The sequence below is a fragment of the Mercenaria mercenaria genome, chromosome 10 (assembly GCF_021730395.1).
Source record: "Mercenaria mercenaria strain notata chromosome 10, MADL_Memer_1, whole genome shotgun sequence".
NCBI classification, from domain to species: Eukaryota; Metazoa; Mollusca; class Bivalvia; order Venerida; family Veneridae; genus Mercenaria; species Mercenaria mercenaria.
Genome location: NC_069370.1, coordinates 81154122 through 81226210, shown reverse-complemented (window position 1 = coordinate 81226210; position 72089 = coordinate 81154122). Strand labels below are relative to the sequence as shown.

Below are 72089 nucleotides of genomic sequence, written 5' to 3'. Positions count from 1 at the left end.
TTCTCAGCCATAATCTTAGAAGTATAAAGTACTGAGCTTATATATCTGTGTTTTTAAATACTCAAGTTTTCCGTTTATTTCCTTGAATTGAGGAAATCTCAACAACAGGAAGTTTTGAAATACTCTACGTTTTGATTTTATTTCCTTGAATTTAGGAAACCACAACAACAGAAATTATCCACTTACCCTCTCTTTAATGTTTATTCTTTTAGAACATATTCAGGGATACCTTCCTGGAATTAACTAAAAGAAATAGTACATCTACTGTTTTTCTATCTTTGAATAGAATAGAAAAGAGTGGAATAACTTTTTCAATAATTCAGAAATATTCAGATTCACCGGTTGTTGTTACCAGAACTTCCTGCATAAAATGAAATTTCTTTCGGTTTAGCACGTTTTCCGTACGCGCGGCCTAAACAAAAACAAACAAACGACAAAACATTTTTTTATCGAGGATGATTAATTATAGAAAATAGAATTTAAAAGTCAAATGAATAAACCAAAAATATTGGCCGTTACAGCCTTTGTGGCAAATTGCCTTTCCCACAGTCCGCAAACTGTGTAGGCACCTGTACGAAATTTTACAGCTGCAAAAGACATGTATTTTTGTTCAAAATAACAGTCATGCTTATTCCAAATTTACACCTGTAAATGTTATATAACAGCATTGATTTTACAGTTGTAGATTTCAATTTACAGCTGTCAAACGACTGTAAAACAGTTCGAAAGATGCAAATGAGCTACACCTGTAAAAAAAGTTACAGCTGTAAAAATGAAAAAAAGTTACAGCTTTAAAAATGTCCCAAAGTTACAACTGTAGAAATATTATAGGTGTTGAAAAAGATAGCATTATTTTAAGGAACGAAAGTAGAGGTGCAAAAAGTTTTAGGATGAACTGCAATATTCTAGATAAGTTAGCAATTACTATCACTGCGGGGAATCACATGATCAAAATAATCTCTAAACCAAAATTTTATAAATAATATGAGATAATACTGATGCATCTTTTGCTGTAAATCTAAAATATAGCCTATCATATGGCAACAGATATGTATTCTAAAAGTACATAGATTTCAATCACAATCACCTTCTGATTACCTGGAACACTTCAAGAAACTGATATTTCTTATTTTCCTTAGTGTTTGTAATTACATGATATCTATCATTATTGTCAACTACATGATAATTTAACAATTTTCATTAGTCATATGATAAGCTATGTTTAAATTTCATATCTTATCATGAAAGGAAATTTATTCATGTTCTTCAAAATATAACTTTGGTTTAGAGATTATTTTGATCATGTGATTCCCCACAGTGACTATGAAAATGGCAAAATAAATGTTCTAGTACGTAAAGTATATGTGATATGATTACAGTATAGCAACAACAAAATTCAAGGGTAGGATACAAAGTAGGACATATGCAGATCTTGTTTATAAAACGTTCTTTGTCAATTGTGAAAACATATTACAATCTTGTAATTATTTCTTTTAAACTTATCGGCTTCAAGTATAGAGTAAACTGTTAATGTGTGTACTTATACATGTCCTTTTACAATATAATAGGGAATTAAACATCTGTTCTTACTCTATACCGCTTTAAATTCCAAAATTTTACAAGATGTGATGGCTGTGTGAATTTCAGTTATATCCCGCCAAAATGCATTAAAGATGGCTGATAATACTCATGTTTCCCTCCAAAAATGTTACAGCTGAAATTTTGAGACATGACCATTTTACAGCTGTAACTTTCAACAGTAAAATTTTTACGGCTGTAAATTGAGACCTTCATATTTTACACCTGAAAATTTCAACTGTATTTCTGATCATATTTCCACTTACAGGTCTTTTACAGTTGTAATTTCAAAATACAGGTCTTTCACAGACGTTTTACAGCTGTAAAACAGGTCCTTTTTTCGTACAGGCGGGACAAGAAATAACCAATACTAACCGACCCCGGGATCCCCGTTCAGACTACCCCTGCCGGAGGGACAGTTCAATGGACTTTTCATCCTCTACTACGTATCGGACAGGGACCTACAAGACAATGTCCAGGCGATGTGTTCTCGATTACTTCTGAAACCAATATAGTGAAAATGGTATTCACTATACCGGGGTCGACACTCCTATCAAGGGTGGAAGAGGTTTCTAACCCTAACAGGCAGATAAAAATACACTGCAGTAAATAATCTGAAAAGGAGGAAACCTCAATATTTATATGACATATTCATTACATACCTTAGTTAGAAAGTAGTCACGTGTTAAGAACATTTATAGAACCCAAACGTTACTATATAAACAACCTATGTATTGTGGATTTCATTTACTGTACAACAGCTGTTATCTACAATTTTCAAAGATCATTACACTATCAGCCCAGCGTTTGCTAAGTCTATACTGTCTATGTAGCTTTAAAAAAATTCTATATAAACAAGTAAACAAAGACTGAATACAAAATGTGCAATGCAACTGAACAATATTCATTTATATTTTGGTACTAATAAAACACAGATTATCCCTTCATGTTGCATTCCAATAACAGTGAAATCATTTTACCATTTTTTGCTGTATACAAATACAGATGTCACTTTCACTGGTATGACCTTTCAGTTATGATACTGGCAGACCAAATTATTCAGTTTTCGTTATACCATTACGCTAGCTGTGTTTGGTCTGTGCATAAGAATGACTTGTGCGTAAGAATGATTTGCAGTTCCTTGCCCGATGTCAACATCAAGGAAGATCGACTAACGTGTCCCACTATTTGTTTTCTAGGGATGATGTATATTTCTTTCAAATAATAATCAAACGAACTCCGCCCAATGCGTCATTACACAAGTTATGCAAAACGCGATGCCATTTACATTACAGGCTTTTGATTACGGGATTTGTATACACAGCAGTGATAAGGAATGTTTTGCGTTACATGTCAGTTGTGTTAAAATATGTCCGTTAGAAACGTTTATCAAAGTACAAATCCTATACTGTAACTGTTCGTAGAAAAGTAAACAAGCCACAAAAAGATGTAAACAATACAAAAATAAATCATGAAATCATGGTCCCTTAACATTAAATATTTCCTTACATTTTAAAACAGATATGTACAATCGTATATCATATACAAAGTTATAAGATTCTATCACTGGTTGTAGGTGCAGATAGGAATATCCGGCTTCGAGGGTAACTGTTAAAGGCGGTAAGTCGGCTCAGGCTCAGCCGAGTTACCGCGTGAACAGTTACCCGAGAGCCAGATATTCCCATTTGCACCTACAGCCAATGATGTAATCTTTTTCTTGCATACCATATTCAAGAAATAATTGTAAAAATAAAATCAAACAAAATGACTTCCCTTTTAGAACTATTTATTCACAGCAGCGTAGTTAAACAGTGTCATGACGTTTCAAAGACAAATAACAATGTTTCGTTCCGGTTTTGTTACAAGTATCACTTGCATCGTAACGTTATGTATACTTTTTTTTATAAACTTACGTTTTTTTTTTGTTTTTTTTTTAATCGAGAAATACAATATAAAGAATAAAGAGGAACTATCAAGGTATTGAATTTTTTCTCCGTTTTATGAAATAAACTTTAAAATACTATATAAATTTCCTACATATATGTAGTTTGCAATACGTCATTTACAGCACGAGAGTCATCTTACATCCCGGGGTGTAACATGGAGTTTTCCAGCACCGGTGAAAATACCGGAAATAACCGTCTGTTAAGCAAGAAAAGTTGTTCTAATATTAGTGCTAGGATGATGACGCCAAACAACTATACTTAAAACTATGATTATATATAAAATGATTTTTTAAAGATAACAAACATAGGATTCTGCCAAACACTATAAGAATTGTGATGTAGACAACAACCAATTTCGATTAATAAAAATATTGGGGATCAAAACAAGCTTTTTTAAAATTCAATGTACATTCAAACCACGTTGTGGATATAACTAAAATGACTTCATTGACTTATGATATAAAGGTGGCGTTACGATTTCGCCAATCGATCAAACCGAGGCACAATACAATATACGGTGTGATTAAAGCACTCGCAAACACGAAACACAACAAATGATTACACACAGTGGTCATGACGAATTGTGGTCCCTGGCCAATCAAGAGTTGCCTCACGTGTACCAACAGACATATTACACTTACAAAACGCTGACAGTCTTAAAAAATAATCCAGGTGATACAGTGCACAGAAGAACCCATTTTATACTTTCCAGGCAGTGTATTGACAATCGGTAAATTCCGTCCGATTACGTATTCTTGTTTCGGCATTTTTCGGATGATGATGTAGCTAACACAAGTATTTGACTTCCCGTTCCTACCGGAGCATGTCAAAACCGCATACGAAACATTCATAACCCAATGGAAATCTATGGAAATCTCCAATTGTCATTACGGGCCACTACCTTAACATGTTCTTCCTTAACGATCCTTGTCTAAGCTCAATAAAATCGATAGAAAAATGTAAGAAGTCACGTCTTATTCAAAACAAAATTTGCAATCACACAGACGCACTTTAAAATCAGCGACAATTGAGACAGACTTCTATTGGCTGTGTTTGTGTTTAGAGTTCCATAATAAATTCTAATGTGCAATTATTTCTTGAACTGCTATCAAAATGTCAAGCCTTGTGCTTTCAGCTAGTTATTACAATGATATCAAAAATGCTCTTCAGAGCAACATGCTCAGAACTGTTTGATTTTTGATTGCACCATTCTACTACTTAGTGCCTGTATCTGAAATAGATAAAGCCGTATACCATAACTATAATCCAACATTTTAAAAGGTAACTACTCGTATCCCTTAAAACACAGGTTTGTAATGTTGACAATGTTTCCGTAAATTATATGCAAAATGAATTTTTAGTACGCTTATTCAAAATTCCACGAAAATACATTTAAACACGCCAGATATATATTTAATATTCAGCATTATTATTCCGTCGACGTGCCATAAGAAGTACGAATGAAACCAGCTACTGTGTATAGAAAACACAACGTTAAACGATTTGTAGAGAAAAAGTTTTAACAATTAATTTAAAATTATTATCTCAGAATTATGTCCTATTTTCAGTGATCTTTCTCCTTAGTTCAGATTTTTGATAATGACTGAGATTATCATAGACACTGAAGAAGCGGCCATCTTGGTTAAGGTCTGAGAGTTCCGGCTGATTTGTTACACAATATATATTCTTGTTATATCGGACCTGATCTTTCAAATTTCTTGAACCTGGGTCTCTTGTGTACAGGATTATTAGACAACCTGAAATATAGAGAACTATAAATCATAAGTGTTTGTATGTTTTTACTTTATTTATATAACATCGTTGTGAAATTTTAACTGAGAAAAATGAGGGTCCTGAAAGCCCTGTATCGGTCACCTGACCTAGTTCTTACCCCAGATATCCTTGTATCTAAATTGGCCAAGATTTCATAGAGACAAACAGATCTCCTGTAAGCAAAACATTGGCTCTGAAAACAGACTGTAGCTCACTTTGAGCAACTGTGATGGTCCACAATTATTTGAAGATTATTACTGCAGCTTATTTCGATTCTTGTCTTTGTTTTATTGTAGTATGCCGTTGTTTAACAGAAACTTATGGCATCACTGCCTGTAGGTACTACTCCAGAAATTAATGCACTTCGCAAGTTACAAACAACTTCTCATCAAACAAACTGATGAAGAGTACTATATTTATCAATCACCAAACAGAATACTCATCTGTCTGTGGATTCCCCGCTATCTCGTTGTTGGTAACGTGGCTGCTTATTTGAAAGCTAGTAATGTGATCGAAGTGATGTTATAGCATTACTTTAGCATAAAATATCCGAGTTACAATACCTCCAAGTTTTACGATTGCGTCGTATGTAGTTCTGCGAAGATCTCCTAGACCTTTACCGGGTTCCTCGATTATAACATGCCTGGAAATGAAATGGTAACTAAGAGGAACATTTGAACGTGTATTCTTAACATTTGGGAATTTCAAACAAAATAAACAACACAAACAAGCAATTTGTATGTGTAAGTGAGCACCTTTCCACCATAAGTAATACGGATCTTTAACAATGTAGAAAAGACTTTGTTTCGTATTATTAAAATACTTACAATAGCATTTTGCTTAAAACCTCAAATTTGCAGACATAAAATTGTATTGTTACCAAACGTTTGAAACTAGTGTTTTTTTCACCATATTTGGTAACCAAAGCTAACAGTTATCTGTTGATACTAAAGTTAGAAGTTAAGTATTTGTATTGTTACATAAGTTTAAACTTTCCAATGTTAAAACAACTGATGAAAAACATAGTTCTAAATACAGTAAGATTAAAACAAATCAATAATGCAAAACCAGTTTCTCTGTATTTAACTAAAATGATTTTTTTAAAAGTTTCATTAAGTTTATTAATACCTTTCAGAAAACTCTGTACACATCAGGTACACTTTACATGGGGTAGTTTCGGAATGTGCTCGTGTCTTCTAACCACGTGAACTTGTACTCTACAGTTTGGAATGTTTGCTGAATCCAGTATACGTCTGTGAGCTGTCGTCCTTGATTCATCAAAGCTGATGATACATACCCCTGCTCCATCAGGAATCATTCTCAGGACTTCATAGTTACTCTTAAAAATATGGACGCTAAATTGTTCATTGAGTGTTTAATAGCGAATTTACGTTTCTTTATTGATACCTTTCCCCGCAAAGAAAAATTATGTGCATGTCTCTGAAATAGTTACAACAGCATAAATCAATTTGAAATAATTCTAGGACTGAAAGTCGAGCTCCATCGCTCCAACAATGGGAAAGTCCCTAAACAGATGAGCATAATTTCTAACTGATGAATATAATGTTTCAGCATTTGTTTAAATATCCATGTAATATATAACGCAACATTTGCATAATAACACAGTTAAAAAGCACTTCTTTCAATACACATCCCAGGTTCTAGCTCTTCTCCTTCTGGAATCTTCCTTAGGATGTCATGATTACCCTAAAATGTTAACCGGAAGCTACATGTACCTTTGATTTCATATGTTGGTGTTAAGATCGAAACTATGAGATTGTATATATTGGTCCACAATTTATTGCAGTGAGGTATGAAGATATCTAGTACCTCGTTAGCAAACTTAATAAATACTCGAACGTATATTAGTATGAATCTATAAATTACAGAATCAAAAGACACTAAGGCAAATAAGAGCTCCGCAAAGCGGGTCAGTATATACCCGAAGGTATAGATCAAAGTCCAGTCCAGTACTGCGGCAAGGATGTAGCCAAGCTAAGTTAAATCATGATAATTTATTTGACCAATCTGTTTAACAGAAAACTGGAAACAATATCACTTAAATAAGTATTAATTGTAATATTTACTGCACCTGTTTACCAATCACTGCAACACATATTGTGGTCAGTATAATATCTACATAAAAAGTAAAATTTAAAACAATAATTTTTTTTTTGCGGGGGGGGGGGGGGGGTAGGCTTGGGGTGCAATGACGGTCAGTGGGGTTGGGACTATGTGCGACGGCGGTGAAGGAATACCAAGACACAAGAAAGGCACAAGAAACTTAAAGTGAAAAAAAGCATTAGGAGTGCAAATGTAATGTATCACTACATCCATATTTTCAAAGTTTCAAGTCAATACCCTGAACAGTCATGGCCAGGACACACAATATGATGTCAGATTTCACCTTTGATCTCATTTGTGTTCTTAACATTTGACCTACCGAGCTTTGTGTGCTTTGCACATCATCTCATTGCCACCTACCTATATCCCAGGTTTAAAGCCAATATGATGAATGTTTTTTAAGTTATGTTCCGGACACAAAATATGACGGACGAATTTCCTATAAACTGATTATTTGTAAATAGTCCCTACCCGTAAATTATATCTTGTATTTTCTGTCAAAACTGATCTTTCTCTTCCTGTTTTGACGTACGTAGTGTCTAATATATTAGGTGTTCAACAACCTTAACTAACACAATGCAAAAAGTAGTTTTAAAAAAACCAAAAAAAAAACTGGTACAGTGTGTGAAATTAATGTTTTGTACCTTAACGGGCGAATAGGGCTCTCCACCATAACTTGTCATTTTCATCCTAACTACAGGTTGTGAAAGAGGTGTGCGTTTCCATAGTACGTATACAATACCATAGTTAATGGCCAGCAATACCACAAGTACTAGAAATGCTATGATGAACATTCCTGAAAATACAAAGTAATTTTACATGTATATCCAAAGCTGTTTGCACGGAGTGAAAAATACTAGCTCTCTTATATGACTAAAAAAGTGTTGAAAAAGACGTTAAACCTGAACACACACACTCTTATAGATATGCTCGGATCGAAATGTGCTGTACAATGTATAATGTTAGTAGAGTCTAAATTTTGTTCAGGATTACTAAAAAAATCCAGCTACTTTAATATTTAACAATGTAGGTCTAATCATGGGAGTTTATCTGAAGTGATATTTCCGCTGTAAGGAATACAATAAAATGACATTTTTCACATTGAACATTAATTATTGTCTATCATATGGTCACATAAGTTACATAAGTTATACTGTATGGGTTCGTGTTTTCTTTTTGAGATATTTGCACACATTTAAAGACATCTCTGCAACGTTCAACCTGAGACATTTTCGAATCCTTTCATCTTTGTGTTTCTTTTTATTTATATCATATTTAATTTAATGAATCATCGTTGATCAACGCATGACACGGGTGGACATTTATTGATTAGTGACAAAATTTACGCATTTGATGCCGCATCAGGTTCAACTTTCGACTGATATTTCACGGAGAACATACGCTCGGCCAGGGGAAGGAACTCAAAACCCCGCGATCTTTTGATCTGCGCTCTCCCTACTGAGCTAAGCGAGCGGGTCTTTACGTTTCATAAAAGACGGGTATAGCTTATCTTTAAGGTCAACGGATGTAGAAGGTGATTGCCACTGTAAATAAACCTGGCGTCTATGGAAATGACTGAGGGACGCCTAAATGTTAAATTAGAGGAAGAATAGAAAGAGGCTGAAGTTTCAAATTCTTTATGAAGTCATGTTCCTGAAATGATATGTGATGTTAAACACTAAGAATTCATTAAAGGTCGTCAATCACATTTGAGCAACATTTTATGACATTTTTCTGTTTTCATATATTATTTTAAAGATTTATTTATGGATCAAAAAACCTATTACATAGAGTTAGATCCCTATTGGAAATGTATATTTTATTACTTTTTATGAAATTTTGTAATTATGTCCCTTGAACATAAAAGTTTAAAAAAAAGTGGACTATTTCATTTGATTTCAATATAATTCCTAGTTTTACATTTGCATTTGATAATTTTTGGGTTATTTGAATTTTGGTTGCGCAACTGAGATAGACAGGAGGTAATAATAATTTTATAAACTTGCATTTCTGATTACATTTAGCAAAATATAATCTTGTCTATCCAAATCTTTGACAACTTTAATACAATAGTGCTTATATTAATATCATTCCTTTGGCAAATTATGTTTGTTTAATTAATACTTATGCGTAAGTAACGCTATCTTGGTTGGGCAACCAGGATAGAAAAATCAAGTTTTAAGAACACTTCCACTGAAAACATGACGTGTATTAAGAGCTTGATGAACACAAATAAGTGGACATGATCAGTTGGTGAAATTTTGAACAAATTCATTAGTTGACCAAAATCTGATAAACCACCTTTAAGGTAAATCTGATGGAAGCTATTTTGCCTTTACGACCAGTGCAGACCAAGATCACTGTTCGCTATTCATTCAGTAAATTTTCAGTGAACACCCCTTTGAATAATAAATGGTACTGCCCAAATTGAATGATGGACCAGTCCATTTTAGAAATTTAGCAGGGTGAAGGTTGATTTGTCTGCTGAGATTAATTTCAGTGATCATGTAGAGCTATGATTGACAACAATGTTCAGTTTTCTTTTAATCTTTATTTTTCTGATTTATCTGTAACTTCATGTTAAAATTAACAGTTATAAAAGTTTTATAAATTCCTTTAGATTAATTATTTTTACTGGCTTTAGATTTAATCAAGGGTGCACCTTTGTGCGTACCCCTTGATTATTAAAATACTCTGAAGTGGGGCCCATGTATCCAAGCAAGAAATACACAACAAATGCAACAAATGTCTCTCTTTTTACACGATTCATTAACACATGACTATTTAGTTGTCTGTAATTGAAGTTTTCAAAATCTGTGCCCTTTTTAGCTTACCCTTATATGTGCGCCAACTCGTATACCGCGAGGATGTATATCTTCCTACAGACACTACTTGCGTAAAATGTACTTCGAAATGCTATGTCAATTTTGTGACAAATACCAGCTTACATACAAAAACGTAACCAAATCGGGACGCAGACGTGGACGCTGACGCCGACGCACGGGTGAGTCTAATAGCTCTACATATTCTTTCAATAGTCAGGCTAAAAAGTCAACGACGAAGAATTCGAAAGTCGCAAAGATGAAGAACTCGAAAGATGAAATTCCTTACGGCAGCCTAAAACGACACTTGTTCTCCGTTTGCCAAAGCAATCGCAATTGCTCGCACAGAGAAAGCAATGTAGAAACTGCCTAAATGGTATTCAATGGTCTTTTTCGTTGTTTTTAAACAAAACTCCTATCGTTATACCGTCCCGTCGAGACGGGCCAGAATTAAAGTTTCAACCTCTTTTCCTTCGTACAGTCCGTCTGATTCTAATCTCAACGACAATACGAAGTAACAAATATGACAGCACACATAAAAACGATTTTTTTTCACGCATGTGGCCATTTGGGTATTAACCATTTAGATAGATTGAGTGTAAGCCTTTTGTCATTTCATTTTCGCATTATTCACTTTAAGACGATAACGTATTTGTTTGTTTTATCTACAAATAATAACACACAGTTTTGGACAAATGGAATTTTAAACGTTTATTTAAGTTAAAACAATGCAACAGTTCGAAAAAATGCACTTACCTTTGTTAAATATATTTCTTAATATGATTTCAACTGTTTCCTGTTGTTCAGCAAGTGTTTGGTTAACTTCAATCGCCTGTTTCGACAGTTGCTCGACCTCATGTTTGATAAGCTGTCTTCTTTCATTCTTAAGCTGTTTTATATCCATGTGTACCTTCTGGAGCGATTCATCGACTTTTGTTCGAACTTCTGATACATTTTCTTGTACTAAATATGTCAAAGTCTTCTTTAAAGCTTCTATGTTCACAGCATTTTCACGTTTGTGTTCTTCCATATCTTCTCCCAGTTTTGACAGTTTTTTATTTGTGTTTTCAACAGCTGTCCTTGAGTTAGTTAACATTTCTTGCAGTCTTGTGTCTAAATTAGCAATATCTCGATTAACTTCAGAACGCAGCGTTTCTGCTTCATTGTTAATCTTATTTTCTAAGTCCTCTTTGGATTGTGACACATGGCTCATTAATTGTATTAATTCAGTACTGATAAGTAGAGTCATGCTATCTATTTTAATTGAAAGCTCGTTTATTTTGCCACTTAGTTCATTTGACTTCTCTGTAATTGTTTTAAGTGATCTGTCATATGCATTATTTGCTTTCTGTTCTATATCATCTTCAACTTTGCTTTTGTACATTTCAAAACTGTTTTCTAAACTGTCTGTTTTTGTTTGAATACTCTTTATACCAGCTTTTATTTCTGATGATGTTTCCTTCAAGTCTTGAGCAGATTTAGCTTCGACATTTTCTACAGTGTCATTCAACACTTCAACTGAAGTATTTAAGTTTTTGACGACGTCTTTCAATCTTAGGTCCATTGAGTTCAATATCTGACTTACAGTCTCAGTTTCCTTGCTAAAAAGTTTCGCCATTTACCTTCGTAGCTTGAAATATTTTTATCCATCATACTAGTAATATCAGATATTTGAGTTTGTGTCTCGTCAAATTGTATTGAAATTGTTGTTTTAAATAACTCCAACTAGTTTGAGTTAGATTGTGTTTCAAAATCTAACTTGTTCAGAGCACCATCGGTCTTGGAATCGCGCCGCTTGATCGCTTCAATTTCCTCGCTTACAAACTTGTAATTGTTTAAAACATCTGATGAACTCTTATATATTGAATCAAGTTCAGAATTTACTGAATCTATATCGGTTTTCAGTGATTCAATATCTGACGAAGTTGCTGTTTCGTTTTCATTACAGAGTGTCTTCAGTACATCTATTTCTTTTCTTAACTCATCAAGTTTAGATTCGGAAACACTTGTGTTCTTTATCAAGTTATCAACTAATTCCGACGACAAATTTTTCGTCGTCTTTGATTTCTCGTCAAATATGTCTATCAAACATTCAACTTTGTTGTAAACGTCAGCACAACATCGAGAACGATTCGAACAGTCCCGTGCAGATAGTACGGCCTCACACCAAAAAGGGTTATAACATCTGGAACTATAACGGCAAGTAGATGGTTCGTTCTGACCCACATTTGTATCGTCACTCCAAACAAGGAAACATGTTAGCAGACAAACAGTCAATTGAAGTAGCATCCTCTCCATTTTTTACCCTACAAAAATACAAAATAACACATCACTCAGTGCGACAATAGTCTATATGTATGGTTCGTAAATTTTATTCACTAGCTATATATACTGAATTATCCAAAAATAAAATACTATTTTGATTATTTTATTTTTTCTGAATGTCGTAGAAAAAACGTACAAAGTACTATAAATTATTTATAATAGAAATTGATCTTACATCACATTTAAAGATTTGTTTTCAGTATTTTGTTTTCAATGTATGATAACAAAACAATTTACACAATAATAACTCAAACCGTAAACAATATTTATCAGTTATCTTTAAAAACAAGTCCAAAAGTGATTTATTTCATGGTATACGATTTCTCTTATCTCTGTTATTTGAGATAAAACTTTTCAGCTTGTGCATACAATACACCATGTGCAGATCGATTTATGTCAAAAAAGGGCGGAGTTTCTAAGACATGTACCCGAGAAAATTTTGCAAAATACTTTCAGTTGTAACAACATGTAACTGGTCTGTAGGTTTAAGGTCAATGTCACAAACTGAGCCCAAAGGTCAAATCTGTCCGTCTTATTTAGTGTCCGGAGCATAGCTTGTTAACAATTCAAGTTATTGACTTCAAACTTAGGATGTAGGTAGGTGGCGATGAAACGATGTGCAGAGTGCATGGACCAGGATGTCAGGTCGAATGTCAAGGTCACAGCAAGGTCAAATCTGCCCGTCATATTTCATGTCCAGTGCATAACTTAAAAATATTAAAATTTGGAATCCCACGTCCTCCCATCCAAAAATAATTTAGTTTCTTACCCTTAAGTATCCTGTCACCATCACCGCACACACAAACCCCTGTTTCCCTCCCCACCCCCTCGAACCTCCCACCCCCAAAAATCTTTAAATTTTGCTTTTTCTCTAAATTTTACTTCGGTCCTCCTCCGATATAACCATTTCGGAGTATATTGCCCAGCATGGCGGAGCTCTTGGTAATAAAATTTATCAGTACAGTGTTGCACACGCATATGGTGTCACCCCGGTATTGAAGTACTTCCGGGTCGTTGTATCCTAGGAAGTAGTTCTTTGAAATTTTGAAGTTCCCAATTTAAAGCCATCCCTACTTTTACATGTTAAATTTTAAATGTATTTACTGACACTGTGTACATTTTTGTGCCATTTCTGATGTCTTTAACAATTGTTTTGTCTGTGTTTTTCAGGACTATATCCCTGTGCGGATGGATTAAAAAGCTACTCCAGACTGGTAGATATGACAGAATGTGTATTGGAAATATGAACATGGACTTAAAACTTTGATGTGTAGCAAAAAAGTTCATCGTTGATGATAGTGATTTTCTAAGCTATATTGACTGGAACAGTGTTATTCTTCAGAAATACAGAGCTGTGAATGCTGCAATTTTGTTGTGAAAGTCACAATCCATGTCAGAAGGTGCTTGTTTTACTATACAGCAAAGAAGAAGAAATTGTACTGGGCCGACACCTATGTGGGAAAAAGTTAATTTTGAATATCTCAGCAACCAAAGGGTTTACAGCAATGACACTTCACACACTAGTAGCTGATAACAATAAAGACCAGTGGCTAAAAGGATTTTATCAAGGTTTGTGAAATTTTAATTTTATTGAATTTTTAAAAGTTTAATAGTCAAATTTTCATTTAAATTAAGTAACAGTCATCTCCCTTTGATTATTCAGTCGTCTGCAATAGCGCAAAGACTTTCAACAAGAAAAAGACTATTAACCGGGCTATATAGGAGAAAATCATACAAATTTTATTGATTTAAAAAAAAAAAAAAATAATTTGTTTACTTTTTTAAAAACAGTTTTTTAGGATAAATGACCTTCTGGAACATTGCCGCAACAAACTGCAGATCAACAGTGTCCTGCATGAAAATGGAGAATGTATATTTTGGACCGGTTGTATTAAAAAAATTGGCTACGGCCAGTTTCGTTACAGAGATCCAAGAGACCCACCGTCTGCCGGTTATAGAACACGAACCAGTCACCGTGTTGCATTTATGATTCATTATAGAGAGTTTGATATTTCAGCCAGTCAACAGCCATCACATTTGTGCAATACTAAACTGTGCATAAATGTTGAACACCTTGTTTTTGAGGGAAACAGTACAATTAATTTAAGGAAAAAATGTTTTTCTCATTCTAGGTGTTATAGGCATTTTGATGTGGCAGGGCACCACTTAGCAGGCTGTCTAGTGCATTTATCAACACATTGACTATAGTTTTATTTTTCTGTTATTTTATTTTTTAATTTACAGGGCAATGTTTGTATTAAAATGGATTTGAAATGGATATTAGTTATGCCTGTTGTTTTGGTTGTTGTTGTTGTTGTTTATGTATTATTTTAGTTTCAGTAAATGTTCAAGAGCTCTTTCCGTTTCGGCCGGCATCAGGCCATCATCAGACATTCTGCCATGAATGTGACGGTGCTCTTTCCTTTCTTTCTGTTTCTTTTTCTTGTAGGTGAACAACCGCCGTGTTTCTAAGACATTAAATTTTAGAAACACTGTTTTGCTAAGGGGCCTCATCAAGTTGTCCTTTCACGTACTCGTCCGGATACTGGCCTGAACTGCGGGCTTGATGATAGGCATATTCCAGCTTTGCTCGATTATTTTTTCTGCGGGTCTTGAACTTGGTTGTTGTTTGATGATTTCTGTGTCTCTGTGACCTCTTTGAAGTTGTTTTCAGATACCTTTTTGCCCGTGGTGAAAGAGCCAGTCAAGTAATGCTTTTGACTTTTTTTTCCACAGAAGCTTGCAGTGAATTGTTCAGCTGAAGTGTTTTTGATGCCAGACTACCAGCAAAGTTTCTGGACAGATTAATATATTTCGGCATAGTAGATAACACTGCCCTGTTAAACCCCTCACATTTCTGTGTTGAGTGTTGCTTGTCACACTCATGATGGCACACTCTCACTGAGTCTTATCTCAAGAATTTCTGACAACAGCACACGGTCATTTTTGTTCAATTGCAGGTGATGAATTCCATGGGTTGGTAGAAACTTAGAATGGTACCATCAGTCACCAACATCCCCTAGACCAGAGCAAACTATCGAGTCGTGTGGATAGAAGCTGCAGTTTCCATCGTAGCACTGTATAGTAGCTGCTCTTATTGCCGGTAAGCGATTTACTTCTTCTGTCAGTCCATTTCCATTGGTACGAAGTTTCTCTATGATTGCGCTACCTCTAGCCTTGATATCTTTACCCAGAGCTGAAATGGCTTGTTGTCTGGCACTGCCTGTCAGTTTCTTGCCTTCGAATACTGTCTGGCTCCAGTTGGAAGTCCGGGCTGTTCGTACTTGCCTGCTGCCAAGATGATGCGGATCTGCCTGGCAGTTGACACTCCAGGCATAGCCTAGCTTATCATAGAAGTCATTCATTCCCAGATGAGCTGCCGTGTCTCAATCAGTTGTCAGTGTGCGGACAAGTAGGTCCTCATTTGACAACTGCTCAGCAATGCCGTATGCCATTTTTCTTTCAGAATGAGGCTCCATGTATGGTATTGTTTCTGTGGATTCCGCATGGCCACCAGGACACGTTATGTCGAACCCCTTGTTCCTCAGATAAGCCCATGTCCAGCAGAGTTTATTTTGTACAGCTAGTCCCACTATATACTTGTAGCTTGTATGGTTTTCAATTGCAACTCCATAGGCTTGTGAAGCTGCTTGTCCAGGTTCGTAAGAGGACACCATTCTTTTTGCATTGTAGCGGCCGTCAAAGGACAGGTCTAGAAGTTGCGGGTTCTGATGTCCTTGTTACAGGTTATGCTGAATGACTAGCTTCCTTTTTTCTGCCATGTCCTCCTCATTCAGCTTGACAGTGTTGAGGCTGGCAGCATTTAGTAAAGTTTGCATGTTGCCTCTAGCTGGTGGTGGTATGTCCATCGAAGTTAAGAGCAAGTTCACTTTTTCTATTCCGATGGCAGTATCCTGAAGGGCAGAAGCAAGTAACATGTTTATTGCTGCTCCTTTGCCGTCCCGACGTTTTTTTTATATGTTTCCATTTTATTTGAGAGGAAATGGCAGGAATTACACTTGAACGGCAATTTTGAACCTAGTCCATATTTCTCTTCCTTGTGCAGTGAAATATTTAACTGTTTACACTTTCCAGAACTATGTTGCTGATACACACTGTTCATAAGGTAAATTAGTTGGTCCAGATTCACAACCCTGTTCCCTAATGGTTCACATTCCATTTTCAGATCCGGCTGTCGTGGTCGAAGTTCGGGTTTCTTTGGGCAACCCCTATCCGGCTGGTCTTCATTTACAGTTGAACTACATCCAGGATCGGTTGCCTTAGAAGGAAGAAGGTAAGCAGGTGATTTCTTATTTCCTGGCTTGAAATGTCCGCCAGCTGCCCGGCGCTTAAGTTTGCCCTTTGCCATGTTGAATTCTATACAATTGATGTAAGATTTTGATGCTGTCTGCTTAAAGACTGGCAGTATTGTAACTAGAGGTCTTTTTGTGCCATTATTAACACATTCAGTTTGTTTTTTCAAGGATAATATATGCTTATCCAGCTATTAGAAAGTCTGTTTGAAATGCATCATTAAGAGGTGATAAGTCTTAGATAATCACTTTTGATCTTGATATTATTAGTAAATAGTGTGGTGTATGGGTGTGTTTTACTTTCAGATATTAGTTGCAGTAATCCTAATTGGTCTCTGTCATGGAATTTTGTCCTTTAAATCTATAATATATCAGTTTATTTTCATTTTTGTTAGCAAATTCTGTATTTTTTTAATAAAAATGTTTTATTTTTTTAGTAATTTCTTATTTGATATACAAGTTTACAGAAAAAATAAGGCACACTGTTATATAAAAGATTCTACAAGACCAGTCGGTGACATCAAACTTTATTTCATAAGAATCCATCAAATTTTTTTCAAGAAATCACAATTTTCCTATTGTATCTATTTTCACTTGAAATACCGGGTTCCGAGCCAATTTGTCCGCAAAGTAAGCCTCATGTTTAAAGTGTTACTACGGTACAAAATTTAGTTTGCAGTGAGAATGCCTTGTTGAGTATTTCTCGCAATACCCTAATTTACCAGAATATGGGTAAAAAATTTGGCTTAATTCAAAATTTGGTTAGATTTAGGTGTCACCCCGGTATTGAAGTACTTCCAGGTCGTTGTATCCTAGGAAGTAGTTCTTTGAAATTTTGAAGTTCCCAATTTAAAGCCATCCCTACTTTGACATGTTAAATTTTAAATGAATTTACTGACACTGTGTACATTTTGTGCCATTTCTGGTGTCTTTAACAGTTGTTTTGTCTGTGTTTTTCAGGACTATATTCCTGTGCGGATGGATTAAAAAACTAGTCCAGACTGGTAGATGTGACAGATGTGTATTGGAAGTATGGACTTAAACTTTGATGTGTAGCAAAAAAGTTCATCGTTGATGATAGTGATTTTCTAAGCTATATTGACTGGAACTGGGTTATTCTTCAGAAATACAGAGCTGTCAATGCTGCAATTTTGTTTTGAAAGTCACAAGCCATGTCAGAAGGTGCTTGTTTTACTATACAGCAAAGAAGAAGATATTGTACTGGGCCGACACCATATTTGAAAGTATATGTACATAAATATGTATTTAAGATCTACCTTGTGCAGATTTTGGTAACATAATCAGGCCTCCTACAGCTTAGTAAATATTTAACAATTGTCATTCATATAATCATAGTTATTGCAGACGCGCATTTTTATTTCACTATCAATGTTTTGATATCATTCCATGATTCAAATACGTCAGTAAAGAAATTTAAGTAATCTTCTAAAGATTTATCAGATACAATATTGAATCAAGTTCTGTATTAAGTTGACAGTTTATTCATGTAATCACATACATTTGCACCGTAATCTACACATTGCTAAATGCAAAAATTAACTACAATACTATAGGGAAGAATGATCCGATAAAACATATTCTAAAATATATATAGGCCTAGTGTAATGAATGCTGGGATCACATTACCTGGTGATATGGTGTCACAAAATGAGAAAAAAGCTCTTGATAACTGCGTCCGAATGAACCTTAATCTGTAAATGTAATTATATTTTAGCTTTATATTAATAATAAAATTCAAAAGAAACATATAATCCGATAATGTTCAGTAGCTTTTAATTTTAGATGCATGTATTTGGATCGCGGCAAAAAAAAAAAATGAAAAGGACTATAGGTAATGATTCCTTCATTTCTATTATTACCACAAAGGAACATATAATTCTAATACCTTCTTATGTATGATCAAATTAGATATTAACGGATAAATCATATCCAATTATTTTGACCTGTCATATAGATGTATAGATTATAACGGTCATCCATTTGAGGTAATGGAATCGAAAAGAATATGGACATTAAAAACACATTATCATCATACAAAAAAAGGTTAACATATTTACAATTATGTTTTTGTTTCAGGTGATATCTAAAGAAACATGCACCAGACGATCTTTAAAAACGCGGAAATCTGACGTCACGTCGACATATAATTTGGCGCCATACAGGCGCCGAGAAAGAGTGAAACCACGTTTCATCCACTACTTTATATAAAAGACGTTTCAAGGTCGAACGATATATACACTTAATTCACACTCATTGTATGCCACTAGACGTTTTTACACTCCTAAGTTATTCCGCCAGACATGTTAGTTACCGTATTTTAACACTGTTAAAACACTGTTACGCGTTGACGTCACGTCGACCTACTATATTTGGCGCCAAACATGCACCATGAAGTAGTGCTTCCTTCTTTCATATACGTGTTTGCCCAGAATAATATTAAATCGAAATTATATATAGCAGAACCATGTTTTAACATATCTCAACAAAACGAATCGGTTACACGCCGCGTGTATAATTCTTTCGGACTACACCCTCGTTAAATTATTCCGCATGCGTGTAACCTCATCGTAGTGTTTCGGTATGTTAACTCATGGATTTGTTATATATTATTTCTTAAATGATAATAGTTATATTATTGCAGTAAATGGAAATTTCAACATGACGTATGTGGTGTCCGCTAAGTATTACAAAGAATATTCCTCTATTGGTCAGACTTTCTGTACAGACGACCCAGGGTCATACTAATTGTAAATATGTCCGACCCAGGGTCATACTAATTGTAACTATGTCCGACCCAGGGTCGTACTAAAGATGGCTGCCGTAATTGAGGGTCATACTATTTCGGAATTAGCTTAAAGCTAATTGGAATATGTCCGACCCAGTGTCATACTAATTGGAATATGTCCGACCCAGTGTCGTACTAATTCGAATTGTCTTAAAGCTAAATAGATTTATCTTAATTCAGGGTCATACTAATTCCGAATTGTCTTAAAGCTAATTGGAATATGTCTGACCCAGGGTCATACTAATTGGAATATGTCTGACCCAGGGTCGTACTCATTCGAATTGTCTTAAAGCTAAATAGATTTATCTTAATTCAGGGTCATACTAATTCCGAATTGTCTTAAAGCTAATTGGAATATGTCTGACCCAGGGTCATACTAATTGGAATATGTCTGACCCAGGGTCGTACTAATTCAAATTGTCTTAAAGCTAAATGGATTTATCTTAATTCAGGGTCTTACTAATTCGATTTAGTATGATACTATATAGAATATGTCTGACCCAGGGTCGTACTAAATATAATTAGCTTAAAGCTAATTCACAACCAGGGTCATACTAAATAGAATATGTCCGATCCTGGGTCATACTAATTGGAATATGTCCGACCCTGGGTCGTACTAAATCGAATTGTCTTAAAGCTAAATGAATTAGCTTAAAGCTAAATGATTCTTATCAATTAGTACGACCCTGACGCTTAATATAGTAACTAAGATGTGGCCAATCAAAATACTTGTTACATACTCAGCACCCATCTAGCAAGTTGCTCGCATCTAAACTCTCTTTATCCAGTACAGCGATTGTCTTTCCCAAGTACTCATGCAATTAAACCTGTCAGTTTGGCAGAATATCGCAGAATTCACGTAATCACTTATTTACATCAATTTTGTAACCGTTAATGCGTTATTTCTAAAAGAGAAAAAATGACTCCTGTAATCAAGCGACAGTTAGACTCAGATAAATAGCTAAGGTACTGCCTGTTTATATGTCTTTTCAAGACATATTACATGTTTGAGTAAAAAAACTGCTGAAGCATTTGGTGAAGTTTATGTATCTTTTTATCTATTTCTAAAAAAAAAGAAAAAAACAATCAGAACAAAAATGAAAAGTATAGAAAAATTTCATTTGTAATGTCAGATTAATTATCGATTGATCTAACTTTTGATCTTTGTTTTACATTTTGCTTTAACATACTCGTGAGGACAAAACCTGTTTTGTTGAAAATAAAAAAAAACGAAATTTGTTTAGTGATTTGGTAGATAAATTGACCCTTTGGGACATAGGTGATAAGATACCGTGTCTGTTCGGTGTGATTCCTAATGGGAAGTTTGCCGTAGTTCCAAATGGCCATTTATCAAATGAGATTGCTAAACGTTTATACAAGACAAAGTTTAATGGATTCCTAACAATTTCATACATGGATGGCATTAAAATTTTCGGTTTTCCAAGACCAGGATTAAGTCGGATTTTTAATTTTTTATGCGTTTCTTGTTGCAACAACCGTTCGATATAACTTAATTTAACTTCTACATTAGTTTATACACACGTAAATATAAACTTTGTATATTTTAAAACTATCTATTTTAATTTAATAATTTTTATTGTTAATGTTTCAAGGTAAATATTAATTACAATGGAAATAATTTAGTAACATTTGCCAATCGATTTGGCCACGAGTTATATTAAAATTAGCTAACGGTCCTCTACACAAAATGACATTAAAACGGAATTGTAAACAAAGTCCATAAATATCATTTTAGTTTGGAAACTATACGTTGTACAGGCAATATTTTATTTATCGTTATGGCGTAGATCTGTATGCCAATTACGAAAATTATTTTGCGGAAACAACCCCTTTTTGCGAACAGTAAACAATTGGATGTACATTAAATAAAAGGACTCGAACTTTACGTCGCTAGACATGTGACTGGAAATTTGAGTGGTCTGAGAGTTTTGTCCTTCCGCTAATTGCTCTTCTCACTGGCTACGAAAGTTCTAAGTTACGAGATACCTATGTAGTGAGAGAGATCGTTAAGTTATATACACAGAATCTGCCTTACTCTATTAGCTCTAATATCGAATGCAGCCGTGCAAACATTGGTTGCAGTTAGATCACCAAATAGCGTGCAGCATTATCATTTACAAAAAGGAAGTTACAATTGGTGCTTTTCAAAATCCAAATTCATTAAAACGCAATTTAGGGGCTAGGGGTTTAAGTTGCATACCTGTAGTACTTTGCGTATCATGCGCAACCCCTAAATATTTGGCTACATGATTGCTATTTCTGTGTTGCGTTTGCTTCAGGAAATGGTTGAAATGCACGTGTCTGATATGCGCGTGTCTGTATAAAGTAGTGGTCGAAATGCACTTTTCTGTATGCAGTAGTGATCGAAACGCACGTGTCCGTATGCAGTAGAGGTTAAAATGCACGTGTCCGTATGCAGCAGTGGTTGAAATGGATGTGTCCGTTGGCATAGTGGTTGAAATGCACGTGCTGTATGCAGTAGTGGTTGAAATGCACGTGTTCATATGCTGTTTTTTTCTGAAACCGTTGATATTGTGTTGCGATTTGCTATTCTAGTGCTTTGGAGTACCATACAGTGGCTAACAAAATATAGTGCTGACTGTTTACATAACGATGTCGTAAATATAATATAGCACCAGTATTAGGCAGGTACTTCTATTCAAAGCAGGCAGGTTCGAACTTTCAGACTTGTAGAATTTTCAAATCGGTTCAACTGTAGCAACAGTTGGTAACTCAGTGAACCATATAGCGGCCATATAATACGGAAAACCTTTCATTATATCTGCCATACCTATCATACGAAACATTTCTTTACTATTTTAAAACAATTGGGTTTTAAAAATAAGACCTGTTAAACTAAAACGACTGAATACTTTTCAGTAAAACTTGACACACGATAGGCCTATAAGTACATCAGTTCCCATCGCATTGATTTATGATGATGAAGATTACTGTCTATAAATGACCTAAATTTGGGGCGAATATGCAGAATCACATAGTTGACACGTCCGTACTTATTATTTTGTTTTTTAATGATTTCTTCATAAAGTAGACATTAATTTTATAGCGCCATTTGGTGTTACGCCAAAATCTCAGTTGAAACAGATAGAAAGAAATGTCATTTGTTAGAATTGTTTCCCAGTCCATTTGTCTTTTCTTTCACATTTGATGACAGCACACTTAAATATGAATCGGTCGCTTTAAAATCGAAATTATTTATTTCAGGGGACGCACGCTTCAGTTGAATGGATTAGTCGTATTCTTGTCGAGGGATGGTGTAAAAAGATCACTTTACTTGTAATAGTGATCGCTTAATAATCGAATGTTATTCGCATGCCATAATCATAGTAGACTAGCCACAAGACTGATAATAAATATATTTCTGCATTTTTCACCTTTTTTTGTCGAACTCAATTTCATTGAGACAAAAGCCAGTCTATTCTAGAGATTTTAAACTAAAAGGAATGATGTTAAAATAAAATTATTATATTGGCCATAGGAGATAGACTGTCTCAGTTCATTACATTCAATTATAAAAATGTAAAAAAGATATGTCATAGTCTAGGAGCTAGTCCATAATCATAGTACAGTATCCACAAAAAAACGAACGTTTTGCCGGAAATGCACACATGTCAAATAAACTCTCTTTAAAGTTGATAATAACGAATAAACAACAGTTACAGCCAAAACTGCACATCATAAGTTTGAAATTCCAGGTTTTTTTTCAGTAATAAGGGCTTGTAAAAATTACTAAATTACCTTCAATACTATATTTGTGCTGAAATCACCCTTTAATTAATTAGAAAACTTAATTTGTATTGTTATAGCTTTTGAAAATATCGATGACTACTGCTACTACTTCTGCTACTGCTGCTACTACTACTATATACAAAATGGTTAACGTCAAATGCTAAATTTTATACAAACTAGTTCTTATAGTCAAATGATAAATGGTAATTCTCAAATTATTGGGCTTTATACATATATGATCAGTTTTTTTTCCAACTAATGAATGTCACTTTACTCCTTTGAAAAAAATCTACCTGACTGATTTGAAGCAATAATATGTTGCACCTATTATGGGGACATGGAACCGTAACGTTTTGCTGTAAAATGCTTACTAAAATATCACATAGAGCGATGAAAAATGAGTATATAAAGAATGCATTCATCCACTGATATTTTCAGCTATTTACTCAGCAATAAGCATTTAGCGTTTATTGTTTCAACAATTAGCATTTACCATTGACAATTACCGTTTGACAGCCAATATATGGTTCAAGCATTTGGTAAAATTATTATTATTATTATTATTATTATACCAGATTTGTTGAGCGCCCTTTTTATATGGAATATACGTTCAAAGGCGCTTTACAATTAAACATGTGACACATCGCAGATATGTAGGAAAATAACAAAACATGACATATGTAATCACAAAACTGAAACTAAACAATTTGATTAAACGCCTTTTTTATAAATGGCATTGTACATAATAATAAAAAGTAATAGTTATTACAACAATATCATAAATGAACAATGATAATATTTACCGCTTTATTGTAACAAACAGCCATGACCGCACCCATCCCCTTGAGGTCGTTTTACCCCTATTGCCAATACCAGTGCTTTAAACACCTGGTACGCCCAGACGGGCTGCATATAGTGATTCAACCTCCCGGTAAACGGTGCCATCATATACTGTATTAGATAGAAATACCACACACTTCAAGTGAAACTCAAGTCTTGCAAAAAGCACACACATAGAACGTCATAACCCTTAAAATGTGACATGATGAAATAAAAGATGAATTGTCAATTTAGTTAATTACATGATGAATTGTACAGTTAAGAGATCTTCGTCAGCTACGAATGACTTGCCGTAGTTCTGCATTACAAAAATAACAATGGCAACAATGGCATATTTATTATGGGTAGAAACAGTCACAGTTGGTATCTATGTGTTGTAGAAAATTTTGAAAAGGTGTGTTTTGAGAGATCTATTGAATGAATTAAGTGATGAATCTTTTCTGAGATTGTCAGGGAGAGAGTTCCATAGTTTTGCGGCGGCAACCCTGAAACTTCTGTCCCCGTAGGTAACCAGTCGACTTTTTTGTGGCACAAGGGTTGTTGCTGCACTTGCTGACCTCAGATTTCTAGTTGGCACGTACACCTCCAGTAAGTCTCTCATATACACCGGCGACTGTCCATGCAAGGCCTTGAATGTTTGAATGAGAATTTTGTATTTGATTCTATCTTGTATTTGAAGCCAATGAAGATCTTTAAGGACTGGTGTTATATGTTCAAAACGGGTTGTTTTCGTAATAAGACGTGCAGCTGTGTTTTGGACATTTTGCAGTTTGCTCGTTGTTGATTTTGGCACGCCGTACAAAAGAGCATTGCAGTAATCTAATCGTGAGGTCACAAGCGAGTTTATAAGGGTTTTTGTGGCTTCAGTTGTCAAATATGGTCGAATATGACCAATGTGTCGTATTTGGCCGTAGCATGTTCGAGTCACAGAATTAACATGATGGTCCATGTGCATGTTCGAATCAAGCGTAGCACCAAGGTTTCGAACAGTTTTTGATGGTCTTATGCTCGATTCGCCAACTTTCAGTTCTAGATTTTCAACATGTTTGAAGTGTTTTTGACTCGAAAAAAGAATTACTTCAGTTTTGTCTGCATTCAATTTTAACATGTTTGAATTCATCCATGAGATGATTTCTTTTAGGCATTTTTCAACTCGTGTGATTGTGGCTGCCTTTGATGCTTGGTCAACTGGTTTAAACGATAGATAGAGTTGGGAGTCATCTGCATAGAAGTGGTGGTTTAGACCGTGGTTTCTACAGATGGAAAAAGCATTTTTCATTAACGATTTGCCAATTAGAAAGGCGCACCGGCCTTCCAAAGACACATGTATATAGCATTTGGTACGTTGCATTATGAAAGGCCAGTGTACCATGGTAATGGCCAGTTGATAAATGCTCAATAATCAATGATAAATTCAACTACTTAATCCGAAATGGCATTTTTTAATGCTAAATGCCAAATACTTAATGCTCAATATTACATACATTGCATTTATTATTACATATTTGTCATTTTTTGCATTACGTAATTGGAATATAGCATTAAAATATTTGCTATTTAGCATTTGGCAATTAGCATGGTGCATCGGCCTTTCATTGTAATATATGTCACTCGTTTTCGAAATATTCTTCATAAGGTATTTGGCAATTGACAATTAGCATGGCGCACGGGACTTCCAAGACTTGCAAGATAAGCAACACTTCCGTAAATAGGTCAGATGTTGTTATTGAGACACGGCTTTGGATAGGTTGAACAAATGTAGGAAACCCGTTAGATTCAATGAGGCAAGACCTGATTAGATGAAAAGGTAATAGTTAAGATAGAGTCAGATTCAAGCAATACAATGTTTTATGTGAAACTTGGAATACTAGTATTTTACAAGTGTTTGACTGAATGCCTGACTTTTCAATTTGGCCTTTGCTAGACGTCTAGTAATAACACTCTATGACGGGGTAGGGGTAAGGAAATGGGTGAATGATGATACGGGAATCTAAGACACAAATAGTAAAAAAAAATAAGGGGGGAGCGGGGAGGGGGCTGGGCAGTAAATGTGTAGGGATGGAAAGGGAGAGTTAGGGAATATTGTCGGGTGATGATGATGATGATGATGATGAGTTACTATGGCCTTGATTGTAAAATTCAAACAAAGAAATAGAACCCATGATCAATTAATAGGTATTCATTCGTTTTCTACTACTGCACAGTACAAAACACAGGAACGATGATTGCTTAATTGACTGCGGGCATACAATTGATAATACGAACAGTTTGAAGTCTCCCTTGTGCACGCCTTTATATGAACAAACGTTATCAAAATCGGTGGAATTTCGTATTACTCGTATGTCCATCAATTTATGACTGGTTGTCTTTCAACATATCAGGGTTCGATCCTTCGGTGGCAAGGCCGTTTCATGTCGCATTTATCAAACATTTCCCTATTACAAAAATATATCTTGTTGCAGCCTTTACTTAAACGAATCAGACCGGACTGGGCTGGGCTAGTATCAGCCTTCATTTTTTGACAGGTCGACTGTCTTTTTTGTTTTAAATGTATCGTGTATGAAAGTTATCGGCGACTATGTTATGATTTTTAAATTGAATTATTTCGAGCAATCGAAATAAGATTTCGTGTGACCAAAAGAAGACATCGTCAATTCGAAAAAGGATCCCGTGCGTTCGAGATAAGATATTGGTGCTCGAGATAAAATGTGTAGCTTAGACCCAAAACAATTCTAAGTACCGCAGCGAGTACCGCGTCCAGGCCCAAACCTTTAAATATCAAATCAATTACATTGAAAAACAAACATGCAGTTCAGAACAGTATGTAATTTCTAAACCCTTTCAAAAGTCCACACAGTGCATACTCTGGCATGCACGTACACACTTTATCTTATCTCAGGTTGTTATGACCCCTGAACATACCTTAGTTATTTCTTTCGTTATTTGCTGTGTGGTGTTGCTACAAATAACGATGGGCAAGTTCTTGCGACATATGTAACGTTAGGTGCGACATACAGCGGCAGATGATTTTGTGACATTTAACAGTGCTGCGACATTAAGCGGTGTTGCGACATTTGACTGGGGACATTCGTATGCTATCGACAGAATTCTAGTTTTGTTTGTGCAGAAGCCCCTACAAAAACAACGCAGTAACCCTCTTTAAAAGAACACGCGATAATGGATAATGTCACGATGTTTCAACGGTAACTTAATTTTCTAACCGGTCTGTCATTCTCTATCAAATGCCTTACATTGAGCATGACCGTCAGGTGCGGGTTTCAAGCCCGACATTCATTTTTTGCTATGAAAAATTAAATTTCAACTGCCGAGCCTGGCATTCCAGCTCTATAATCTTTTTGTTCAGTCAAATATAAAAATTGATGCTAGTGGCCGTGCTCGGTTTTCGTTTTTCACTATATAAATACGAATGCTGAGTTCTAATCCTAGAGCCATCGTCTCACACATTACTCAAAAAATGTGGATACGGACTATTCTATATTTAAAGTTGCTTTTTAGAAATCAGTCTCAATATCTTAAATCATATAAATGAATTACTAGTAACAACTACGTGGTCATGTTGCAACAAGACCGGGGAGCTATATGCGGAACATTTTTCATATTCACTCTCTCAGGAATGCAATATCTACATAATGTCATATTACACATGACAAAATTTTCGCCACAAAAAAATAAAACCTATGACAAAAATAACATAGATAAATTCAAATTGATAATTTTTATTTCCGTTAATTTTGCATTTATGAAATCATCAGGTTTTTCTTGTGGTAATTCATTCAACCAAGAAAGTTATTTACCACTGAAATATTGTTAATTGAATCATGAAACATATCTAGTATGGCATGTCAAACGTTGCTAAATTATACATGTATGTTATTATTATTGTATGTTTGTTATTGTTATTCAATGCCTTGTCATTCATATTCTAAAAGTCATTATTGTTATTCTATATTTCGTTATTCTTATTGTATCTTTGATATTGTTATTCAATGTCGTGTCATTCATATTCTAAGTCTTACCATTGTTATTGTATATGTCGTTATTCTTATTGTATGTTCGATATTCTTATGGTAAACGTAATTATTGTTATTCTGTATTTCGTTATTCTTATTGTATCTTTGATATTGTTATTCAATGTCGTGTCATTCATATTCTAAGTATTACCATTGTTATTGTATATCTCGTTATTCTTATTGTAGTTCGATATTCTTATGGTAAAAGTCATCATTGTTGTTCAATATCTGACGATTCTATTTACAAAACGTGTCATTCTTATTCTATGTTATGTGATTGTATTTGTATAGCGTCGCTGTGCTATTTATATCGCGGGAAATCGCACATACAATAAGAATATCAAGCTTACAAAAACAATAATGAATATACAACAACAAATACGTCTTTTACAATAAGAATATCGAACATACAATAAGAATAACGATATATACAATAACAATGGTAACACTTAGAATATGAATGACACGACATTGAATAACAATATCAAAGATACAATAAGAATAACGAAATATAGAATAACAATAATGACTTTTACCATAACAATATCGAACATACAATAAGAATAACGACATATACAATAACAATGGTAAGACTTAGAATATGAATGACATGACATTGAATAACAATATCAAAGATACAATAACGAAACACAGAGTAACAATAATGACTTTTACCATAAGAATATCGAACATACCATAAGAATAACGACATATACAATAACAATAGCAAATTTTAGAATATGAATGACACGACACTGAATAACAATAACAAACATACAATAATAATAACATACATATACAATTTAGCAACGTTTGACATGCCATAATCTAGCACTGTTACGTTATACTTTATAAATACATTGTATAATGGAAGTGTTTAGCGGAAGTATGTGGTGCAATGTAACTTTCTGTTTATCCAGTTCCGAATTTGACAAATCTGGCCTCGATATTCAATGGAAACTGCGGAATATCAAATGAAATATTTGCTTGACACCTCCTGTTTATGTCTTGCGTTGCTTTTGATATGTTTCATTAAAATCCAGATCAGTTAAAATTTTCGAAACTTTTGTGTTGATAATAAATTTTGTTTTTGGATACCTTAGTTTACTAGCATAATGTATAAGAATATTGTTACTGCAATGTGTGTTGTTTTACAACAAATTCTCTATAAGCACATCAACATATTATGTTTTATCAATGAATAACAAATATAAAACCAGATTTCAAATTGACAAAAATGATGAAATGAAGTTTTTTTTTCTTCATTTAAATTTCACAAAGAATGAAAGGTGAGTATTACCACTATTTTTCTAGGACAATTTGTTCAAAAGATACTAAAGAAGTAAATAATGCATTTTTTCTTTTCAGTGTATTATAACAAACGTTATGTTATTATTATTTATATTTTTTATTGTATTTGTATTTCATGCCATTTATTTGATCTTGCTTATGTAACATTTTTCTTTTTTTTTTGCAACCAATAGTAATACTCTTTTAGTGATTGTTGCAGTGATTCAGGTATTATTAGTTACACAGCTTGTTGGTGACAGGATACGGGATATACGATATCGAGGATATCCATATCAGGCGAGAGCGAAGCTCGAGCCTGATATGGATTTTCGAGACAGCGTATATCCCGTATCCTGTCACCAACAAGCTGTGTAACGATTTTATCTTGCCGACTACCCTTTACTTACTTGCTATAATCTAATATGTTGTAAATTAACAAAGCGGCAGCCATTTGTTTTAATCAAAATTCATATCTGAAATGTACTAGCAGGATATGGAATATATCCTGTCTCTACGTGACGTCTATTGACCAACAGAAATGCAAGAAACTTGTAGGAGGCAAGATAAATGGCTATATACATTCTCAACAGATACTGCCTTAACAGTTATTTTGCCTATCCAATTCTAGGACAAGTGTCTACAGCTGGAGAATCAATTTTGATTTTGAAATTTCAGGCTTGTTGTCCTGTCAGCATGATGTCCCATTAAGAATCAGATAATGCGTATTTATGGCACTGGCCATCTGATAAGCTTGGAACCTGGTACATTTGCGCATTAATGTTTAAAAGCAATTAATTAAGCCTCATAAGCGAATATTTAACCGATTGATCATTTACACCGTTTTGTGTACGCGTATCAAAAGTACACCATTTACTATATCCCTCACACGATCAAGGAAACTTTTTATGATAACTGTTTTCAAGATTTCAAAGGTTTATTTCAACTGACCTATGGTGGCCTCTGGATATAGACGATTATGTACAAGAAAATGTAACACCTGATTTCATTGGTCAGTGAATTTGGTGCATTCTGGTATTTTGTATGATCCGAGGGTCATACTAATTCAATTGTCTTAAAGCTCAATAATATGTCTTTAAGTTAATTCAATTTAGTACGACCCAGGGTCATACTAATTGGAATATGTCCGATCCTGGGTCGTACTAAAGATGGCGGCTGTAACTGAGGGTCATACAAAATCGGAATTGTCTTAAAGCTTATTAGAATATGTCCGACCCAGGGTCATACTAATTGGAATATGTCCGACCCAGGGTCGTACTAAAGATGGCTGCTGTAGTTGAGGGTCATACTAATTCGAAATTGTCTTAAAGCTAATTGGAATATGTCCGACCCAGGGTCATACTAATTGTAAATATGTCCGACCCAGGGTCATACTAATTGGAATATGTCCGACCCAGGGTCGTACTAAAGATGGCTGCTGTAATTGAAGGTCATACTAATTCGGAATTGTCTTAAAGCTAATTGGAATATGTCCGACCCAGGGTAATACTAATTGTAAATATGTCCGACCCAGGGTCATACTAATTAGAATATGTCCGACCCAGGGTCGTACTAAAGATGGCTGCTGTAATTGAGGGTCATACTAATTCGGAATTGTCTTAAAGCTATTTGGAATATGTCCGACCCAGGGTCATACTAATTGGAATATGTCCGACCCAGGGTCGTACCAATTCGAATTGTCTTAAAGCTAAATAGATTTATCTTAATTCAGGGTCGTACTAATTCGAATTAGGATCATACAAATTGAAATTGTCTGACCCTGGGTCGTACTAAATGAAATAGCTTTAAGCTAATTCTCAACCAGGGTCATACTAATTGGAATATGTCCGACCCTGTGTCATACTAAATCGAATTGTCTTAAAGCTAAATGGCCATTTTCGACCCTCACGGTACGTTATAGATATGTGCATATTTTATTTAATGTATAAAATGCTAAAAATCAGAATCCTTAGAGGCAAAATGTTTATCCATGTTCAGTATTTCATTCATCCCATGTCTTCTTTTAAAATACATTGTCTTTAATTTTGACAGTCCCAGACCATGATTTATAATGCCATTATTCCGTGTTTTTCTACGTTTTTATAAAAATAAAATGCATAAATTTTAAAATGGTCATATAGGAAGTCATTGCGCCATTGTTATAAAACCCTTAACATAAATCCCAAGGTGCAAACGTTTTCATACTGTCATTAAATATATCGTGTGAATGACGCATATTTCAATTTGATGAACCTTGTTGATGTTTATTTTCTCTTATTTTCAAGAGCTTCAGCGCGAAGATGTTATTGTGGCGCCACATGTAGACGGTAGACGATTGATAGTGCCGGGTGGACATGATGTATTATATTATGATCAAAAGATGAATCTAATTTATGATTTTTTTGTAAAACATGAAAGATGGACCAAAATCACTGCGTTCCGTTAGGGCCAGCGCCTGGCTCTCTGTCAACGCAAAGCGCGAAGGTACGACGGCGAAGCCCGATAGTACGATGGTGATAACACGCCAGTACGATGGCGAAGCGCGATAGTACGATGGTGACTGTCCGTCGTAGTGTCGCGCTTCGCCATCATACTGTCGCGCTTCACCATCGTAGTGTCGCGCTTCGCCATCGCACTGTCGCGCTTCACCATCCTAGTGTCGCGCTTCGCCATCGTACTGTCTCGCTTCGCCATCGCCATCGCACTTCACCATCGAACTGTCGCCTGCCTGTCAAGCATGCGCAAAAGAAATCATTTAGTCTGCATGACGTGAGTCGGAGGGACGTGTTTTGGATTTACTTACTAATAATCTTGGTTAACATAGATCTACATTTTTTTCCAATATATTTCTTCAATTTTAACTTTAGGGTCAGGGTCGGTCGGGTAAGCAGAAACAAACAACTGCATCCTAGACCTAATTAACACTTTTGTATAAAATTTACGCAAAAGTTTAAACAAGAGTGTATTTTTTATTATTTTAAGCTGACAATATATACTTTTAACGTTTCATGGCTTGAATATTTATTTTTCCACAGAGAGGTTAATTTTGAATACAATGATATTTTCTTCATAAATAACACTTGGTCGGGTGATATTCGTTTAAACAACACCCTACCGGTTGATATTCATTTTCATTATCCCTCGAGTAAACAATGTAAAATAGCCATAGACCAACGAAGACTATTTTGGATTAGTACATTTCGACAGTGCGATGGCGAAGCGCGACAGTACGATGGTGAAGCGCGACAGAACGACGGTGACACTATGGCGGTGAAGCGCGACAGTGCGATAGCGAAGCGTGACAGTACGACGGACAGTCACCATCGTACTGTCGCGCTTCGCCATCGTACTGTCGTGTTATCACCACCGTACTGTCGCGCTTCGCCATTGTACCGTCGTACCTTCGCGCTTCTCGTCGATGGTGACACTACGATGGTGTAGCTCGACAGTGCGATGGCGAAGCGCGACAGTACGACGGACAGTCACCATCGTACTGTCGCGCTTCGCCATCGTACTGTCGTGTTATCACCACCGTACTGTCGCGCTTCGCCATTGTACCGTCGTACCTTCGCGCTTCTCGTCGACAGGGAGCAGGCGCTGGCCCTAACGGAACACCGTACAAAATGCAGTTTATTTTTACTTTATTGGAAGAATAATTAATTACGAAGTGGTAAATCGCAGAGTGAAAAGGTATTTTTTGTCTTTTATATAAAAACAATAAACCAGAATATGTTCTTTCATGTCATATTTTAATTTTTATCGTGGAAGTCTCCGCACCCCAGCCCCGCCCCTCGAGCAAGCCCCACCAGTTGGAGAAGGTGAAGCATACGCTCCCACACTTAGTCCCGCCGGTGCCATGCCTACATCTTTCAAAGTTTCCAAACAATCGGTAAAAGTTAGTCGCTCGCTACGGCTATATTGTATACCCGAGCTCAACATGTTTATACATGTTGGTACCAGCTCTACTTTCGATTTTAATTGAATTATAGTGGTCAAATGAAAATATAACATAAACTTATCTTTCTATTTCTTAAATCAATCCGTTTATTTAGTAGCTTTTGCATAAATACCGTTCAGTCTAGTATCTGAAACTTTGAGCCATCTTTCTGTCTTCGTCTGCATCTTTCTTAATCCTACTCAGCTTTAGTAAGACTACTTGCTAAGTTCAAGAACGGTTTGGTGTATGTTACTGTCTCGTCTTTACAAATCCGAGCAGTAAGAGAAACAGTAACTAAAGCAACAGCTATTTGGACCCAAATATAATGCGTTTTATACACTATTATCTGATTTTATTTTCTTGTAACTATTAACTGCACATACACTATAAAGTAAACCAATTTTGTGATTAAAGTAAGGTGTTACAAAAGACTGATCAAACTTAGCAGGTGAAAAAGTCTGACAAAGGTAAAAAACAAACTTTTACACGACTTAAATTCATTATTTGCATGATCTTGGTTAAGTTAGGTATTGAATTAAATACGGTATTTGAACTATAAAACATGGTAACTATGAACTACGGTAATTTAGCCGATAACTCGAAAAGTATATAGTTATGAGGAACATAATGGCCTTTCATTTACATTTAATTGATATAGCAGTTATCAAACTGACAGGATATCCTTTTTGAGCTTTCATCGTAACAGTATCGCCTCTGTAACTAGCCGAATCAGCATACTAAGAATGTATTTATACAAAGATAAATATTCTGACTAAGTTTCATGAAAAAAAAACATTTATAGAACCCGAAAGTTACTGCATAAACAACGCACATATTGTAGACTTCATTTATTATACAAAACTGTTATCTACGCATATTTACAAAGATAATTACATCATCAGCCCAACGTTCGTGGAGTCTATACGTCTATGTAGCTGCCACAGTTTAAAATTCTATGTACATATAAAAAACCGGAATACAAATGTGCAATACATGTACAATAAAACAACATTCATTTTAATCATATTTGGGTATGGATGAAACACAGTTATCCCGTCATGCTGTATTCCAATAATTTTAATTGCTGGTCTCATGACCATTTTTTGTTTGTTAGTAATGTACATAAATATATATATGTCATTTACACTAGTATGACGTCTTTAACCATTATAAACTGGCAGTCCAAATTACGAATTTTTCGCTATACTATTAGCTAAGTGTGTTTGGGTTGTACGTAATATCACAGAGGACCGGATTACACAAGTGACTAACGTGTTCCATTATATGTTTTCTAGGGATGCTGTACAATTTCTTTCAAATAATAATCAAAGGAACTCAGACGCATGCGTCATTACACACGTTGTCATTTACATTACAGGTTTTTGGATACGGAATTTGTACACACAGCAGTGATATGGAACGTTTTGCCAGTTGTGTTAAAACATGTCCGTTAGAAACGTTTATCAAAGCACAAATCCTGTACACTAACTGTTCATAGAAATGTCAACAAGCCATAAAAAGATGTAAACAATACAAAAACAAGAGTGCAAGAATGTCACAATATACGCCCGTCACAGCAAATTTCTTTACTCTAGCACCTGTATTTGCAAATGGAATTTTAATTTTGTGGTTGTTTAGTAATAACTGTAAGTGTTTTGTTTTCTAAGTCCACGAAAAAACTCCTTACCAGGTAGAGATACCTTGAATACACCTAAAATTGGAAAGTAATATCTATGTTGTACCACAGAAAAGTGGTCCTGGTTTTTCCCTACGGTCAGTTATAAAAAAGTTACAATATAAGTTATTTATAGTAACAACTAAGGGAAGTTAATCTTAAAAAAAAAAAAAAAAAAAAAAAAAAAAATAAAAAAAAAAATAAAAAAAAAAAAATTGTAAGTCCTCGCAAAAATCTTTACCAGGTAGAGATTGGTCAAAATATACCTCAACATTGGATGTAGCATGCATGTTGTACTACAGAAATTCCCTACGACTAGTAATGAAAAAGTTACAATATAAGCTATTTATAGTAACAACAAAGGGAAGTAATTCTAAAGGAACTGCGCAGGACGCTTCGTCTCATGATGGTGTATAATTGTGTCAAGTTACATTAAAATCCCTCCATGCATGAAGAAGAAATGCTTCGGACAAAGTCATTTATGTATCTGACCTTTGGCCTCTAAGTGTGACCTTGACCTTAGACCTAGGGACCTGGTTCTTGCGCATGACACTACGTCTCGTGGTGGTGAACATTTGTGCCAAGTTATATCAAAATCCCTCTATGCATGAAGAAGAAATGCTCCGGACAAGGTTTTCATTCTTGTATACTTTGACCTCTAAGTGTGACCTTGACCTTAGACCTAGAGACCTGGTTCTTGCGCATGACACTCCGCCTCATGGTGGTGAACATTTGTGCCAAGTTATATCAAAATCCCTCTATGCATGAAGAAGAAATGCTCCGGACAAAGTTGTCATTATTGTATCCTTTGACCTCTAAGTGTGACCTTGACCTTAGACCTAGGGACCTGGTTCTTGGGCATGACACTCCTTCTCATGATGATGAACAATTGTGCCAACTTTCATCAAAATCCCTCTATGCATGAAGAAGATATTCTCCGGACAAAGTCATTCTTGAATTTGACCTTTGACCTCTGAGTGTGACCTTGACCTTAGACCTAGGGACCTGGTTCTTGCGCATGACACTCCGCCTCATGATGGTGAACAACTGTGCCAAGTTTCATCAAAATCCCTTCATGCATGTAGAAGATATGCTCCGGACAAAGTCTGTGGACGCCGCCCGCCCGCCCATCCGCACGCCCGCCCATCCGCCCGCCAGGGGCGTTCCCATAATACGTCCCGTTTTTCAAACGGGCGTATAATAAATCATTAAAAATCATGGAGAAATGTGATCCCTTGACATTAAATATTTCCTCATATTTTAAAGCAGCTATGTACAATCGTATACCAAAACAAGGTAAATTGTTCTATCCCTCTTTTGAAATGATATGATGGCGTCAATGACTTCATTGACTTATCATACAAAAACGGCGTTACGCTTTCGCCAAGCGATCAAACAAAAGCAAAAAAGTTACAATATACATAGTGATAGCCAATAAGGCACTTGCAAACATTACACACAACAAATTATTACACCAAGCGGTCATCACAAAATGTGGTCCCTGACCAATCACTTGTTACCTCATGTATACCAACAGACATACATTTGCAAAACGTTGACAATTTTTAGAATGAAAAAATCTACTTGATACAGTTCAAAGCAGAACCCATCTTTGTTTTTTCAGGAAGTGGACCCGGAGTATTCTTTACTCGTATTCTTGTATGGCGTTTCAGCATTCTTCGGATGATAGAAATCTAATGTAGCTCATTTCCGTTCCTACCGGAGAATGCCGAAACCGCATACTGAGCATACATTATCGAATGGAAATCTCCAATTGTCATTACGTATCCACTACCTTAACATGTCCTTGTCTGAGCTCAATTAAATCAATAGAAAAGTGTAGGTAGTCACCCCTTATTCAAAACAATATTTGCAATCACACAGACGCACTATAAAATCAGCGACAATTGAGACAGACTTCTAGAGTTCCATAATAAATTCGAATGTGCAATTATTTCATGAATTGCTATCAAAAGGTCAAGCAAAGATCTGCCATGTGCTTTCAGCATACTAAAAATGCTCTTCAGAACAACATACTCAGAACTATTAGATTGCGCCATTATGCTGCCCATTTTCGTTACACCATTCAGCCAGATAGTGCCTGTATCTCATATACACAAAGTCGTATACCATAATAACTATAGTCCAACATTTTAAAAGGTAACTACTCCTATCACTTACGACACATGATTGGAATGTTCATAATAATGTTCCCTCAATTATGTGCAATATGCTTATTCAGAATTCAATGAAATTAATTTTAAACACGCTAAATATATATTAATACTATTGCTCCACCGAGGGTGACGAACTTGGAGAATAACTAGGTACTGTGTATGGGATACACAACATTAAACAATTTGTGGTGAAAAAGTTTTAAATAATTAACTTAAAATGATTATCTAAGAATTATGTCATATGTTCAGTGATCTTTCTCCGTAGTTCAGTTTTTTGGTAATTATTGAGATCATCACAGACGCTGAAGAAGCGGCCATCTTGGTTAAGGTCTGAGAGTTCCGGCTGATTTGTTACACAATATATATTCTTGTTATATCGGACATGATCTTTCAAATTTCTTGAACCTGGGTCTCTTGTGTACAGGATTATTAGACAACCTGAAATATAGAGAACTATAAATCGTAACTGTTTATATGTTTTTACTTTATTTACATAACATCGTTGTCAAATTTTATTTGAGAAACTTAATGCTCGATCATCTGACCAAGTTCTTACCACAGATATCCTTGTATCTAATTTTGACTCGATTTCATAGAGATAAACAATTATGACCATGTTGTATCTAAATCAGGTACATCATTCACCAATTTCTTCAATGATTTGACATAATGACATAGTTTTTGACCTCGGGTATCCTGCTTTTGAACTTTACCTACATTTCATACAGGCAAACGTTTCTGTTAAAGTGTTAAGAAGTTCAAAAAGAGGCCACTATATTGCTTACAAAGTTTTCTATGATTACCTAGTGGTCTAGTTTTTCCCCATGTAACCCAATTACAATTTTGTCCTAGATTTTAAACAGACCAAGGCTCATGAAGATAAGGAAGAAAATGTTGCTTTTATGTATTAACAATGTCTTTCTATGATTTGACCTAACGACTTAGTGTTTAAACCTCATTTAACACATTTTTATACTTAATATAGATTTCAAAGAGAAAACAGTTCTAACAAAAGTTAAAGAAGACCAAACAGTAGATATAACCTCTAGAATATTAACAAGGGTTTTCCATGATTTGACCTAGTGAGCTAGTTTATGACCTCTAGTGAGCTAGTTTATGACCTCAGGCAATCCAGTTTTGAACTTTATTTAAGGTTACTAGAGACAAACATTCTGACAAAGGTTCATAAAGATGAGGTAGAAAATGTGGCCTCTAGAGTGTTAACATGGTTTTCCTATTACAATGTAATTGGCTTAGTAATCTACTATTTGACTCCAGATGACACAGTAACCAACTCCTCCCAACTCATATGGAGGATAATATTCTGACCAAGTGTCATAAAGATTGGGCTGAAATTGTGACCCATTGAGTGTTAACAGTCAAATTGTTGACAACCGACAACAGACACAGAGTGTATCATAATAGCTCACATAGTCTGGCTACCAACTAGATAATCTTTCTAATATTTTTACTCATTTCTCTTATATATTCTGACCGATCATTATTGGCGCTGATTATCTAGTGAAGAAAATGGATATAATTATACAAAATTTGAATAGTCTCAGGAGTTATCTCCTGTAAGCAATATATAGGCTCTGAAAACAGACTGTAGCTCACTTTGAGAATTTGTTGATGGTCCACAATTTTTTGAAGATTATTACTTCAGCTTATTTCGTTTCTTGTCTTGGTTTATGTGTAGTATGCCGTTGTGCAACAGAAACTTATGGCATCGATGTCCGTAGGTACTGCTCCAGATATTAATGCACTTCGGAAGTAACGAGCAACTTCTCAACAAAAATCTTATATAGTGTACTATATCGATCACCAAAGAAAAATATAATATGTCTGCGGATTCCCCGCTACCTCGTTGTTGGTAATGTGACTGCTTAAATCCGTATGCGTTTGTTTTAAATATCAATGAAAGTTAGTACATGTATTGTGATTGAAGTTATGTTATAGCATTATTTTATCACAAAATATCCAAAATTATAATACCTCCAAGTTTTACGACTGCACCGTATGTAGTTCTGTGAAGATCTCCTAGACCTTTACCCGGTTCCTCGATTATAACATGCCTGAAAATAAAATGGTCACTAATTGTAACATTTCAAAGTATATTCAAAACAAAATAAGTAACACAAACAAGCAATTTGCATGTGTAAGTGAGCACTCTGCCACCATTAATATTACAGATTTTTAACAATGTATTATATGCTTTGTTTCATATTATTAAAATACTTTCAATAACACTTTGCTTAAATTGAATCTGCAGACATAATATTATATTGTTACCAAACGGTTGAAAATAATGTATTTTCATCATATTGAACAGTTTATAATGTTACGTATGTTACTAAAGCTAACAGTTAAGTATTTGTATTGTTACAAAAGTTTGAACTTTCCAATATCAAAATAACTGATATGAAACATATTCTAATTACAGTAAGATTAGATTAAATTAAATCAATAATGCAAAAACAGTTTTTCTGCATTTAACTACAATGAATTTTGTTTTCATTAAGTTTATTAATACCTTTCAGAAAACTCTGTACACATCAGGTACACTTTACATCTGGGTAGTTCAGGAATGTGCTCGTGTCTTCTAACCACGTGAACTTGTACTCTACAGTTTGGAATGTTTGCTGAATCCAGTATACGTCTGTGAGTTGCCGTCCTTGATTCATCAAAGCTGATGATACATACCCCAGCTTCAAGCTCTGCTCCATCAGGAATCATCCTCAGGACTTCATTGTTACCCTAAAACAACAGAACTGGATGCTGAATTGTCCAATGAGTGTTTAATAGCGACTTCACATTTCTTTATTGATATCTTTCATTGCAAAAAAAAGTATGCGCATGTCAACTATCTCTGAAATAACTACAACAGCATAAATTAATTAATATAAAATAATTCTAGGACTAAAATGCAAGCACGACCACCCTAACGATTAGACTGTACCTAAGCTGGTGTTCACATTTTTTAATTGATGGATATTAATATTTCAGTGTTTGTTTAAATATCCACGAAACATAACGCAACATTTTGCATAATTACATAGCTAAATAGCACTTCTTTCAATGTAGCAATGTAGTCAGCTTATGCAATTCGAGCTGTAATGTTGGGTAATAAGAAATTGTGAATTTAATAATTGTATTATAATTACTTTCTTCTTTGTAATTCAAATATAAGGACTGTAGACATCGGTGGACGTCATGAAATGACGGCAACTTCCGTGAAATTGACTGATTAAGTCCTTAGAACTAACTACTCCAGAACAAAGCAGTTTTTTTATGATACATAACGTAGATAACGTGTATTTGCAATTTGAAGCTCTCTAGCTTAACTGGTCTCACGGAATACAAACCAAGTTGTTCCTGTGTTCAGCTGTTGTTCGTCCGCCCGTCCTTCCCGGAATGTCATTATTTAAACGTTGATACAGGTTGTATACGAATACAGCTTGCAAGAGTACTATCACAATCAATATCATAAAGGCCGTAATGAAACTGTCTGAAAGAAAAAACATTTTTGTCTGTTTTAGTATAGCGAAAAGTCAACAGGAAAATAAGATGTACAAAGAAAAATGTTAAGCGGTAAGGACATTTTCAAAATAAAAATCCTGGACTCGTAAAATGATTGAAAAAAATATTATCTTGCACTATAAAGTGTTTTTATCCCTATATGTTGCAAAGTCCGTATTTCGTACCTTAAAGAATTGCCTACCTTTATTTTACTTTTATACAAAAAGATCTTTTGAAATCATACAACGCAAACAAGCAACTTCGGTGTGATTCTGTTCATGAAATGTAATGAAACGTGCACTGGACCCATTACGCCCCCTAGCACTGACTTAAGCGTTATCCTAACGATAGGAAAGCTGAATGGACTCTATGATCATTGGGCCAGCAAAACCAACAACACTGAATCCAAGTACGGGGAGACTTTTTACCGCCCCTACACGGCACTTGATAGCTGCTCCTGTGATACTTAATAAAATATATAAGAAAATCTTTTGAAAGCATCGTTCATAAAATTATTACATAATTCAAAGACACTGTGAAGTCAATATTTCTAAAAATAAATTAAAAATATTGTACCATTACTCGCAATATCTTTCAAGTTTTCTGCTTGCACATGCTACCATTAGTATTGAAATAAACTAAGTAAAATGAAAATACTAAATTGAAGTGAAAGACACCTAACGTCTATTTTCTATTTAAATCGCTTACGGTGTTAAATACTACTTGCTGTTAAATACCTTTGTTAAATATGTTTGGTTGTATAGCATCGACTCTGGATCGGATGTCGTTCAGCTGTTGCACTTTGTGTTTATACTCCTCATATAGACTTTTTGTGTTCGATACCGTTTTCTTCAGTTTTTCTAACTCGGTATCCATATCTTTTAGTTTATGCTCTCCATTTTGTACAGTAGTCTGTAATTTATCAATTTTATCTGAATCATGCTTTCTCGAGGTTGACATTTCTGAATAACTTTCAGACAGTTGTTTTAAACTTCCACTTGCCGATTTAAAGTTATCATGTAGCTTTGAAACCTCTCCTTCAGCCGTTTTTAGTTCTTGTTCAAAGGATGCAAGAGGTTTGTTAAAAAATTCTGCAATACCACCTATAGCTTCTTCTAGAGAAGCAACATTTTTATCAAGAACAATCCCAAAAGCATTAGCTATTCTAGAAGATAATGATTGTTCAACATCACTTTTTATTCCCTCGCTATTTTCAGATACCTGCATTTCTATAACGCGTTTCATATAAAGGCCCTTAACTGCAGATTCAGCTTCGTCGCGCACAATATGATGTACCTGGTTGTTAAGAGCGTCAGGTAATTTAATATCAATTGCATCTTGTACTTTACTGTCAATGTCAGCATTGTTTAATTTGAAATGAATTGCTTCTTGCACTTTTCCACCAATGTCAGCTTTACCCATTTCAGTATCAAGTGCCTTTTGCACTTTCCGGCCAATATCAATAACCTTATCATTACTTCTGAAAGAAGTGTCACTTACAGGAACATTGTTGCTGAGAATGGATACAGAGCAGTAATTCACCAAGAGGACACAGGTAATGGTTATAAAAAATTGATACCTGAAACAAAAACAAATATTGCATATTAACATAATCAAGTAATATAGGGTTTCAAGTAGCCTGGGAAGCCGTTGATAATATTCGTGCTTTGCCAGAGTCAACCATAGATTAGACCTATTCATTTAAAACCATTTTGCCACACCTTCAACCCCAGTCTCTACGCAGGGTAACGCAGTTACAGTTACAACAGTTTACTATTTTATTTAGTCACTGTACGTTCAATCACTAGACTCAGACATTTCACTTAGTCACTAACCTTCCAGTCACTACACTGAGTCACTACACCTTTCATTCACTATACTTTCGTTACTACACTTTCAGTCACTGCACTTTAAGTCATTGCATACCATTGCATATCCACACATAATTTATATAATACAGTATATTAAGTCCAAATAAGACATAAAAGAGAAAATACAACAAATCTCTTATTATATGTAATTATAATTATAATATTCTAGGTTTAAGATTAGCAGGACAAATTCACCTACTGATATTGCTTTGGAGCCGAAACGCTTAGCAGTGTTTGACAGTATTGATGGCGCAAGGCTGTGTTAAAAGTACTGCTAGTATAAAACTATAAGCTAACCCGCCACGAGCTCTTTTGCTAGTAATTCAAAAACTGCTGAACGTACAATTTTGTAATTTAGTCTGTAGTGATAACGCATGTTTTTTTCGGGCTCGGCACCAACCAATCCCTCGGAATTCTGCAGATGTTATAACACGAAATGAACATGTTTAGCGCTATTCTAGCATAAAACGCGTAAACTAAATCAATAAATGAATATACTTATCCCCAATGAAATGCGAGGACGAGTCTAATTCATGATAACTGATGATATAACAGTTCACAATGCTTGCACATTTCTTGACAAGCAAATATTAATATTTCTTATATTTTAAATATCCGCTAACAATATGGCAACATAGCTAAGTTAGGTAAAATGCAGACAATAATTGGATGTAAGCGAATCGTTTTGTGGGTTCGAATCCGGTTCTAATCCTCATGTTTTTTTTCAGATTTTTTTTTGTTTTTCCTATTCGTTTTCATTTTTACTTCCGTATTTTTGTTTCTTTCTTTGATGGTTTGTATTTATAGGTTATTAGCTTTGTATCGGGAAATATGCACGAGTTCTCAGCGGAAATATTGCGCGACTTTAGGAGCGCAATATTCTTCCGCTGAAGAACGAGTGCATATTTCCCGATGCAAAGATAATATCCTTTTTATTACAAACACATCTACACACACACACACACACACACACACACACACACACACACACACACACACATATATATATATATATATATATATATATATATATATATATATATATATAATGTAAATATCATAAATGTTCGATAGCCTGAATAGGATTGACAATACTGAACTAAATAGAAAAAAATAGTGCAAGAACAAACACTGAATAACGTCACGCACCCGATATGAAATTCAGGCGTCAGTGTATGGAAAAATATTGACGTTTCCGGTACCAGTGTAACTTAACGGGGAATAGAAACGTGTATGTAATAATAGTATATATGTCTTTATATAACACAATAGTATGTTCATTATTTATATTGCTAAAGTGCATGCATTTAATCAATATCATCTTTTATATTATAATAAACTATTCTTATCTGCCATATCGCCTTTAGATACCTTTCGGTCAATTTGTCACAGAGCTCATGAAGGAATCTTAATTTTTATGCAAAAGTGAAATAAAAATTAAATGTCGATGGTGAGTTTCGAACCCACACGGCAAAAGATCTGTTGACCATGGACAGTATGCTTTACTACTGAGCTAATTTGTAATTGGTACAAAATCTAGAAATATTAGATCGTAACATGTTAGAAAAATGTTGAATTCCCTATGTTCCATTTTAATCTATTTATAATCATGTTTGTAAATATCAAGTTATCGTTGTCATTACATTTCCATGAAATGCGCGGGAATGTCTCAGTTGTTTTTTCAAGTTGACGTCATTTCCTTTTATTTTAAATTATATGTTTTTGAGATTTTATACGTTTGCGTTTGCCACGGAGCGCGCATATATAAAAACGTGTTAAACAACACGTGAGCTCGAGGGAATCTATTAACACACGTTTTATCTTCTGTTAACCCCACACCCCCTCCCCAACCCCCGAAAAGTGTAAAGGAGAGCAATTTTATCTCAACTCACCTCATATTTTAGTATCATAGCTCGGTATTTGTCTTAACAAATATAGTGCAGGAAAATCGTATACACTGAGCGCAGGGTGGGGAGGGGGAGGCAGTAACTAAAAGTGTGCAGGTATTAAATACCCGCACGTTAGTTACCGCACTGTTGGATAGGAAAGTATGCCAGCGTGTATGGGCGTGTCTCTAACAGCAGACAGCGAAGTGCATTTTATTGATTTTCTGCGCACGCATTGGTTTATTTTACCTTTTTAAGTACTCACTGAACTGCTGTATATGGCAATGTGGAACGCCTACTGAACTACCATATATGGATGGCTATAATAGAAAACAGAAAGAACATTAAAACTCTCGGGTAAACGATTTATACTCGGGGCTACGCCCCCTCGTACAAATCGTTTACCCTCGAGTTTCAATGCTCTTTCTATTACTAAAAATTATGTTTCTAGTCTACCAATATTATATCAAATATTGGGACACCTGCACTTTACCGGTACGTAAAAAATAGAGAAAAAGAAGTTTTAAATGGCGGCCGACTTTTTTATTTACTAGAGCGTAGCGACGACCGCGCACTTGCTTGAGCATGCGCAGTCGATGTAAACATTACGTACGTACCGGTAAAGTGCATTCTATCCCAAATATTAAGCTCATTAGTTACAATGCTTTTCCTTTGATTTGACCCAGTGACCTTGTTTTTGACCCAACATGACCCAGATTCGAACTTGAGCTAAAGAACATCAAGATTAACATTCTGAATAAGTTTCATGAAGATACAGTCATAAATGTGTGCGCTACAGTGTTATAAACAAGCCTTTTCTTTGGTTTGACCTGGTGACCTAGTTTTTGACCCCAGATGACCCAATATCGAACTCGTCCAAGATTTTATTGAGGGTAACATTCTGACCAAGCGCCTAAATTGTGACCTCTAGAGTATTAACAGTCAAATTGTTGACGACGACGGACAACGACTGACGGCGACGGACGACGGACACAGGGCGATCACCTTGAGTGAGCTAAAAGCAAACTCCTACTTATAACTACTACACAGTCATTTCAACTTACAACCAAAAAATTCATATTATTTTTAAATTTCTCCTAAAACTAAAATTACTTCTTAAGCGTTCTAAAAACAGTTCACAGTGATTCAATGAACACCGAATTTGTTCAAATTATCTCCATCCAAGTTGTAAAATATAAAAGCAAAATACTATATATTACAACTACAGAGTCATTTCAGCTTACTATTAAAAACTTCTATGCTAGAATACACTTACAGTTTTTGAAATTCAAATTATGCTACCGTATAAATTTGCTCATTTTACGATCTCAACCTATCTTTGAAAAGTCGCTAAAATAGAATTAAAATATTAAAATAAAATTTACAAACTTGTGAAAAACGTAATGCGGGAAGGAAATGACAACAAAAGCAGAATAATGGCGTTGTCATGCCCTTAGTATCATAAAAGGGCATACAATATGTGTGTGAAATAAACATTTCCTGATAAAAAATCAAAATCTATTAGGAATAGTATATTATTTATTTTCATGTGTAGGCCTATTTTTGTGACTTTTGAAGCAAAATGAAAAACACTATATTTTGCGTAATTTAATACTACTGAAATTTTATTATGGTAATATGAATAGATCGATCTAACTGCCGGAAGATACTTCAGTAAGTTTTGAACTATTTGCAAAATAGTAAATGCTCTTCGCATTCTTGATACCATAATAATAAAAACATTCATGGTTTTACAACGAGAAATGAACTCAAATAAGCGGACAACTTTTTTTTGAAAGATATACTTACTCATTTAGCTTATCGAGATGACTTATTTTATGATCTGATATTTTATAGTTGTCATCCCTCTCGGAAAGAGATAGTCAAAACAGGGACGGCAAATTCAATTGTACATATTGCCCAGGTTGTCCCAAAGCTTGTACGGACAAGTGAAATTTGACCAGAATTTACTATATAACTATCATACGGACAAGTAAAAAATAGCAAATGACAAAAACGGACAAGCAAGTCAAAATCAGATTTCGCCGCCCCTGCTGAAAAGTTATCATGCTGTCCCGAAACGTCATTTTATTTGGACTATTTGAAAGGAAGCATAATAAGCTTGAGTATATACTTACATAAAGACTGGTGTGAAAATTTGTTCTCCGAGCGACTTTGGGGGTACTTTCTTTTTTGATTTTGGCTCAGCGATATCATCAACTGTAGTCGTCTGGGCACCTCTGACTTCATAGTTTCCAGTGTCATGTCTCTTGGAAGTACTTGGTGTATTTGGTTTATGACTTCGGCCTAAATTATTGGTTGTGTCTTCACTGACAAAAAAAAATGAATTCATTTTCATGTTCTATACACACTTTTATGCTCATTACAATTTGCTTTTTAATAAAATCTGTCTCCGTTTTTCTTCTTTCAGGAGAGCTAAATGCAGTATTAAAAGACACCATCAATCTATGCGAGTTTTCTCCCTTACTCAATAAAACTGCGACACACGCCGTGTGCTTTGGTTTCATGTATAAACATGTGCATACATAATAAAAAAAAGTCACTTACTCTTGCTGATCTTCTTGGTCATCTTGATAATCTTCATCATCTTCCGATAATAATTCATTATCACTGAATTCCTCCCGGCGTGTCCGTCTCTTCGGCTTCGTCAGTGACCCGTCGATATTTTTTGACGAATCTAAATACTTTTTAGGCTGCTGCTTCGATCCCATTTTTCTTTCCATTCATAATCATATACTATGCTGCAGATATTAGCATAAGTTAAACAGGTGATATCACAATAAATTCACATGCAATTTAGTTAAGCTAATTGCTAAAAATAGATCACTTCTCAGTGGTGAAAACGAAAGTAGGAATTTTATAAATATTATTGCGCACGGCTGTTTGAGTGCTGATGTGGCTTAAACGTTCGGATATATAGCCGAAAAAAAATAAGCATTCATAATCAAGCTGATTGACATGGCTTCTGTTTCAGGTAAATTTACTAACATTTTTCTTTCTTATTTAATTTTATTTCAGTCTGTTTACACAATTAAGAAAATAGGGTTAGACATTTTGCGATAAATTACTGCGCGAGGTGAATTACGTCGTATGTTATTAATTAGTAGTTTCCAATATTTTCGTGTTTTTGGACTTTATTTCATAACATGTCATCACATGAAAAAGGTATGTTAATACATTAAAACACATTTAATAAGTTTAATGTTAACACAACGTTGACCTTGACAGCTGTTATCGGCCTAGATATTTGATCATTCAGTAGCGGATCAGGTCGCTGTTTCCGTTTTAATGTACGACCTCACGTACTGTCTTACCCGGTTTATTTATCTGTAAATATATCCGAATGACTGAGTGTCCGCAAGTGCCGATTTATAAAGAAACCGATCATTGGAAATTTTTACTTAAACATCAAATGCATTTTTTGTTGTTGTAAATGTGCCGATGTAGTAGATCTAAATATTAATGTCGTCTAAGGCCTAAAAAAATTCTTTGTTTCCGGTAACATGCTCAAAAAAATTAGGGTAGGTAGGTCGGAATTTTTTTTTGAAAGTTTTTTTATTAAGGGAGTCTTTTCGGAAATTATTTTTTTGTCAAAAAATGATTACAAATAAGGGGGTATGCCTTTAGAGCATCAGTAAGTTGATTTTTAACATCACTGGCCATGTTTAAAGCATAAAAAGTTCAGTTTTGCATCTTTTTGTTAAAAAGTTGAAAAAATATGCTCCAAGGCCATAAAAACATTTAGGGTCGGGCCAGAAATTTAGGGTAGGTCGGGATACCGGAAACAAACATTTTTTTTACGCCTAACTGATTATATGATACATTCTAAAAGAATATCTTTCTGGAAAAATAGAATGCAACCAAGCACAGAAGTCTGAAATTCTATTAGTAAAACCATAGAAGTCTATCTTTTCAAAAAATACCCCCTATATCGGAAGTGGTTCATATAAGATTCGCATTGTCAACAAGATTTAGCTTTATAAAATTAGTTCGGGAACAAGCACATCAAAACTTATTCTAATTTTTATTTTTGAAGGGTCTGAAAACCAGTTAGTTGATCTTGACGTCGCAGAAGAAAATGCTGCACTGCTTGAGGAGATAATAGATCTGCTGGAGAGGTCAGATAGAGAACATGCTGAGGTTATAATGTTGATTGGTAAAAGTGGGGCGGGCAAGAGTGCTATGATAAGTACCATACATAAAGTACTGACGGGAAAGTACTACCAGATAGCGAGACAGGGAAGCGGGAAGGCACAGTCTGTTACTCTTGATTTGGGAAGGTTGGTGAACACTAGCTGATTTAGTTATTTCAGTTCAATATTTGAATATAAAATGCAGTTTAATAAAAACAAATCAAAAGATAAGTGGAAGTTTAATGTGATAGATGAATAATGTTTAGCAAAATGTTCACAGTGAACTTTATGGTCTGTCTTAGTCTGGCTACCGACTAGATAATCTTTCTCTTTTTTTTTTAGAAAGAATTCTGTTATATATTCTGACTTATCAGTCTTGGCTCTGATTATCTGCACTTTGAGAAGACAAAAATACAAAATACAAAATTTGAACAGCCCCAGGAGTTATCTCCTGTGAACAAAACACGGGTTATGAGGAAATTATGAGATCCTTCGGGAAGTAATGTATTAATAAACCTGTTGAAATCCAGTCTAACAAATCACATCCTTAATGTTTAAACAACAATAATGATTTTTTTTTTCGTATTTCAGGTATGAAAACTGTGGTATTTCATTGGAAACCATAAAAGACGAAGACCGGAGACAGATGATAGAGAAAATATTACCCAAACTTCCGCATATTGTTGATTGTGCTGGATTAGGGGATGCGGATTCCCCTGAGCTACGAGAGATACTGGAACTGCTAATTGGAGGTAATGGTTACGTCATGTAGATTGTTCTTGATCTAGGTTTTACTTAATCTTCTCTCTATCTTAATGTCATTAACCTGGCTTGCAGATTGATATCTTTTTCAATAAACATAGCCGTTTGTTTCGAGAACATCTCATTTTTAACTGTAAAGTCTTTTAAAAGCATAGAATGCAGCCAAGCAAAATCATGGAAATGACAGATTGATTAAAATCTGTTCACCAGCCAGGTTTTACTTACTAAAACATGATGGGGAAAAACTGTTATAGGTAGCTAGGCGAAGTGGAATTACCGGAGGGGGAGAGAGGTATAGAAATTAAGAGAAAGTATATCATAAAAATTGAAGGGATGGCATGATTCAGAAGCATAGAAAATCATTTACGCATCCTGGATTGACCGACACAGCCGTTTGAGTCAACATGGTTTCTTTGCAACTTAGTCCGTGAAAACATCGAAGACAAAAGAATGTGACTTGTTGTATATTACTCTGTTATGTTCATCGTTGTGTTATCAGCATTATTTTGAAATAAGGAAGTTATTCTTACTTCGTGTATAGATACTCCATTTTAAGGTTTGATTTATTTGCATACAGTCAAACCTTTATATATAGACCATTCCTCGGAATGTGCAGATTGTAAAAATACACCGAAGCTGTTACATTGAAAACGGAATTAATGGTCTTTATATCAAAGTAGTCTTTGTTCGACCGTAGGTGGTCTAAAGCACATGTATGACTAATATAAGCGTTTTTGACAATATATTCTGTAAACTAACAGTGTATACCACATTTCATATTCTGTTTACAACAGATCGATCTTCAAATTTTCTTACGTAACCTGTTGTAAAACACACAGATGGTAGCTTGGCACAACAGAATAAAAATATTACAAAATTTAATATAATTATCGTAGTCTAAGAGCAAAAATAAATGACATGTGATTTTGTAAAACTATGTTTCAGGTTTCATACCACCAAATACACATATTGAAGCATTGCAATCAAAACAGAAGGAATTTGGAGTTGGATGTCTAAAACGTATATATCCAAAAGCTAACCCAGCTTGGACAGTAACCAAGGTTGTCTTTATGCAGAGCTGCAGAGTTGCGGTGCCCAAAAACCTTATCGAGTGCTTGACAGGCGTCTTGAAAATAACAGATCCAAGTACTTTAAAGAGAAAATGTAAGTGCTTTTATTCATTTCAATTTCCTCAACGGTTTTTGGAACCCTGAAGGCAGTCAAACTGTCTCACCATGAGGCCATCACTAATGCTCCAACATGAGGACATCATAAGTGGCAGATCCTGGGGCCATCACTAATGTTCCAACCTGAGGCCATCACTACTGCTCCACCCTAAGGCCGTCATAACTGGAAGAACCTGAGGCCATCACTACTGCTCCACCGTAAGGCCATAATAACTTGCAGAAACTGAGGCAATCATTACTGCTCCAACTTGAGGCCATCATAACTGGCAGACCCTGAGGCAATCGTAATTTCCCCAGTCTCGGGTCATAATAACTGTTCCACCCTGAGGCCATCATAACTACAAAAGCCTGAGGCCATCATAACTTCCCCAGCCTCGAGTCTTCATAACGGATAACCTAAGGCCATCATAACAACAAATTCCTGAAGCCATCATAACTGTCCTACATTGAGAACATCGTTACTGTTAAATCCAGAGTCCGCCATCATAACTGCTTAACCCTGATGTTTTGCCGTTAAAACTTTCTTACCGCTGATTCATCATAACTGTCCAACGTTTGAGGTCATTATGACTGCCCAAGTCTGAGACCATCATGACTGCCCCAGTCTGAGAACATCATAACTGCCAAAGCAAGAGGCCTTCATGCATGGTAACTGTCCCACTCTCAGGCCATCATAACTGCTTAACCCCGATGTTTTGTCGTTATAACTCTCTTACCGTGGGGTCATCATAACTGGCCTAATTTTGAGAGAGACCATAATAACTGCCCCAACCTGAGACCATTGTAACTGCCCCAACCTGAGACCATCATAACTGCCCCAACCTGAGACCATCATAACTGCCCCAGCCTGAGACCATCATAACTGCCCCAGCCTGAGACCATTATAACTGCTCCAACCTGAGACCATTGTAACTACACCGACCAGAGACAATTATAACTGCCACAACCTTAGACCATCATAACTGCCCAAAAATGAGGCAGTCATGACTGCCCCAACCTGAGACCATTGTAACTGCCCCTACCTGAGACCATTGTAACTGCCCCAACCTGAGGACATCATGACTGCCCCAACCTGAGACCATCATAACTGCCACAGCCTGAGACCATTGTAACTACACCGACCAGAGACCATTATAACTGCCACAACCTTAGACCATCATAACTGCCCAAAAATGAGGCAGTCATGACTGCCCCAACCTGAGACCATTGTAACTGCCCCTACCTGAGACCATTGTAACTGCCCCAACCTGAGGACATCATGACTGCCCCAACCTGAGACCATCATAACTGCCACAGCCTGAGACCATTGTAACTACACCGACCAGAGACCATTATAACTGCCACAACCTTAGACCATCATAACTGCCCAAAAATGAGGCAGTCATGACTGCCCCAACCTGAGACCATTGTAACTGCCTCCAACCTGAGACCATCATAACTGCCCCAGCCTGAGACCATCATGACTGCCTCCAACCTGAGGCCATCATGACTGCCACAACCTGAGACCATCATAACTGCCCCAGCCTGAGACCATTGTAACTGCCCCAACCTGAGACCATTGTAACTGCCCCAACCTGAGACCATCATAACTGTCCCAACCTGAGACCATTGTAACTGCCCCAACCTGAGGCCATCATGACTGTCCCAACCTGAGACCATTGTAACTGTCCCAACCTGAGACCATTGTAACTGCCCCAACCTGAGACCATCATAACTGTCCCAACCTGAGACCATTGTAACTGTCCCAACCTGAGACCATTGTAACTGCCCCAACCTGAGGCCATCATAACTGCCACAACCTGAGGCCATCATAACTGCCCCAACCTGAGACCATTGTAATTGCCCCAACCTGAGGCCATCATAACTGCCCCTACCTGAGACCATTGTAACTGACCTAACCTGAGACCATTGTAACTGACCTAACCTGAGATTATCATAACTGCCACAACCTGAGACCATCATAACTGCCCAAATCTGAGACCATTGTAACCGCTCCAACCGGAGATTATTGTAACTGCCCCAACCTGAGTCCATCATAACTGCCACAACCCGAGACCATCATAACTGCCACAACCTGAGACCATTGTTATTGCCCCAACCTGAGACCATTGTAATTGCCCCAACCTGAGACCATTGTAACTGCCACAACCCGAGACCATCATAACTGCCCCAACCTGAGACCATTGTAATTGCCCCAACCTGAGACCATTGTAACTGCCACAACCTGAGGCCATCATAACTGCCCCAACCTGAGACCATTGTAACTGCCCCAACCTGAGTCCATCATAACTGCCACAACCCGAGACCATCATAACTGCCACAACCTGAGACCATTGTAATTGCCCCAACCTGAGACCATTGTAACTGCCCAGACCTGAGACCATCATAACTGCATCAGCCTGAGACCATCATAACTGCCCCAACCTGAGGCCATCATGACTGCCACAACCGGAGACCATCATACCTGTAGGATGATTTTGGGCTCTAAAGTGACTAGGCCCTTTTTAAGCCCCTCTTCTTTCGGACTTTATTTATGACGTTATTACTGCAAATTCTCAAAACCAATTTGGTAGTTGTGTTGGTAATAGATAAAGAGTACTTAGTTACAACGTAGATGACAGCATCTATTCTGTTCTCAAAACTGGTACAGCATGTCTCCCTGCCAGTGACTGCCACAACCTGAGACCATCATGACTGCCCCAGCCTGAGACCATCACAACTGCCATAGTCTTAGGCCATCATGATTGCCCCAACCTGAGACAATCATAACTGCCTCAACATGAGGCCATCATGACTGCCCCAACCTGAGACCATCACGACTGCCACAACCTGAGACCATCATGACTGCCCCAACCGGAGACCATCACAACTGCCACAGTCTTAGGCCATCATTACTGCCCCAACCTGAGACCATCATAACTGCCACAGTCATAGGCCATCATGACTGCCCCAACCTGAGACCATCATAACTTCCCTAACCTGAGACCATCATGACTGACACAACCTGAGCCCATTGTAACTGACCCAACCTGAGACCATTGTAATTGCCCCTACCTGAGACCATCATGACTGCCCTAACCTGAGACCATCATGTCTGCCTCAACCTGAGCCCATTGTAACTGCCCCAACCTGAGACCATTGTAACCGTCTCAACCTGAGGCCATCATGACTGCACAAAACTGGGACCATCATAACTGCCCCAAGCTGAAGCCATCATGACTGCCCCAAGCTGAAGCCATCATGACTGCCCCAATCTGAGACCATCATAACTGCCACAGTCTTAGGCTATCATGAATGCATCAACCTGAGACCATCATAACTGCCCCAACCTGAAGCCATCATGACTGCAACAACCTCAGACCATCATAACTGCCCCAACCTGAGGCCATCATAACTGCCCCAACCTCAGACCATCATAACTGCCATAACCTGAGACCATCATAACTGCCCCAACCTGAAGCCATCATGACTGCAACAACCTCAGACCATCATAACTGCCCCAACCTGAGGCCATCATAACTGCCCCAACCTCAGACCATCATAACTGCCTCAACCTGAGGCCATCATGACTGCCCCAACCTGAGGCCATCATAACTGCCCCAACCTGAGGCCATCATAACTGCCCCAACCTGAGGCCATCATGACTGCCCCAACCTGAGACCATCATAACTGCCCCAACCTGAAGCCATCATGACTGCAACAACCTCAGACCATCATAACTGCCATAACCTGAGGCCATCATAACTGCCCCAACCTGAGACCATCATAACTGCCTCAACCTGAGGCCATCATGACTGCCCCAACCTGAGGCCATCATAACTGCCCCAACCTGAGGCCATCATAACTGCCCCAACCTGAGGCCATCATGACTGCCCCAACCTGAGACCATCATGACTGCCCCAACCTGAGACCATCATAACTGCCTCAACCTGAGGCCATCATGACTGCCCCAACCTGAGACCATCATGACTGCCCCAACCTGAGACCATCATGACTGCCCCAACCTGAGACCATCATAACTGCCATAACCTGAGGCCATCATAACTGCCCCAACCTGAGGCCATCATGACTGCCCCAACCTGAGACCATCATAACTGCCTCAACCTGAGGCCATCATAACTGCCATAACCTGAGACCATCATGACTGCCCAAACCTGAGACCATCAGGACTGCCCCAACCTGAGACCATCATGACTGCCCAACCTGAGACCATCATAACTGCCCCAACCATGCGGCCATCATGACTGCCATAACCTGAGGCCATCATTACTCCCTAAACCCGAGGCCATCATAACTGTCCTAACCTGAGACTACCATGACTGCCCCAACTTGAGACCATCGTAACTGCCTCAACCTGGGCCATCATGACTGCCCCAACCTGATGCCATCATAACTGCCTCAACTTGAGGACATCATGACAGCCCCAACCTGAGACCATCATGACTGCCACAACCTGAGACCATCATGACTGCCCCAACCTGAGACCATCATGACTGCCCCAACCTGAGACCATCATGACTGCCCAAACCTGAGACCATCAGGACTGCCCCAACCTGAGACCATCATGACTGCCCAACCTGAGACCATCATAACTGCCCCAACCATGCGGCCATCATGACTGCCATAACCTGAGGCCATCATTACTCCCTAAACCCGAGGCCATCATAACTGTCCTAACCTGAGACTACCATGACTGCCCCAACTTGAGACCATCGTAACTGCCTCAACCTGGGCCATCATGACTGCCCCAATTATTGCCCTACTGACACTACTCCTCTACCATGTGGCCATCACTACTGCTGCACCCTGAGGCCATCACTGCTGCTCCCCCCTAAGGCCAACACTACTTCTCCAACCTGAGACCATCACTACTGCTCCGACCTGCGGCCATCACTACTGCTCCACTTTGATGCCATCACTGCTGCTCCGACCTGAGGCCATCGTGCCTGCTCCGACCTGTGGTCATCATTTCTGCTCCACCCTTAGGCCGTCATGCCTGCCCCGACCTGTGGCCATCACTTCTGCTCCACCCTAAGGCCATCAATACTTCTCCAACCTGAGACCATCACTACTGCTCCGACCTACGGCCATCACTACTGCTCTCCTCTGATGCCATCACTACTGCTCAACCCTGAGGCATCATAACTGTTCAACCCTGTGATCATCACTACTGCCCCACCCTTAAACCGTCACAACTGCTCCTTCCTGAGGCCGTCATAACTGCTCTACCCTGAGACCATCACTACTGCTCCACCCTAAGGACATCACAACTGCTCTACCCTGAGGCCATCACTACTGCTCCAGCCTAAGGCCATCACTACTACCCAACCCTTAGGCAATCATGCCTGCTCCAGCCTGATGCCAATTGCTCCACCCTTAGACCATCACTAATGCTCCACTCTGAGGCCATCACTTTTGCTCCGCCCTGAGGCCATCACTACTGTTCCACCTTTCGGCCATCATGCCTGTTCCTCCCTGATGCCATAACTACTGCTCCAACCTCTGACCATCACTAATGCTCCACCCTGAGGCCATCACTACTGCTCCACCCTGAGGCCATCACTACTGCTCTATCCTGATGCCATCACTACTGCTCCACCCTGAGGCCATCACTACTGCTCCACCCTTAGGCCATCATGACTGCTCAACCCTTATGCCATAACTACTGCTTCAACCTCTGACCATCACTAATGCTCCATCTCGAGGCCATGACTGCAGCTCCACCCTGTGACCATCACTACTGCTCCGTTATTACTGCTCTACCATGTGGCCATCACTACTGCTCCGCCCTGAGGCCATCACTACTGCTCTACCCTGAGGCCATCATAACTGCACAACCCTAGGCAGTCACTTCTTCTCCACCATGAGGCCATCACTACTGATCCACCCTCAGGCCATAACTACAGCTCCTCAGTGATGCCATCACTACTTCTCCACAATGGGGCCATCACTACTGCTCCACCCTGAGGCCATCACTACTTCTCCAACAAGAGGCCATCACTACTGCTCCACCCTGAGGCCATCACTACTGCTCAACCCTTAGGCCATCACTACTGCTCCACCCTGAGGCCATCATAACTGCTCAACCCTAGGCAATCACTACTTCTCCACCATGAGGCCATCACTACTGCTCCACCCTGAGGCCATCACTACTGCTCCACCCTGAGGCCATCACTACTGCTCCACTATGAGGCCATCACTACTTCTCCAACATGAGGCCATCACCACTGCTCAACCCTGAGGCCATCACTACTTCTCCACCCTGAGGCCATCACTACTGCTCCACCCTAAAGCCATCACTACTGCTCAACCCTGAGGCTATCACTACTTCTCCACCATGAGGTCATCACTATTGTTAAACCCTAAGGCCATCACTACTGCTCAACCCTGAGGCTATCACTACTTCTCCACTATGAGGTCATCACTACTGCTCCACCCTGAGGCCATCATAACTGCTCAACCTTAGGCAATCACTGCTTCTCCACCATGAAGCCATCACTACTGCTCCACCCTGAGGCCATCACTACTGCTCCATCCTCGGCCGCGTCATACCAAAGACGTAAAAAATGGTACTAGTAGCTTCCTCGCTTGGCGCTCAGCATTAAGAGGGTAGTGCTAGGACTGGTCAGCCCGGTGTCAGTATAATGTGACTGGGTGGGGTATCATGTCACGTGTCTACGGCGTGATATTCCAGTGAGGCAGCACTATAAAGTTGGGCATTGTGCTCACTGCTACAAGTAGACACCGTCGTTTATATGACTGAAAAATTGTTGAAAAAGACGTTAAACCCGAACACACACACACACTGCTCCACCCTAAGTCCATCACTACTGCGAAACACTGGGGCCATCACTACTGCTCCACTATGAGGCCATCACAATTTCTCCGCCGTGAGGCCGTCACTACTGCTCCACCCTGAGGCCATCACTACTGCTCCACCCTGAGACCATCACTACTGCTCCACCCTGAGACCATCACTACTGCTCCACCCTGAGACCATCACTACTGCTCCACCCTGAGGCCATCACTACTGCTCCACCCTGAGGCCATCACTACTGCTCCACCCTGAGGCCATCACTACTTCTCCAACATGAGGCCATCACCACTGCTCAACCCTGAGGCCATCACTACTTCTCCACCCTGAGGCCATCACTACTGCTCCACCCTAAAGCCATCACTACTGCTCAACCCTGAGGCTATCACTACTTCTCCACCATGAGGTCATCACTATTGTTAAACCCTAAGGCCATCACTACTGCTCAACCCTGAGGCTATCACTACTTCTCCACTATGAGGTCATCACTACTGCTCCACCCTGAGGCCATCATAACTGCTCAACCCTAGGCAATCACTGCTTCTCCACCATGAAGCCATCACTACTGCTCCACCCTGAGGCCATCACTACTGCTTAACCCTAAGTCCATCACTACTGCGAAACACTGGGGCCATCACTACTGCTTCAACCTGAGGCCATCACTACTGCTCCACTATGAGGCCATCACAATTTCTCCGCCGTGAGGCCGTCACTACTGCTCCACCCTGAGGCCATCACTACTGCTCCACCCTGAGACCATCACTACTGCTCAGCCCTGAGACCATCACTACAGCTCCACCCTGAGGCCATCACTACTGCTTAACCCTAAGACCATCACTACTTCTCCACCCTGAGACCATCCCTATTGCTCCACCCTGAGACCATCACTACTGCTCCACCAAGAGACCATCACTACAGCTCTACCCTTAGGCCATCACTACTGCTCCACCCTGAGACTATCACTACTGCTCCACCCTGAGACCATCAATACTGCTCCATCCTGAGGCCATCACTACAGCTCCACCCTGAGACCATCACTACTGCTAAACCCTGAAACCATCACTACAGTTAAACCCTGAGACCATCACTACTGCTACACTCTTAGGCCATCACTACTTCTCCAACCTGTGGCCGTCACTACTGCTCCACCCTGAGACCATCACTACTGCTCCACCCTGAGACCATCACTACTGCGCCACCCTGAGGCCATCACTACTGCTAAACCCTGAGACCATCACTACAGCTAAACCCTTAGGCCATCACTACTGCTCCACCCTGAGACTATCACTACTGCTCCACCCTGAGACCATCAATACTGCTCCACCCTGAGGCCATCACTACAGCTCCACCCGGAGACCATCACTACTGCTAAACCCTGAAACCATCACTGCAGCTAAACCCTGAGACCATCACTACTGCTACACTCTTAGGCCATCACTGCTTCTCCAACCTGTGGCCGTCACTACTGCTCCACCCTTAGGCCATCACTACTTCTCTAACATGCGGCCGTCACTACTGCTCCACCCTGAGACCATCACTACTGCTCCACCCTGAGACCATCACTACTGCGCGACCCTGAGGCCATCACTACTGCTAAACCCTTAGACCATCACTACAGCTAAACCCTGAGACCATCACTACTGCTCCACCCTTAGGCCATCACTACTTCTCCAACCTGCGGCCGTCACTACTGCTCCACCCTAAGGCCATCACTACTGCTCCACCCTAAGGCCATCACTACTTCTCCAAGCTGAGGCCATCACTACTGCTCCTACTTTAGGCAATCATGACTGATCCACCCTGATGTCATCACTACTGCTCCAACCTGACGCCATCACTAATGCTCCACCCTGAGACCATTACTACTGCTTCACCCTAAGGCCATCACTATAGCTCAAGTCTGAGGCCATCACTACTGCTCCACCCTGAGGTTATCACTACTGCTCCACCCTGAGGCCATCACTACTGTTCAACTCTGAGGCCATCACTATTGCTCCACCCTGAGGTCATCACTACTGCTTCACCCTGAGGCCATCACTACTGCTCAACTCTGATGCCATCACTACTGCTCCACCCTGAGGCCATCACTACTGCTCCACCCTGAGGCCATCACTACTGCTCCACCCTGAGGCCATCACTACTGCTCCACCCTGAGGCCATCACTACTGCTCCACCCTGAGGCCATCACTACTGCTCCACCCTGAGACCATCACTACTGCTCCACCCTGAGACCATCACTACTGCTCCATCCTGAGGCCATCACTACAGCTCCACCCTGAGACCATCACTACTGCTAAACCCTGAAACCATCACTACAGTTAAACCCTGAGACCATCACTACTGCTACACTCTTAGGCCATCACTACTTCTCCAACCTGTGGCCGTCACTACTGCTCCACCCTGAGACCATCACTACTGCTCCACCCTGAGACCATCACTACTGCGCCACCCTGAGGCCATCACTACTGCTAAACCCTGAGACCATCACTACAGCTAAACCCTTAGGCCATCACTACTGCTCCATCCTGAGACTATCACTACTGCTCCACCCTGAGACCATCAATACTGTTCCACCCTGAGGCCATCACTACAGCTCCACCCGGAGACCATCACTACTGCTAAACCCTGAAACCATCACAACAGCTAAACCCTGAGACCATCACTACTGCTACACTCTTAGGCCATCACTACTTCTCCAACCTGTGGCCGTCACTACTGCTCCACCCTTAGGCAATCACTACTTTTCTAACATGCGGCCGTCACTACTGCTCCACCCTGAGACCATCACTACTGCTCCACCCTGAGACCATCACTACTGCGCGACCCTGAGGCCATCACTACTGCTAAACCCTGAGACCATAACTACAGCTAAACCCTGAGACCATCACTACTGCTCCACCCTTAGGCCATCACTACTTCTCCAACCTGCGGCCGTCACTACTGCTCCACCCTAAGGCCATCACTACTTCTCTAAGCTGAGGCCATCACTACTGCTCCTACTTTAGGCAATCATGACTGATCCACCCTGATGTCATCACTACTGCTCCAATCTGACGCCATCACTAATGCTCCACCCTGAGACCATTACTACTGCTTCACCCTAAGGCCATCACTATTGCTCAAGTCTGAGGCCATCACTACTGCTCCACCCTGAGGTTATCACTACTGCTCCATCCTGAGACCATCACTACTGTTCAACTCTGAGGCCATCACTATTGCTCCACCCTGAGGTCATCACTACTGCTTCACCCTGAGGCCATCACTACTGCTCAACTCTGATGCCATCACTACTGCTCCACCCTGAGGCCATCACTACTGCTCCATGATGAGGCCATCACTACTGCTCCACCCTTAGGCCATCACTACTGCTCCACCCTGAGGCCATCACTACTGCTCCACCCTGAGGCCATCACTACTGCTCCACCCTGAGCTCATCATAACTGCTCCACTCTTAGGCCATCACTACTGCTCACCCAGAGACCATCACTAGTGATCTACTTAGAGGTAATCACTACTGCTCCACTTTGAGTGATGTACGCAAATACTCGTTGACTGTATTGTCTAATTGACAAAGTTGGTACTGTCAGATTATTATATACTGCTTTCTCCAAGTGAATATGTTCCTTAGAATAACAATGTTAAGGAATTTAAAACAATGGAGAACAGGCTGAAAGATATAGCAATTGGCTTGTAAATTGTATAATATCTTAAAAACACCGGTTCAGCTTTGATGAAGCTTAACAGGAATGATCCTTGAATGGCCCCATTTCAAAATTGTTGAAAGAATTGAATTCCATACAGAACTGTGGTTGCCATGGTAACCAAAAGGAAAAAAATACTTTAAAAAAATCTTGTCCAAAAGCGCAAGGCGTAGAACCTCGATATTTGGCATGTAACATCATTTAATGGTCCTCTATGAAGCCTTTTCAAATTATACCCCATGGGTTAAAAGAGGCCCCACCCTGGGGGTCCCAAAATTTACATAGATTTATATAGGATTTCTTTTAAAAATCTTCTTGTCTGAACCACAATACCTAGCTAGACCTTTGATATTTGGTATGTAGCAATGCCTTGTAGTCCTCTACCAAGATTGTTCAAATTATCACTCTTGGATGAATAGAGGCCTAGCCCCGGGGTCCCAAGTTTTACAGATACTTATATACAAAAATACTTTAAAAATATTCATGTCTGAAACTCCAAGTTTTACATAGACTTTATAGGGAAACAATCTTCTTGCCTGAAAGTTCAGGCCTAGGCTATTTATAATTGCTGTGTAGTTGTCTAGTGGATCTCTAACAAATTGTTCACATTATTCCCCTGGTGCGAAGAGAGGCCCCGCCCCGGGGGTCACTTGTTATATGAGTTATATAGGAAAATTACTTAAAAATTATCAGATCATATTTCCTAGACGGTTTAATTATAATTACCTGTTGCCCTAAGCGATTAGGGATCACTTGACTGTGACCTTGTCCTACTGACTTACTTTCTTGTTTTTAAGATGTAGCTTTGAAGTCTGGATGACATGTATAGCTTTGCATATCGGTCTTAAAACTGACTTTCAGTGACCATGAATGTGACCTATTGACCTACTTAATATTTTAGCATCAGTTTGATATCTGAAACATGCAGCTCATATTACTCCGGTGAGCGATACAGGGTTATCATAACCCTCTTGTTTTTTATAGTCAGTTAGTTTTGGATGTGTGCACAAATAAAAAAGAGCATTTGATATATTTTTACTTAAGGTATTGGACCCGTAATAGAGTACCTCCTTTTTGAAGAGTATTCAATTCCTACCATAAACCTACTTTGACTGCAATTTTCAGGGGGGCGTAGGTTCAAGCCCCATCGGGACCAACATTTTTTTTTCTCCATATTTTCCTTTTTTCTAGTCGGTTTTTACTTCTTTCAAGACGTATTATAGATGTATTGTACAGAAGTTGAAAGTTTTTATTTTATAAGCAATTCCTTGCTGTTCAAAGTGAATTTACCTCTGAAATAGGAGGGGTAGTGTTAGACATCTTTAAAAATACTGAGTTACATGCGGTAAATGTTCTCTATTTTGCCTTCATTCTTTAGATTACATATTGTGGAAGAAATGCAGGTAGGTTTTACTTCTGCCCCAAGGTTATTTTTGAATGAAGTTAGCAAAATTCAAACCAGACCCACAGGATTCAACCTTAATTTTTCAATGTTGGAGTTAGAATTCTGTCTCATTAAATCTGTTTACTTGAGGCACCCTAGAAAAAATTATATTTACTGTTTTATTTTGTGTTTTATAATTGTTTAACAATAGTTTGATGTTTCTTTTATCAAAATTAATGCTGTAATGAATTCTCTGCAAACGTTTTAAATAGTGGTCATCACATTGAAATTCGTCTCTACTCGAGTTTGAGGAAATTCCATGAATTATACAAAATTTACAAAGAACGGCACGGTAAAAGTTGTTTAAAATTTGCAACACAGTGCAAAACATGATCAACTTTTAGAATATACCAAGCAAATGCCATTTTTTAAACATTACTATTAGGGGTCCAGTACCTTAAATGCTTTGCAAGTCTAAAGAAAAGTGTTAGCAGTTATTGAAATGTATTTGTTTAATTAATACTTTCAGATACTGCAGAAGTTTTCTTACTGATAACTAAGTATGACCTGGTACGAGACCCTACTGTGCACCTGTCCACTACAAGTGATAAAGAGAGTATGACCCTTGAAGAATTTGTCAAGGTTGAAGATGCTATTGCTCCTGAGTTTAATATAGTTGGAGCACTAGAATCCAACAGAATCCGCTGGGCCAGTTTCACTGACAGAATACAGGGTGATAACCAGTATATAGACAACATCGCTCTGAAGTTTCTGAAACGAATGGTAGAGCCAGGACCGCCACCGCCGGAATCTGCAGAACCTGTCGTTGGCGTAATGAAGAAAATTGATCTATACATGTTCAAACTGAAAAACGAATTAAAACGGTTCTTTCTGCAAGACTTACATCTGAACGTCACACCGGCTTTGTTCTTGGTAGCAATCGTGTTTATGGTTGTAATTGCAGTACTTTATAAACTGTTGTCAGCTGGTGTTTAAACAGATTACAAAAACATGTATGCGTTATCCTACTTTACGTGAACGTGAAGCTATAAAATTCAAACTTTTTTGTGAACTCTAAATTTGTACGCGATATTCAATTTTCTTTTAGATATGTTGTATACTTAAGTTTTAAACCTTGAAATATGTTAACCTTTAGCCTGCTGGCGGGAAGTGATTCTGCCTTTGCGACCAGTGCAGACCAAGATTGGCACATCCGTCCGTGTAGGCTGATCATGGTCTGCACTGTTCGCTATTCAGTCAGTAAATTTTCAGTGAACACCCCTTTGAAGAATAAATAGTATTGTCCAAATTGAATGATGGACCAACCCGTTCTCATCTAAAAAAAGAATTAACTACTATTTGATATTATTTAAAAGAAATTGTCGACGTTTATCTGTAAGAGCCGGGAATGCTTATATTATGTCATGTATTATCACTATACATAATATTTGTATGTAAATTATATTGTGGGCTAGAGTCGATGTATTATTGCTTTAATGCTGAATAAATGTTGTTGTTGATGAAAATATATATTGAACCAATCAGTAGTCAATTAGAAAACTGTTTATGTATTGACATGACTAATTTTTGAGACTACATGTTCATTCCAATGTCACAGTGTATAACTATTTTACAGATTTGTACATACAAGAGCTTTTCTAATATTTTGATAACACTGGGTCCAAAATAAGTAGTTTGTTTAAAAATAGTTCAAGTAAAAAGAACCACCAAGAAATATTCGTATTCTAGACAACATACTATTAATACCCACTTGTTTTAATGAAAGCTATAAAACTGCAATACGTGATTTTCATAAAAAAAAAACCAAGAACAAAAGTCCCAACATTCAAAGGAAGCAGCCGCCCATATAACACCAAACGCCACTGGGGAGTTTAAAGTTTACTGGCACAAAACATCAATCTTTAAACCCTACCAAGTTTGGTATCTTTATAAACATAGGAAAATGATTTTAATAAGAGTAATTTGAAGTGTGATAGTAAGCATCATGAGAATGTTTAAGGAAGAGGTTTAGAAATCTACTGAATTCAGAATGAATTGCATTTCAAAAATATAATGTTTAATAAAGACATCGAACACAAAAGCTTATTGGAAAATATTGTATGGTAATAAAAAATACTGTATCGGCTGTATTGTCAGACTTCTATTTTAAGCATCTGCTGGAAATGATACCTCGTCAGAAAATGTAATCAGTAACTAATACAATGTAGCAAGTTAAATTCTGTTGTAACATTGGAAGAAATTGAAAATGTTGTTGAAATGTTGAAAATTAGTTAAGTATGTGGCGTTGATGATATATTGAATGAACATTATATACATGTATTATAAATACTTTATCTGTTATGAAATATATATTTGTTAAACTTTTCAATATTATCTTGAACAATGGAATTATACCAGAAAATCTGACGATATACAATTATCGACCTTTTCATAGGTTGATATCAGGATTTATCAACCGAAAAGATTAGGCTCGGTGAATGTAACTTTTTGAGGGTTGATAAATCTTGATATCAACCTATGAAAAAGTCAATAACTGTTTTATTACATGAATAAATGTAAAGTCAGTCTTGTTATTACATTTGTAACTTTACTAATGAAATAAGGAATAAATTTAGACCTAATCAGGTTGATATTAGTTTTCCAAGCACCTACTTTGATCTGTTTTTATTTTTTGTACTATTTATATGATAAATTGATATGATATGTACTCATTACTTTTCGGACCTTTTTCAGCCAATCAGAGAAACAATAGAATACAGTCAAGTAATAATATGTATTATTAATGCTGTATATAGAAGTAAAACCCTTAAATTATCTACCTATTACTTCCTTTTCCGAGTTGTTTTGGAAAATTATTTACCGCTGTTTTAAAAGTCGTTAGCCATAAAATGGCTTACCATGCATGTTAAACTGAAAATGATGGAATTGCTTATTAATGAATGGTTTTCATTGTTAGAAAACTCCAGCAACTGTAGAAACTATAGACTTTTTAAGCGTAGTTTAAATAATATTTAGTTAAAACTTAGAACAAGAAAAAATAAATTGCTTGCTGAAACTGGTAACCTGACTAAATCTTAGAACTTGTAAGGATTTCCAGTCCTTGTTAATGAAAGAACAAAATATATAAAATCAAAATTTAATTGAATGTTGACATTTTTCTGTCTTACCGAAAAGGCACATTTGTATTGTTTTATGTACGTTATAAAATTTAGCTGAAACTTGCGGACATAAAATTTTAATTAAATCATATTTGTATTGTGCACTTTAGGAATAACTCTCCCACATGAACATATACATCAAAAATATCACAATGCCTGGTTATAAGTATAAGATTGAAAATCTCTATAAACTATAATTATTATTCTAAGGCATAGAATTAAAAATTCGATACATGTTAACTAATATCACTCCTTGTATTCAACCAATGCAGAAACATCGGCATAGTTAACCCTTACCATGCTGGACACAATTGATTCTGCCTTTGTGACCAGTGTAGATCTTAATCAGCCTGCACATCCATGCAGTCTGATCAAAATCTGCACTGTTCACCATTTAGTGAGTATCTTTTTTGTAATCACCCCTTCAGTTAATGGTACTGTCCAAATTGACAAAAGTTATTTATAATACCTCATTATGTCACGATATCATAAAATTGGGTGAATTAATGAACTGAACTGAATCAAACCAGGTGCATTTTAAAATATGTTTGTGATAGAATTTGTGTATACATTAAGCCATCTGTATTATATCAAATTGAAAATTACAATATAAATTTGACTGGGTAGATATTTTGTTACATTCAGCAAGTTTTATATTGCTTTAAGTTTTGTATTTGAAGTTGATGACCTTGGTTTAAATGTGTTCTACCCATTCGTATGCACATGGTTTAGTAATATATAAGCATTCATACTGTTCATGCTTCAGTAGGCCATAGGTAGGTTAAAACTAAATACAATTTCATTTCAACACGCGGGTATGTGAAAACGCGGATGTATCAGGGCTTGCAGTTTAAGGGGCGATTCATTTCGTCCTATTTATATAGTAAAATGCAAGTATGGAAACAAATCTGATAATTTCTGTCTATATTTAGTTGTTTTCTAGAGCATCTTATGATGTTTCATGAATTAGTTTAAATAGTGAAGACGTTCTGTACATGTATAATGAAATTAGATTTTATTCAGAGTTTTTTTTTTTTGTATTTTGAAATTGATAAATCATAAAGTATCAAATCGCTCCCTTAAAGCATAAAGCTACCATGTGCTGATAAAGAAGATTAAGGCATCCTTTTTGCATTAAGGGGGCGAAATTTTCTTAAGCTCAATATGTGATATTTTGTTTTGGTAACTGTATAGTGGCGTTTTTTGCTGGAATGAAATACGGAGGAGATTTTGTTTTTGTACACATGATGGATGAGATATCTTTTTCGCTCTCAAACCTCAACATGTTATTGCAAAATGTTGTTTTGTTCTGTTCTACATAAAGAATTATCTTAGTTTCACAGCTTTTGCCATTCGAAAAGAAAACCATGCATTAATAATTTGGGGAACATAACTTTTTTATTCTATGCATCTCATAAATACTTACATACTGTATGCGGAAAAAAGGACTTTGCACTATGGACGGATTATATATACGCCTGGAAATTTTTGCTCTTGTTTGAAAGTCTCCATGTCTTGCGAATCTTAGTAGTGACCTTTTCCAAGAAGACTAAAGTAAGCAGATTAGCATAGATTTTATGAGAATGTATTTATTGTTAGCATATCTTGCATGCATTCCCCTATATAAAATCCCTCTTTCACAGTGCTGTAAGCCATGTAACAAGATGATGTTTCACCCAAAAAATAGTGCATAAGCCTTAAAAAGTATACAAGGATTTCCATTAGAAAATGGTAATGTTACCTAGTTTACCCTTATCATGCTGGACATGACTGATTCTGCCTTTGCGGCCAGTGTAGATCTTGATCAGCCTGCACATATGTGCAGTCTGATCAAGATCTGCACTGTTTGCTATTCAGTCAGTATCTTTTTGGTAAACACCCCTTTTAACAGTTAATGGTACTGTCCTTATTGAAAGATAGACAAGTTCATTATTTTATTCAGCAGGGTAAGTGTTAACATCGTGATGTTACGCCCCTAAAATAACCTGAAAATAGAGATTGGGTTTCCAGTAATCATTTTGCTATGAATTTCTCTGTGTGTGCGTGCATACATATGCATGTGAATTTGAATATTACAAAAAAAAATTCTCATTTTTGTCATTTTTATTTATATAATTATGTATTGTTCAATAAATTACACAAGCATCGCCTCCGCTATCGCCTCGGTTGGCATTACATTACTCAGCTTTACAATTCTCTGCTAATTTACTCAATGTATGTGATATGTGTATAAGACAGACCACAGCTGTACTGCAAGTTAGTTTGTAGCGTTTTTTGATACTGTGTTATAATATTGCTTTATTCTTATTGTTATTATTTGAACCCTGACTTTTGGCAAGATTCGTACTGAAAAAATCACTTATATTTCATACTTTGTTTCGAATTCTGTTTGTAATTATTTCTAGCAATAATATTGTTTATTACATGTTTTCAGTCAATTATTGAAAAATTAGATTGAAATATATCGATTTTTCCACTGGTTGAAACTATACTAATCGAAAATTCTGATGCCCCTTGCTATCTCTGGGGATATCTTTCATAATTCTAACAGTACATAATTATGTGCTAATTTATTTAGAAGTAGAAGAAAATAACATAAAAGTATAATAATTGAGCAGGATACAAAGTTGCAATGATTTTATTTTCTCTGATATATGGTCAAAATCAAAACAAGTTTTGGTTTTTTAAGTTTTTTTAGGATTTTGCAACCTATTTTTGTAGATATTTGAGAAATTTCCGAACCGTAGCTACTTTGCTAGAAATATGAAAAATGTTGACATGCGTTAGAAGTTTATAAATAGTAATAATTTCTAGTTTGTTTAAATAATGAAAAAATAGATAAAATGGTGTTTGTTTAACAGGTAAGGTTAAGAAAATGTAGATACCTTTTTAGCTCGACTTTTCGAAGAAAACGTAGAGCTATTGTACTCGCCCCGGCGTCGGCGTCGACTTTGGTTAAAGTTTTTGATAAAGTTTGTTACTATCAAAGCTATTGACTTGAAACTTAAAATAGTTATTTACTATCAAAGTCTAGACCAGGAGAAACAATCCCCATAACTCTGATTTGAATTTTTACAGAATTATGCCCCTTTTTAACTTAGAATTTTTGGTTAAAGTTTTTTTATAAAGTCAAATATCTCTGTTACTGTCAAAGCTATTGACTTGAAACTTAAAATAGTTATTTACTATCAAAGTCTACACCAGGAGAAACAATCCCCATAACTCTGATTTCAATTTTGACAGAATTATGCCCCTTTTTAACTAAGAATTTTTTGTTAAAATTTTTGATATAGTCAAATATCTCTGTTTCTATTAAAGCTTTTGACTAGAAACTCAAAATAGTTATTTACTATCAAAATCTACACCAGGAGACACAATTCCCATAACTCTGGTTTGATTTTTGACAGAATTATGCCCCTTTTTAACTTAGAATTTTTGGTTTAAGTTTTTGATAAAGTCAAATATCTCTGTTACTATCAAAGCTTATTACTTGAAACTTAAAATACTTGTTTACCATTAAAATCTACACCAGGAGAAACAATCCCCATAACTTTTATTTGAATTTTGACAGAATTATGTCCCTTTTTAACTTAGAATTTTTTGTTAAAATTTTTGATAAAGTCAGACATCTCTGTTACTATTAAAGCTTTTGACTTGAAACTCAAAATAGTTATTTACTATCAAAGTCTACATCGGGAGACACAGTTCCCATAACTCTGATTTGAATTTTGACAGAGATATGTCCCTTTTTATCTTGGATTTTTTTTACTGGCAAAGCTCTATTTCAGAATCAAGCACTGAGAAAAGTCGAGCGCGCTGTCTTACGGACAGCTCTTGTTTAGCTCGACTATTCGAAGAATAATGGGGCTATCTACTCGCCCCGGCGTCGGCATGAGCGTGAGCGTCACACAAATGTTAAAGTTTGCGTACCACCCCAAATATTTTCAAAGTCCTTTGAGATATTGCTTTGATATTTTGCATACTTGTTAACCATCATGACCACAGTCTGTAAAAAGGTGTAGGCAACTCTACCAAGCATTTTGACTGAATTATGGCCCCTTTTTGACTTAGAATATGCTTATTGTAATGTTAAAGTTTGCGTACCACTCCAAATGTTTTCAAAGTCCATTGAGATATTGCTTTCATATTTTGCATACTTGTTTACCATCATGACCCCAGTCTGTAAAAAGGAGGAGGCAACTCTATCAAGCATTTTGACTGAATTATGACCCCTTTTCGACTTAGAATATGCTTATTGTAATGTTAAAGTTTTACTCCTAGCTTATATTATACTATCAAGTACTGAGAATAGTCGAGCGCGCTGTCAACTGACAGCTCTTGTTAAATTTTTAAAGTTATATTTGTTATAGGCATTGTCTAATTATTCAGTTAGAAAAAAGCGGCTCTATGCACCTGTTGGGGCCTCATGAAACCGTCATTGATTTCAATTAATAGGAGCACATTAATATCGTTTATAACTTCATATGTTAAAATTATTTAATCTTTGGAATAAATTTATTTGAAGATATATTTGTTCATTGTGTTAACAAGCTATCATGTTTGTAGATCCAAGGTAGTAATTATGCTGAAAGGATGGTCACAAGTTTTTATCCCCCGACGAAAGTCGGAGGGATATAGTTTTGGCGTTGTCCGTCCATCCGTCCGCCCGGAGCCGTATCTAGGAAATGGTTGGGAATATTTAAGTAAAACTTCATGTACATGTTCACCACTATGAGGTTATGCGGCCCGTCGAGTTTCAGTCAGATTGCTTAAGGGTAGAGACCACCAATTGTTTTCCCATAGACTTACATTGTAACATTATGGCGTGTACGGCCTTCCATACGTCGAAACATGTATATCTAATTACAAGTTTTTCAAGAACTATCTTAGCTCTACCAAAATATCGGACGAAAAACATATGAATAGTGATACAACAAGATATGGTAGCAACTCCTTCCGTTCTTGCGCTGCCAAGCTCTGGAACTCCTTTCCTCAACATTTTAGAGACGAGTCGAACCTAAATCAGTTCCGGAGCTTGATCAGTGCTTGGAACGGACAGAGTTGTCGCTGTTCTTGTTGTGCCAACAATGCAGAACTGTTGCTACTGTATTTATGCCAATGCTTCTTATGTACTGCATGTTGTTTGTTTTGTTTACTGTTAACTTCAATACATAGCTTTCCAATTGCATACTTCAGCATGCCGTTGTTTATTTGCTCTGCTAGCTTATAGTTGTGCTAGATACCAATTATGTGCTTATGTATTTTGCAACCGGTAACTGCTCTTGTTCTTTGCTTAGTTTGCATGTTTCTGTTTAAATTGTATATGAATAAGTTTGCATTTTTACAGAAACTATTTAATATATTACCTGAGAGATAGGTGCTAATCAGGTCTCTTTGAATCTGATTCAAGGTGATATTTGATTTTTGAAGACATTTTTTAGCTGGTGCACTTTTGTGTTTATATTAATTTTTTCAGAATTTTACTGATTAGATCTTAATTTATTTTTAGACTTTGGTCAAGTTTAGCACAAACCTCTCAGCTTGTACTTTGTATAATTTGAAGTCCTGCAGTTGTATTATGTATAATGTGCTTTTATGCTTGATAATTCATGTGCTTTTCTATGTGCTTATTTGTTTGTATTGTAATGTGACTGTTATTTGTTAAGTCGGCTAATAGCTATTCATAGCTAATGTTATTATGTTTGCAACCCGACTATAAATAAAAATTTGTATCTTATATCTTGTATCTTGTATCTTTATTTAAGTAACTTTCGTGTGAATGAGATGACCCCCTGTTTACATCATTGGCATGGCGGGAGAAATTCGTTTGATAAAACGTTTTTTCAATACACATAAAATGTAGCAAATTTTGTCAAAATGTATAATAAAATACTGTAAATGCAGTGAAAAAATATCAATTTTGAAAAAATAATCACATCCTTGGTTTGTTTACATGACTGACCAATCAGAACGCACAGACGTTACCTTATTCCCAGGAATACACTTACCTCATTCCCAGTTAGTTCCCTGTACTTTTTTGAATTGGTGGTCTCTGACCTTAAGCAACACCAGAGTTATGGCCCTTAGAAGTTTGTAGTGTTAACTATATAGGGTACTATAAATATGGCAATTTCTGCGTCATAACTTTTGATAGATTTGACCAAGAACTATGAAACTATGAAACTTAAACTGAATTTAGATCACCATAATGTGGTTGTGCACATACA

At 37.0% G+C, this 72089-nt stretch overlaps 2 protein-coding genes across 3 annotated transcripts; one reads left to right on the top strand and one right to left on the bottom strand.

Annotated features, from left to right (window-relative positions):
* Positions 1 to 34388: 34388 nt before the first annotated feature.
* Positions 34389 to 47555, bottom strand: LOC123561039 (uncharacterized). Its single transcript, XM_053516625.1, has 7 exons — positions 47250 to 47555; positions 46820 to 47011; positions 41662 to 42503; positions 40771 to 40913; positions 39939 to 40162; positions 39401 to 39480; positions 34389 to 37843 (listed from the first exon to the last, which is right to left on the bottom strand). Exons 1-7 carry the CDS (start codon positions 47423 to 47425, stop codon positions 37638 to 37640), a joined length of 1863 nt encoding a protein of 620 aa, XP_053372600.1. The 5' UTR covers positions 47426 to 47555; the 3' UTR covers positions 34389 to 37637.
* Positions 47539 to 71601, top strand: LOC123561127 (uncharacterized). 2 transcript variants are annotated; one of them, XM_053516627.1, is made up of 5 exons: positions 47539 to 47676; positions 48739 to 48982; positions 49427 to 49587; positions 50543 to 50761; positions 63213 to 71601. In XM_053516627.1, the coding sequence occupies exons 1-5, from the start codon at positions 47661 to 47663 to the stop codon at positions 63677 to 63679; spliced, it is 1107 nt and encodes a 368-aa protein (XP_053372602.1). In that variant the 5' UTR covers positions 47539 to 47660; the 3' UTR covers positions 63680 to 71601. The 2 variants fall into 2 exon arrangements, with proteins under 2 accessions (XP_053372602.1, XP_053372601.1); XM_053516626.1 differs by lacking the exon at positions 47539 to 47676 and adding an exon at positions 47742 to 47867.
* Positions 71602 to 72089: the final 488 nt, after the last annotated feature.

What these genes read in the sequence shown, in the direction of transcription:
- LOC123561039 (XM_053516625.1), bottom strand. Translation starts at nt 47,425, where the DNA reads ATGGAAAGAAAAATGGGATCGAAGCAGCAGCCTAAAAAGTATTTAGAT. An exon ending in ATTTTCACACCAGTCTTTAT is followed by an intron (nt 42,504 to 46,819) that starts GTAAGTATATAC and finishes TTTTTGTTTCAG; the next exon opens with GTATCAATTTTTTATAACCA. An exon ending in TGCAGTCGTAAAACTTGGAG is followed by an intron (nt 37,844 to 39,400) that starts GTATTATAATTT and finishes TCTATATTTCAG; the next exon opens with GTTGTCTAATAATCCTGTAC.
- LOC123561127 (XM_053516626.1), top strand. An exon ending in GTTACTCTTGATTTGGGAAG is followed by an intron (nt 48,983 to 49,426) that starts GTTGGTGAACAC and finishes TTCGTATTTCAG; the next exon opens with GTATGAAAACTGTGGTATTT. An exon ending in AAGTACTTTAAAGAGAAAAT is followed by an intron (nt 50,762 to 63,212) that starts GTAAGTGCTTTT and finishes TAATACTTTCAG; the next exon opens with ATACTGCAGAAGTTTTCTTA.